This window comes from Cupressus sempervirens, chromosome 1, assembly GCF_028749045.1.
Source record: "Cupressus sempervirens isolate cs-2001-9-10 chromosome 1, ASM2874904v1, whole genome shotgun sequence".
Classification (NCBI taxonomy): domain Eukaryota; kingdom Viridiplantae; phylum Streptophyta; class Pinopsida; order Cupressales; family Cupressaceae; genus Cupressus; species Cupressus sempervirens.
In genome coordinates, this window is record NC_143118.1 from 17,787,338 (window position 1) to 17,859,426 (window position 72,089).

The 72,089-nt window shown below is 33.0% G+C and overlaps 2 protein-coding genes across 2 annotated transcripts; both read left to right on the top strand.

Moving 5' to 3' along the window:
- Nucleotides 1-16,901: 16,901 nt before the first annotated feature.
- LOC149575940 (putative 12-oxophytodienoate reductase 11) lies at nt 16,902-45,394 on the top strand. Its single transcript, XM_089793638.1, has 4 exons — nt 16,902-16,968; nt 32,195-32,374; nt 32,538-32,861; nt 45,327-45,394. Exons 1-4 carry the CDS (start codon nt 16,902-16,904, stop codon nt 45,392-45,394), a joined length of 639 nt encoding a protein of 212 aa, XP_089649764.1.
- On the top strand, nt 44,407-50,321 carry LOC149575941 (homeobox-leucine zipper protein ANTHOCYANINLESS 2-like). Its single transcript, XM_089816042.1, has 11 exons — nt 44,407-46,028; nt 46,155-46,363; nt 46,473-46,590; nt 46,747-46,935; nt 47,470-47,937; nt 48,041-48,139; nt 48,237-48,446; nt 48,551-48,725; nt 48,917-49,185; nt 49,309-49,404; nt 49,542-50,321. The coding sequence occupies exons 1-11, from the start codon at nt 45,801-45,803 to the stop codon at nt 49,935-49,937; spliced, it is 2,457 nt and encodes an 818-aa protein (XP_089672168.1). The 5' UTR covers nt 44,407-45,800; the 3' UTR covers nt 49,938-50,321.
- The last annotated feature ends 21,768 nt before the right edge of the window (nt 50,322-72,089 follow it).

Consider the following 72,089-nt stretch of genomic DNA (forward strand, 5'->3'; position numbering starts at 1 on the left):
GTGAACTAGCAAATTCATGGAATTTAAACAAATTGTCATTACCCATTTTAGCATGAGCAATCACTTTGAGAGTTTGAGGATCTATGATATAACATGTATCTTTGTAGAATTCAACTTTATAGTTCTGACATAACTGTGAAACAGAAAGCAGATTAGTTTTCAAATTAGGTACATATAAAACATCATGCAATTTATCATTAGGAATAGTAACATCACCTAGTCCTTCAACTTTACAAGTCTGATTATTAGCTAACTGAATAGGAATGTTAGCAATATCAGGTTGTAAAGAATCAAAAATTTCTTTATGAGAAGTGACATGTTGTGATGCACCACTATCAACAATCCATTCTAAAGGTCTACAAAGATTAAAGCTACAAATAAAAGCATGACGAGGATTAGAACTAGTCGAATTACCTTTTTTATGGTTTGAGGTTTGATGATTGTTACTATGATTCATAGGTTTTTTATCATTTTGCTTTTTAAAACAGTTATTGACAAGATGACCATCTTTGTCACAATAAGAACAATGAGGTTTGGAATTGGAATGGTGCCTTTGATTATTAGTATTACGAGTATTATTAGGATGATTGGTATGATTATTATATTTGGCATGAAATTTATTGTTGGAGTTATTTGAATTAGAATTAGATTGTTTGTAATTATTATTATTGGAACGAAAATTATTAGTTGAATTTCTAGACACAAATCCATGTTCAATTGATTTGAGGGTACCAAACTGAATTAGCTTAGCTTCTTCTTGTCTTAATAAAGTTTGAAAAATAACATAAGTTAATTGAGAAGTTAAAGTAGGAATAGCAAGCTGTGCATGAATATTAGTTATAAACTATTGAAACTGTCTAGGAAGACATTTTTTAAGAATAAGATGAATTAAACGAATGTCCTCTAATTGAACACCTAAAGCCATAATTTGACTTTTAAGAGAATCAAATTTTAAGAGGAATTCATCCATACTTTTAAAATCTGCATACTTGAGATCTTCGAGTTGATCTTGCAATTGTATTTTGCGGTATTCATTGCCACTATCATACTTGGTTTTCAAGATGGACCATGCATCATGAGCTTTAGAACAGTGAGAAATTAAGACATATAAATCTGGAATAATGGAAATACCAATTAACCCTAAAGCTTCTTCATTTTTAGCTTTCCAAGTATCTTTCTCGTCTTGAGTAGCCGCTGAACCGGGTTCAAGAGAAGGGTCAGTGGCTATTTCGAAGAGATGTTTAAAATGAAAAATAAATGAGATATGAGTTTTCCAAGAATGATAATTAGAATAATTAAGTTTGATTTCTGGAATTAATGTTGACATGATTAAGAAAAAAAATTCTTTGCTTTTTTTTGAAAAAAAAAATTCCTTAATTTGAAAATTAGATTAATTAAAAAAAATTGTTAAATGAGAGAAAAAAAAATTTTAATTTTATTAATTGAAAAAAATTTGGTGTTTTCCTTTTTTTGTTTTATATAAGATTAAGAATATATTTTGTTTTTTTTGTTTGAATTAATGTTTTTATTTGTTTTAAAAAAAAATAAAGAAGAAAATGAGATAAAAAAACGTTAGAAAAGTTTTGTTTTAATAAATAAAACAAGTTTTTTTCTTATGTTAAAAGGGTGGGTGGAGTCTTTTGTATGAGAAGCGGAGCGATGGCGGCGACGGCCGCGTGGCAAAAATTGGCCAAAAATGGATGGTCGGTGGAGGTCGGTGGAAATAGGCGGGGTTTCAAGAATTTGAAAATGCGAAGATAAGGATGTGGGCTCTACCCGCGTAGGCGGCGGTTGCCGCGTGGCCGGGACGCGGGCCACGCCAAGAAGCAGTGGAAGGGGGGTGTTTATGGATAAACAAACATCGACGTTGAATATGCAGGTTTTAGGCGGCGAGCGGCGGTGGCGGAGCTTGAAATTTAGCCACAGACGCGGTAGAGGCAGGCGGCGACGCAGAGAAGAGGGCGTCGGCCACGGTGCAAACTGGTGGCGGCATGAGTGGCTCGGCGACGGCGTTGCAGACTAGTGGCGCGCGTGGCGGCGCGAGTGGCTCTCGACGGCAAGAGGGTTCCATGCGACGGCGCGACGGTTCTGCAAACTGCAGCGGTTGCGCGCGGCGGCGCGGGGGTGGCGCGCGGGTGGCACAGCCGCCCAAAACAATTGAAGATTTTATTTTATTTTTTATAAAAGAAATGCAATGATAATAGATGTAAGAATAAGAAATGGAAGAAATTGAATTTTGAAGAGCATACAACAAAAACCCAATATATAGGAATATTTATTTTTTTAAATGAAGTAAGAAATAATAGAGAGTTATATAAAACTTTACTAATGTAATACTTTTTGTTTTGGCGGCATGCCGTCCAAAACAAAAAAAATTGAAATTTACCAAGAAAACACTTTGGCGGCAAGCCTTCCAAAGAGGGTTAGTAAAAAAAATATGAAGCTTTACAAGAAAACCCTTTGGCGGCAAGCCTTCCAAAGAGGGTTAGTATAAAAAATATGAAACCTGCATACACAAGATTTGTTAAAAAGAGCTAAAATCACAACACAAACTTCTTCTCTCAATAACGTCTCCAAATAAGGTGTGCTCCAATGAATGGCAACCTTCACCACAAAACTTAAAACAAGGATTAGATAACCAAGCTCTGATACCATGTAAGAAATGATAATGTTGAGCAAGGAATGAGAAACAATCCAAGTAAGTTAAGTGTGAAATAATGTTACCATAAGATAAGCAACTCCAAGAGCATACACCAAGATGGTTCAACAATGGAGACAAGGATTTATAAGGGGAAAGCAAAGAAAACCCCTTGTGAGTATTATGAATGAAGGCAAATGCCTAGAGAAGAGAGAGAGAGAGTGTTGGAGCAAAAGTAGCTCAATACAATAACATCAAGTGCTAAGAGTGTTGTTATATTTTTGAAGAAAGAAGGAGAAGCATCTCTTATATAGAGATGAGAGAGGAGTTGCATTTGTAACTCCCATTTCTATGAATGCCACATTCATAATAGGTGTGTGCAAAGTGTCACAATCCTCTTAAGGAGGATAAACTAAATAAAGAAATAAACAAGAGTTGTCCTTACATGTGGAATAAAGGACAAACAATGACATGTCCTCCACATGTGTACAAGTGGACAAACTACATGTAGGGAACCTTGGAATATCCCAATTAAAATATATATCCAAGGAAAGATTAACCTTTCTAACAATTATTATTTTATAATCTATTTTTTGTGGGTCCCATATTATTCCAATTCCTCTTGGAGCTCCCATGGAATCTACCAATTTTCTTGCTTAATTTTGCCCCATCTTCTTTGTTTAATTTAGTTTCTTGGATTAGTATTAATTTTGATTCAAATGTTGATAGGTTGTGCTTTAACAAGCGCTTCTTGTTAGGGGTGTTGAAACCCCTAACATTCCACATTGTTGTCATTAATGGTTATTGGGAAGGAAATTCCCCTTCCCTACCAAAGAATATCTATGATATTTTTCTAATTTCCTTCTTTGCCTATTGTTTTTCTTATCTCTGCCAGCAATTTCCTTCCTCTCTTTTTAATGGTTTTCCACATCTTTGTGTTGATAATCCTTCCATGTTTTCTTCTATTCCTAATTTTCCCATGTTTTCTTTTTAATTTTGCAAACTGTATATTATTTCTTTATCCATTATATCCTCACCCTTTTCTCTTAGTTCCTCTAAGTGTTGGTTGCTTATATCTAATGTATCTTTCCCTATTTCTTTTGTAGTTCTTTTTTATCTTCTAGTTTTTGATTTCCTTTGTTTTGATCTTATGGATCATGTATTCCATATTCTTTCCATTTTTGTTTGTTATTTTCCCCATCACTTAATATTTATCTATTTTTGGGTCTTCTTGACTAGCTTTGTTAAATTTTTCCATTAGTGAATCCACCTCTTCTATTGCTATGTGGATGTTCCCATCATTCTCTACTAATTCACTTTCTTTGGATAGGAAGGGTGTAGCGAAGGGATCTCTTCCATCAAGTGGTGTTTGCCTGAATTTAAAAAGCTTTCTCTTTTTCTCTCTTTTCCTTGTTACAATCTTCCAATGTTTTGATGAAACTAGGGGAATTACACATTCTCCTTCCTTGTTGGGATTGTCTTGGTTGGGAGGTGCTTTGTTGCTACTTCCATCTAATTTCATCTCCATGAAGTTTGGGTTGTCCATTTCCCTTTCATTTATATATATTTCTGTATACACTAAAAATTGTCCCGAATGACTTTATTAATTTAATTAATAATGGTCACATTCTTCTACTTATTTAATTAAAATTATTTTAATTAAATAGGTTCATTTTTTGCCTAAGTATTTAAATTTAATTTAAATACTTCCTAGCCTTAATGTGTTAAATTTAATTTAACACATGATTCTCCATTTATTCCCTTTTTAAAATAAATTTCTATTTATTTAAATCCTCCATATCCTATTAATTTCTTCTAGACCTAAATTAAATTAAATTTTATTTAATTTAATTTTTATCCTAATCTATAAGCCTAAGAGTATGTGTACTCTTATGAGTTGTCATCATAAGGGTTTACATTTCTTTTTAAGCACATGGTGTCTACAACTTGAGAACTTTCTACACACATGTACCACCTCATCATTTTATCCTCCCAACCAAGGATATGAGATAAGGAGATAAGGTGCTTAATTGTTAATCATTATCCTTATCCTTATCTTCTAGACACCCTCTAGATGTTTCCTGAGAGTCTTTAAATAGAAGCCTTGTCTCAAGCATTGCATATAGAGGATTATTGGATTGCATTGACACACTGTCGCTTTGAGTCTAGAATCACCACATTGAGAGCTTGCATTATAGGTACATTTCCATATGGAGTTCATAGGCTACATCTTAGTGATTTGATAGTTGGTAAGATTTACATTTTGTATTGCATCTTAATTTTTGTTGTGCATGCATATTTAGTTTACATTCTAGTTTTAGTTTTCATTTTAGTTATAGCTTGCATCTCTAGATAGTTTTCATAATTTCATTGCATCATAGAATATCTTTGAGTGTGACTTCTTCCATAGTCATATCTTGAAAGTATTCTTCTTTTCATATAGTTTAGGATCATATTGCACATTCATTTTGCACTCACATTCACATTTGCACTTCCACACAAGGGATTTACTTATTGTTGTGTTTGTGAGAGCATACCAAACATACCCTCCATCAGAGATACACCAACAATGGCTACACATAGCTGCCCTTGTTGATTATTAGAGGTGGTTGGAATTTTGGGTTTGTTGTTTGCTTTTTTGAATTTTTTTAAAACTAGCTTGATTCCTTAGGCTTCCAGCAATTTGTACATTTTTCCAGCACACATTTTGGCACGCCCAGTGGGACCCACGTCCCTGATCTCGCTTCAGAAGTCCGCTAATACAATTTTTTGCAATTTGGATTAGCGTTTTGTCGTCTCTGAAAGTCACAGTGTCGTTTGCGTTGCGCGTCTACGCATATCAGCGTCTCTACAGATCAGCATCTCTGAGAACGAGCATCTGCTTTGCCGCTGAAAAAAATTAGGTTCTTTTCTTTTTGCATTTGCGTATTACTTATTCTATCGTCTGTGTTAGGGTTTTGTCATCTGCGCTTATTTCTCTGTCGTTTCTGCTCTGTGATCTGTCGTCTGCGATCCGAAATTGGTGTCTCCACTTTTTATTTTAGCGTCTCCAATTTTTATTTTAGCATCTGCGCTCTGCATTTTAGCATCTGCGCTCTACATTTTGGCATCTGTGCTCTGCATTTTGGCGTCTGTGCTTTGCATTTTGGCATCTACGCTCTACACTCTGGCATCTGCGCTCTGCACTTTGTCGTCTTCGTGTTTTAGCGTCTCTGATTATTAGCATCTGCGACTGTTGTGGTTTAAACTAACGATTAATGATTTTTCTTGAGCATTTGGTGAGTTTGCAGGTCGAGGATTTATGTTAGAGGACAAACTAGAGGGCAAAAGACTTGGTCACATTTGAAATTGGAGCATTCTAAATAGGTACATTTAGTATAGAGCACATTTGGATTTGGGCCTTAAAATGAACTCACATTAAAAGCCTTAAGGAAAATTAACTTCATTTCAGCATTGTCATTTCAGCATTTTCATTTTCAGCATTTTTTTTTTTTAATTCTTTTATTTTCTACTATTTAAAGTTGGAAAGAACCTTGTATGCTCTAAACACGCGTGTCTTCAATTAGAATAGCAAACTTAAATTTTTGTGGATAATGAAAAAGTGTCTTTTAAACCCCAAGTCCACTTACGTATTCTCTCCCCTCGCGCCTTTGGGCGACCTTGGGTGCACAAGAAATAAGTGAATTTGTTTTCATTTTATTAGGAGGCCTGCTTGGGGATTTCATCACCCCTTGGGACGACCTCAACTCCAGCGTTCTGGTGGAGTATAAAAATTGGGAGGTGAATCGAAAGACACCTCTCTTAGAAGCGTAATATTGTCACTCTTGGCTAAGCCCCAAAGAACTTTATACCTTTCAGAAGTGAAGGAGGAGATTGGGTTACCGTCTCCCCCCGGCTGTGTGGCAGTATTTCCTTTCATCTACAGAATTGGGCCTCACGTACCTAGTGTATATCGAGGATGCCCTTTAGCTAAGTCTTGTACAGCCTAGCATCAGCCTTATTAGGATTGTTGTTGTGTTTAGTGTGTTTGTTCAAATAATCAAAAAATTATATATATATATATATATATATATATACACACAAAAACAAAAACTTCAAACAAGCCAAAAAAATGAGTGAAATTGTGAGGGAACCTTTGCAGTAAGATAGGTTAGGTGAGGTCTCTTTGACTCACAGTCATCTTTTGGAAGCTTTGCACTAGAGTCACATTTTGAGTTTGGTTGAGTTTATTTTTTATGTCAAAAAGTTTGAGTCTTGTTTTGTTCTTGCCATGACCAAAAAAGTCAACCAAACCAAGCATAAGAAAGTGAAACTATCCAAACACCCTGTCTACAAAGAAAGGAAGAGACTAACCCACGGTGACAAACAATTCAGCTACACGATCAAGGACATTCAAAAAGAAGAAGCTAGACAAGACCACTACGATAGGATCACCTATAACGGAAAACTTCGGAATTGGTCTGCTTTCCCAGGTGTAAACCCAAGGTTCTTATTTCCTGTAAACGAAAATTGAATCAATCGTATAAGTGGCCATCATACATTCATTTTTCTTATTCATTTCCATTTCTTCCATCTTCAAACTTTCTTCTAAGAGAGCTAAAAACCTAAAAACATCTTTTTATTGTGACATTAGACCTTACATCCATAAGCAAACACTTTATCCTAATCACATTCTCTTATTTGGGACCACAAGTCAGTCTCCAAATAGAAAGCAATCCATTTAGTGTCCTATCTTGCCTATAAGATCATATTTGACTATCTTTGGTAAGAGAAAGATACTCAAGTCTTACTTATTCGGGATCACAAGTCAATCTCCAAATAGTAAGCAGTTCACTCAATACCTCACCTTGCTTATTTGGGACCACAAGTCAGTCTCCAAATAGTAAGTGATCCATTTGGTGTCATATCTTGCCTACAAGATTATATTTGACTATCTTTGGTAAGAAAAGGATACTATTGTCTTTCAATATCATTTTGTTTGCTAAACTAAGGTCTCTTGTTCAAATTTGGGTAATTGACCCATTGATCATCTAAGGTTAAGAGCTCTCATTTTCATTTTCTATTTCTCTCATAAGCCTTCATTCATCACTTGGCCATTCTTGTATGGTAAACACACGATCAGGAAGGTTTACATTCAATCCCAAAACACATTTGTGGGAATCAACAAAGCAATCAGAAATGGAGAATCTTCCTACCTCAGCTGCAACTTCATTAGGGGATGTGCTTCCCTCTAATCCGAACCTTGGTATGCCTAATATCCAAGAGCCACAACACCCTTTTCATAATGGCAATCCTGGTGATAATGATGAAGAAGTATACCAAGATGAAGACCCTATTGATTTCGGTGGTGTTTCTAGTGAGGTTAAGACCTTCCTTGCAGACCCTTACAACATAGAGATGATGGAGAAATCCATTAAGGCAAACAAGACCGACATATTCTTAAATCTGATCAAGGATGGTGTTAACGTTCCTACAAGTTTTGATGAGAACATCCTATTTACTCAAGTCAAGAAAGGTGGTGCTCCCCTAGCACCTAGTTCAAGTGCAATACCAACATCAAGCAAAGGAAAAGGACCTACGGTGACAACTAGTGTAATGCCCACATCTAGCACTTTACCACAACCAACGCTTCAAACCAACCCTGAAATCTTTCAACAATTCATCAATGCTCTATCAAATCTTGCCACATATGCTAACGCTCCACAAAACATCTCAACAACTTCAAATGTAGGAGGCCTTGGCATTATTCAAGCACCAACTCAACCAATGGTCATTTCTACACAGCCTACACCTTCACCTCAGTTGCATGTGCCTACGACCATGGTAACAACATCGGCACCAAACGCAATGAGTGCATATCGACAAGGTGGTTCAAATGGAGCAACTCCACCACCCCAGCAGTCACAAGCCCAAATGAACTCTAAAGTAACACATCTAACTCAAATGATTCATGAACTATGAAATGAGGTGCGCAGCACAAACAATAAAGGGGTAAAACACTTGTCTCTTGATGAGATTTGTCCTTTTGATAAATCTGTTCCTGTTACTCCATTCCCGGTTGGTTTTGAGATTCCAATGTTTGACAAATATATGGGAAAAACATGCCCTGTCGCACATGTAAGGGAGTTCTATATTTTGTGTCAAGAGGTGGCATACAGTGATGCTTACCTAAAGAGACTCTTCCCATGAAGTCTCGGAGGTCCTGCATTTGAGTGGTTCATAAATCTGCCTAAGGATTCTTATACTACCTTCGATGAATTGGAAAATAAGTTCATAGCCCAATATTCTTACAACACAGACAATTAGGTTTCATTAAGTGACTTGTGTAATACTAAGCAACGAAATGGAGAAACTTTTGCCAATTTCTTGCAAAGATGGAGACATCTTGCTAGTCGTATGCCATACAAAATCGAGGACTCTCATCTTGTAGATATGTTCATCAAAAATTTGATACCCGAAATGTCCATTCACTTGAAAATGGCGAGTCCTGAGGACTTTCCTACTCTAATCAAAAAGGGTAAAAACATTGAAAGTGGACTTTTAGAAAAAAGCACCATCAAACATTATAGTTCCTCATCTTCCCATAATGAATCGAACAATGATAACAAGCCTAGATCATGGTCTAAGAATAGGGGTGTTACGCACGATGGTGTTACGGATGTCAAAAAACTTTGAGGAGGTAGCAACAATAATTACCGCAACCGTAACAACAATAACTCAAATCAAGACAACTAGGGTAATCAGCAAACTCGATTCTTTCCGCGTAACAATTACAATCGCGATTATGATCGAAATAGGACATTCACCAACTTTCGTGAACCATTGGAGGCCATCTTTCAAAAGGTGGTAGAACATAACTTGATGGTGTTCCCTAATACACGTCCTTTTGATGAAAATCAACCAAAACCTAGGTGGTATCAAGAAAATGAATATTGCAAATACCATCGCGTCAAAGGACATGATACCAATAAGTGTTTCAAACTCAAGGTGTTTATCCAAAACCTTGTTGATAATGGATAAATTGAAGTGGAAGGAGGTCCTTCCTCTAAAAATGCTAAGTTGAAAATATTTCAAAAGCCATTTCCCGATCACAACGATGGTAACAATAATACGAATCAAGCCTCCACATCAAACGATGTACCTTATGATTACTCTACTAACCACATATCAGGATTTGATTCCTTGTGTGGTAAAATAGATACCAATGATATATGTGGTTTTGACTCCTTGTGTGGTCACATCGAAAGGGTAGACACTCATGTGAATACCCTTGTCTTACAAGCAGCTGATTGCGATGCAACCACTCGTCGTGGAAGACTCACTTTGCAAGCAGCTACTCCTAATACCAGTAATTCACCAGCTCCACATGCGCCTGTTGTGCCATCCACTCCACAAAGGCCCGCTTCACACTATGATGTATTATCCCAACTAGGTAAGACTCCTGCACAAATATCTATCCTTGAGCTTCTTACCACCTCGCCTGTACATAAGGAAATCTTGGAAAAGGCCCTTTTAGAGTCCTGTGTCCCTGATAATATTAATGCCACCCAATTCACTGCCATAATTGAAAACCTTGCCGCTCAACAACATTTGGTCTTTACAAATAAAGATTTCCAAGATCCCAATCCCAACCATAATATGTCACTCCATATTGAAGTCCTCATACAACGACATAAAATAAAAAGAGTCCTCATAGACAATGGATCCAGTCTAAATCTTTATACATTAAAGATGATTCGTTTCTTGGGACTTCCAGAGGATCTCCTTGATTCTAGTAAAAGAATTACTATAAAATCATATGATGAAAGAGAAAGGGAATCAAAAGGAGTTATTATGTTGCCTCTCAAAGTTGGACCAGCCATTATCAATACTGAATGTCATGTCCTAGATTTAGATTTTCCATATAACATCTTGCTTGGTAGACCATGGATACACACTCTCAAAGCAGTGCCTTCCACATATCACCAATGTTTGAAATTCCCGCACCAAGGGAGAGAAGTTACAATTCTAGGGGATCCTATGCCTTTTGAATTTTGTAGAAGATTGGAAGGTACTCTGGCAAATCTTTGTCCTATAAGTGAGTTTTCTGCAGTCATACCTAAGCCTCTTGTCATTAAATAAATTGCTTCCCATAAAGTACCAGAAGTAGCCCATGAGAGTTCAAATTCCTATAAAGGAAAAGAGAAAGTTGAAGATGTTAAAGTTAGCACTACAGGGAAAAGGACTAACTTTACTGACTTGGGAATGGGAGAGTATAAGTTCGAAAATGCCTTGTGTATTGGACAGTTACCACTCTCCCCTTGTTCCCTTGGAAAGCCTTCACAATTGCCATACTCTACTAATAAGGAAACCATGCAAGTTAACAAAATGACATTTGAACATTGGGGTTCCCTTAGTGATGAACACATGGAAGATAATATTTTGGATTGGTTATATTATGATGGCAAAGATGAACCTATGGAGTTTCCTAAGGATAAATATGTCAAAGCACTTCCCATTGTTGAAAGCATGGGATATCATGGTACTGGTCTTGGCCCAAATGAAAATGGAATTAGACAACCCCTAGAAGCTAATAGCTATCCTAAAAGATGCAGTTTGGGTTCCCTCAAACCTAAGGTTACCTTTGCTGACAACTATTTGGCCAAACCTGAATCTGAGACTGAAGAGGAGGAATTCTTCAAAGTGCCTTTCCAATACGTCGAAGATGACCTAAATAATCGTGTCCATACCATTACCGTAAATGACCTTTCATCCATTGATCTACCTCTCACAAACCCTGACATGATAGACTGGGACCTTCAAGATATGCCACCAAGTTTGGACATTTGTAAGTCTGATGAGGCAGTGATGGCACTTTTTGGCCTTAAAGATCTTCGAGATTACGAGCATGAGATCCAATATGATGAAAAAGCCTACTTTGGTAGCCAAATCAACTCTCTTAGTCGCAAAAATGAAAAAGAAAACAAAAATAAAAAAATCAAAGAAACATCCTCTAGTGAAAACCTTTCTAGGGCGCTTTTGGATGAGGAAAAAGATAAAATAAAGGACGCATCTTCTGGTGAAAACCTCGTAGAGGTGCCAGAAGAGGGAGAGTTGAATTTTCCATTCAGATCCTTGCCGCCAGAAAAGTCATCCATTTTGAATGAAGACACCATTGCAATAAACTTGGGAACAGAAGATAATCCACAGATTACCTACATTGCTGCCACCTTGAGTCCTGAAGAACAAAAAGCTATGACAATATTCTTGAAAAAAGGAAAGATCAACTTTGCTTGGACCTATAAAGATATGCCTGAATTAGATACAGACTTAGTGGTACATCATTTGACAGTTGATCCCAAAATCAAGCCAGTAAAACAAAAGTTGCGTAAAATGCATCCTAAGGTAGCACTTTTAGTCAAGGCAGAATTACAAAAGATGCTAGAAGCAAAGTTCATTCGACCCATTGACTATCCTGAGTGGATCTCTAATATTGTTCCTATAGGAAAAGTGTCTGGGGGCATTCATGTTTGTTCTGATTTTCGAGACTTGAATCCCGCATGTCCTAAGGATGATTTTCCACTACCCAACATAAACATCATAGTGGATCTGACAGCTGGACATGAGATGTTGTCTTTGATGGATGGATTTTCCGGTTATAACCAAATCAAGATTGCAGAAGAAGATCAACATAAGATGGCATTTATCATGCCTTGGGGAACCTTTTGTTATCAAGTCATGCCCTTTGGTTTGAAAAATGCTGGTGCCACATATCAACGCGCGATGACTACCATATTCCATGATCTTCTACACATCATAATGGAGGACTATGTTGATGACATCTTAGGAAAATTCAAGACTAGAGAATCCCACATTGATGTCCTTACTACTATTTTTGAAAGATTGGAAAAGTACAAAGTGTGCCTTAATCCAAAAAAGTGTGTATTTGGGGTCAAATCTGGTAAATTATTAGGTTACATTGTATCCAGAAGAGGAATTGAAGTAGACCCTGCAAAAGTAAAGGCCATCATGGATATGCCTCCTCCTTCCACATTAAGAGAGCTTCACAGTTTTCAAGGAAGATTACAATCAATCAGAAGATTTGTGTCACAGCTAGCTGATAAAGTTCATCCCCTTTAGCATTTGCTTCGTAAAGGAAATCAGTTTCAATGGGATTGCTTGTGCCAAAAAGCATTTGAACAAATCAAGGCATATTTGACTAATCCTCCAGTCTTAGTCCCTCCAGTAGCAGGACGACCATTGATCTTGTACATTTCAGCTACTTCAGTTGCCTTAGAAGCACTCCTAGCACAGTTAGTTGATAATGGAAATGAGCAAGCCATATATTACCTCAGTCGAACACTAGTTGGTTATGAGCTTAATTACACTCCTATTGAAAAAGCATGTTTGGTCGTGGTCTTTTGTACACAGAAACTACGCCATTATATGCTTAATCATACTACATTTCTCATTTCCAAAATTGATCCACTCAAATACCTATTGTCAAGAGCCGCCCTCACTGGTCGAGCAGCAAAGTGGGTCTTAATCCTAAGTGAATTTGACATTGTGTATAAGGATCGTAAAGCTATTAAGGGACAAGTAATCACAGATCAGTTAGCTGAAGCACCTCTTCCAGGCAGTCACCCTATTGTGGCAGACTTTCCAGCTGATACCATTATGATTATAGCCCCTTGTGTATCATGGAAACTGTTTTTTGATGGATCCTTCACACAAAAGGGATCGGGGGTAGGAGTTTTGTTTGTAACACCACAAGGGGATTTAATTCCTAAGTCCTACAAAATTTCATTCCCTTGCACAAATAACATAGCTGAGTATGAAGCATTAGTGACAGGAATGCGTCAGGCCATTAAATGGAATATTAAGAATCTTCTTGTCTTTGGAGACTCACAACTGGTTATCAAACAAGTGACTGATGAATATCACACCAAAGATGAGAAATTGTTTCCCTAACGCCGAATAGTTGAGAATCTTAAGCAACACTTTACATAAATTGTCTTTCAACAAGTTCCAAGGGCTAACAATAAAGTAGCAGATGCCATGGCCACTATTACTTCTATGATTGCCATGCCAGAATATAGTCCAAAATGTGAGTTTCTCGTTCAGAATCTTGTTATTCCTGCTTATGAGCAGAATGATTCTAAAGTGGTGTGCGAGATTGTTGGTCCTGAGTCTCCATGGTATGCTGATATCTTTGCCTATCTACGTCATAAAACTATTCCCATAACCCTCACTCCAAACCAAATTAAGACCTTTATTCGCTGAGCCGCTCGCTATACTATTATAGGTGATACCCTTTTTCGGAAACACTTTGATGGAACCCTCCTCCGATGTCTCAATTCAGATGAAGCCAAAATGGCGTTAGAAGAGGTTCACCAAGGGATTTTTGGTGCCCACTCTAGTGGCTTTACGTTAGCAAAAAAGATTCTTAGGACAGGTTATTATTGGCCCACTATGGAAGCAGATGCATATCATTTTGTGAAGAGATGTATCCCTTGTCAACAGCATGGCGATTTGATACACGCTCCCACCCAAGACTTGCAACCTACCATCACACCATGGCCCTTTTCCCATTAGGGATTTGATCTTGTTGGTCAAGTGTATCCTAATTCTTCTAATGGCCACAAGTATATTATTGCCGCAACTGAGTATTTCATGAAATGGGTTGAAGCCATTCCCTTAACCTACATTACCGGCAAGCAAATTTCTAAATTTATCCTAAACTATATTATTTTCCGCTTTGGTATACCTCAAGATATTATCACTGATAATGGAACCCCATTTAAAAACCAAGAGGTAGCCACATTATGCCAGAAATTTGGAATAACCCATCATTTCTCCACCAGATACTACCCTCAAGGCAATTGCCAAGCTGAAGCCACAAATAAAACCCTCCTAAAAATCCTAAAGAAAACTATTGATGCAGCTGGCCGCAATTGGTATCTCTAGATTGCTCCCGCACTTTGGGCCTATCGAACCTCTATTCGCACCCCCACAGGAGCCACTCCATTCTCCCTCGTCTATGGTTCTGAAGCCATTTTACCCATTGAGATTGAGTTACCCTCCCTTAGAGTCTCTCTACAAAACCTCATATCCGATGAAGAATACCAAGTTGCTCGCTTGCAAGAGTTGGCACTCCTTGATGAGAGATGCCTCCATGCCCTTAACCACCTCCGCGTGTATCAACATCGCCTCCAACTACAATATAATAAGAGGGTCTAACCGAGAGAATTTGAAGTGGGTGATCTAGTTCTACAACATAATATGAGGAATCTCCAGAACCGTGAAAGGAAAGGAAAATTTGAGGCAAATTGGCTAGGTCCATTCATTGTTATAGCCAAATATGGTTCTGGGGCATATCAGATTGCTACACCTGAGGGGGATCCGTTCCCTGAACCTATAAATATTCAGCATCTCAAGCGCTTTTATGCTTGAGCATTTGTAGATCTTGTACAGTCTTTAAAAGTCCTAAAAAAACCCAAAAAAAAAAAATGCCAATCCATTGTCTATCCAAACCTTTCCTTTCATGTCTGACCATTATTCCTTTTTTTCCATTTGTGCAGAGTAGTACTTAGTCTTTCGCTTGTTGCTCAATCTAATAAAAGACCTCTTGTTTGCGAGGCCTCATTTTCATTTCCATTCTTGCATACTTCCTCTCAAAGGGTTGTTTAATCGCATTTTGTTGCACACTTTTACGATAGTGACCACACTTGGATACACATAAAATCACCTTTTGGAGGCTTAATGATTCGGGAAGTTCGTTCGTTTCACCAACCCCTGTCAGAATCACACAATCATATTATCATAAAACACTTGATCCAACATTTCCCCGTAGATTGAGTCGTTCCTGTAGGCGATATGGGGACTTTCACTTTTCCAGACTTAAGGCTCTTGGCAGGAACTATGAGATAAATGACTACTTGGTCATGAGGTCTCTTTTGTTTGGTTTGTCATATTTTCTTTATGTCTTTTATGGTTTTTATTGTGTGTCTGTCTCGAATATTAATGCCTGCCGCAATGGGGGCAATTATGCAAAGGAGTTTTAACATTTATGCTTCTATAGCATTTAATGTATACACTCTTTTGCAAAATAAAAATAATGGTGTGCTCTCCATATAAACACAACAGAATCCCTTGATTTCACTTAGTTAGGGTCCATGTAATATAGGGTTTCATTCGAGTCGTGCTTGAGACAAGGTTCTATTTATCTCCTCCTCCTATGCTATGCTCCTGGATCTTTATGGATGATGATTTTGACAGATATTCATTAGATTGCATCTTTAGATGGAGTGTTCATTTTTCATCCTTTTAAGTTACATTAATTGTGCAGTATAGATTGCATTAGTTTACTCGTCAAATTACATTTCTTAGTGCTCATTAGATAGTCTAGTTCATTTTAGTATAAGCATTACATTTAGGGGCACATACATATCATAATGCATAAGTCTCATAATCGCTAACCAATCTGCATCACACATGTTAAGCATCATATAGTATATAGAAAAGATACATCACATCCTGCATCATAAACGCCAGTCTCATAAGCATCACATAAAATCCATACATATGCATCATAAACACTCATACACATATAGAATCATCAACTCATGTCATGTATATATATCACAAAAAAATCAATGTTTGTACAGTCCAAATACATATAGAATCATATAATACAAATGCATCATCTACATCTATCTGTCAAAATCTCGGATCTCTATACAAAATCCAGGAGCCATGCTATGAGGGCCATGCTCCTCCTGTATCACCCCCTCGAGGTGGTCGGCTCTGCCCTACTGACTACTCTGATCTAGCTCTGCCACCCGTGGTCCAGGAACTAGCCCCTCTCTCAAAATCAGGCTGCCGCTGGTCGGCAGGTACGACATCATGATATAGTGACCTGTAATAGGCTGCCTCTCATACTACCTGTGCCTCAGATCGCCTGGCTGAGATGGCCTCCTGCATCACTGTCACGCTAGCCCCCAGCGTAACCATTTGCCTCGCTATGTCTCACTGCCTGCGATACTCATCAACCTGAGCCTGATATGTCGCTTGCTCGGCATGCAAGGTAGCTACCTCTCCCTGTAACCTCGCTAGCTCCTCAGCATCAGCACGCACTACCATACCCGCAAAATCCCCTGCATCCACTCATGCCTGTAAGGCTGCTAGTGCCTCCTGTGTGCTATCTGCTCTAACTCTCTGCAACTGTACCTCTGCCTGTAGCCTGGCAACCTCTGCCCGTAGACAATCCCGCTCAACCCTGACTATGTCTGGCTCCTCTCCTGGTACCTATCTCTGTGGAGGCGCCTGTGGTGGTACCCGTGCATGTGCTTGTATGTGAGGTCCCCTCTGTGGTGGCACCTGTGCTGCTACGACACCCCTCCTAGCAACTACCCTGCGACCATGTGGTCCCTGCTGTGCTCCCTGAGCTGGCACTGCTACCATAGTTTTCATAATTTCATTGCATCATAGAATATCTTTGAGTGTGACTTCTTCCATAGTCATATCTTGAAAGTATTCTTCTTTTCATATAGTTTAGGATCATATTGCACATTTATTTTGCACTCACATTCACATTTGCACTTCCACACAAGGGATTTACTTATTGTTGTGTTTGTGAGAGCAGACCAAACATACCCTCCATCAGAGATACACCAACAATGGCAACATAGATGCCCTTGTTGATTATTAGAGGTGGTTGGAATTTTGGATTTTTTGGTTGCTTTTGTGAATTTCTTTTAAACTAGCTTGATTCCTTAGGCTTCCAGCAATTTGCACATTTTTCCAGCACACAATTTCAAAGGTTCCTTCTTCTACTAAACATCTACTAGATTCCTATTGTTGATAACAATTATCCAATTGTATATTGTCATTGAAGTTACACAATTGCTATACTCTAACTAAGAATTTCTAGTTGGAACCAAGTTCAAAAGACTCTAATATTCACCGAGCAAAATTTAAGAAGGAGAGAAGTTTAATAATTCATGTGTAAATCGAGTTAGGTTGGTTACTAAGGAACTTAGTGATAACCGAGTGACCCAGTTTTAGCCAACCTTTAGTATATTAGTTTTATCCATTTGTTGGTTTATGCAGGCCAACTCAGTGGATGTTATTTGTTTATTTGAAAGGGCTTCCAAGACGACTTGATATTGTGTTTCATATATATGAAAAGTCAAGTTGTGGATTGAAACATGAGAAAGTGGTAAAGAAGATAAGAGGCAAAAAGAGAAGGATATTTGATTTAGAACAGAGTATCCAAGGAGTTGCAAAGAAAATTTTGATCAAGGAGGATCTAGAGGATAAGCTAGAATAGTGATCTGAATATGCAATCTAGTTACTTCATCAATCATGTCAATCATTGTTACTCTCTAACAATTGTAGCAGTGAAGAAATCTCTTAACTGAGTTGACTTAATAGTCATTTTGTAAATCCTCTAATTAGGTGGAATTTCTAGGTTGAAGTGTCTTAAGACCTCTAACAAGGCCACTCCTAATAGAGTGATTTAAATCCTTTAACACCTAGTCACACCTAACAGTGTATTTTGTAACCTTTAATAGGGTTGGCTCCTAACAAGGATCACTTAAGAAGAGTGAAAAGTCGTAACTAGTTGCATTGGTGGTTTTCCCAAATTGGGTTTCCACTTTAAATCTTGATGTCTCAAGTGTTCATATTATTTTCTTACTACTTTATCTTTTTGCAACTAAGTTACTAAAGGTTAATACAAATTAATATATTAGATTTCTTTGTTAACTGAGTTAATTGAATATCTAGTTCTAGCTGAGCTATGAGTTTAAAGGAAGTTTGTATTCGCATCTAAGGAAATTAGTAGTAACTAATTCACCCCTCCCCTCTCAATCACTCCTCTTATATTTCCAATGATTGGTATCGGATTTGTTGGTACTTGCAAAAAATGTTTGAAGGACCTAAGCTAAAGATCAAGATGTCTTACAGATGAGAGATTCCCAAGTTGAACAGAGAAAACTTCAAAGCATGGCAAGAACTCATGAAGCTACATTTGGGAACCATTGGAGATACATGCCTAAAATTTCTAGAGAACTAGTATGTGTCACCTCCTAATCCTTTAATCGTAGATCAGATGGTAGAGAACAAGAATCACAACACAATGATGATTGACATTGCTTCTTCTCTCAATTATGTTGAATTTGATGAAGTCAAAGATTGTCTTACTACTCATGAAATGTGGAACAAGTTGCAAAAGTTCTATAGAGGAGATGAAAATGTGAGGAGAGCCAAAGAAGAAAGTTTAAGAAGCCAATTTGATCAGATGAAGATGAGAAAAGATGAAAACATTGCAAAATGTACTGAGAGAATCAAAGCAAGCGTGAGTGCAATTAGAGCTTCAGGAGGAAAAATAGAAGATGAAATAGTAGTTAGCAAGGCATTAAGAACTCTTCTTCCTATTTATGCAGTTAGAGTTTTAGCTATTGAAGAGATGAGATGTGATCCCAAAAGTGATATAACTTTGGATGAACTAGTGGGAAGGTTAACATCTTTTGAGTTGGATAACTTGGATAACTATCTTTCTGGATCTCACAACATGAATCAACATCCAAAGAAAAACTTACCCTTGGTAGAAAGGGAGGAAACTCAAAAAGAAAATAGTCTAATAGTGAAGAAGAAGAAGAATCTAATGATGATCTTGAAGCCATTGAAGCCCTACTTGCAAGGAGGTTATCAAAAGGAAAAGGTAAATATAAAGGCAAAATTCCATTGATTTTTCTTTCTTGTGAAGAAGTTGGTCACATTGCTACAAGGTTTCCAAACAAGGAAAGTAAAGATGACAAAAAATTCAACAAGTTCAAAGGAAAGAAAGATTTCAAGAGCTACAAAGACTACAAAGAAAAAGGTAAGAAATCTTTCTATATTGCTAAAGATTCTGATAGTAATAATGAAGATGAAATGGTATATATTGCTATTAAAGATTAATTAGATGATGAGGATAATGAAAAGATGGCACTTATTTCTCATGTTAGGAAGAATGACACATGGATAATAGATAGTGGTTGTTCTCATCACATGACTAGTGATAAAACTAAGTTTGAACACTTGGAGCACTATGATGATTGAAGTGTTAAATTTGGAAATAATAAACCATGTTATGTAAAGGAAAAAGGCTGCATTACATTGATTGATGGAATCATATGTGATAATGCCTACTGGGTTGAAGGACTAAGACATAATCTTCTAAGTGTGGCACAAACAAACAACATTGGACTCAATGTAGAATTCATGAATGGGAAGGCCAAGCTTCTAAATGGTGAAGGAAACCTAGTTGGAACTGGCAATTAGACAAAAGGTAATCTATTCTATCTTGATCTCACTGAGAGTTCATGTTTCTTGGCACATGTAGAGGAAAGTTGGTTATGGCTTAAAAGGATATGTCATATAAATTTTGATAATATGGTTACAATAAGCAAGAACATAAGAGTAAGAGATATTCCAAATATGAAGAAACCTGAAATGGCCATATGCAAACAATGTTAAATTGGAAAGATGAGTAAAACTAGCTTCAAAAGTAAAAATTTCAATACTGAAGAAGTCCTGGAACTAGTTCATATAGAGAGCTACACTGGAGACAAATTCTTCATTTTGTTCATTGATGATTATTCTAGGGTGATGAGAAAAATTTACTTGAAGGATAAATCTGAAGCTTTTCAAAAATTCAAGTGGTATCTGGCTAGAGTTGACATAGAAACAAGTAAGAAGTTAAAATGCTTAAGATCAAAAAGAGGAGGAGAATTCATCTCTAATGAATTCAATGAGTTTTGCAATGAAAAGGGGAATTAAAAGACAAGTATCTGCACCTAGAACACCTTAGTAGAATGACATAGAAAAAAGAAGAAATAGATCCATCCTAGATTGTGCAAGAACACTGAGATAGAGAAAAATGTTGCAACCAAATACTGGAAGGAAGCAATCAACACAACAATTCATACCTTGAATTGAGTTCAACTAAAGAAAGGTACAGATGAAACACCTTATGAATTATCGTATGGCTATAAACCTAATGTCTGTTATTTCAAAGTATTTGGAAGCAAATGTTATATCCTTAAAGAGTCAAGGAAAGGAAATTTTGATGTGAAAAGTGATGAAGGCATTTTCCTAGGATACTCCAACAAAAGAAAAGCATATAAATGTTTGAATCTTGCTACTCACAAGGTTATACAAAGTGCACATGTAAAAATTGATGAGTTTGTAGAAAAGAGTGAAGAACAAAGAAGTACGTAACCTGAGGATTACATAAAATTTGTTTACTTTGGACCCGATACCTTATCCACCCTTCAACAGATTACCCCACCCAAATCACTCAAGTTTGGTGTGTCAACTGTGTTGGCTCTAGTGTCAACCGAGTTGTAGCCAATGCAACCCGAGTTGGAGACAATTCAAACCAAGTATCAGATAGAGGAATGCAAGTCATAGTCTCTAGGAATTGAGTCTCACATAATAGATTTAGAGAAGAATTTGGAAATTCATAGAAACTTTGAGCATGGTAAACCAAGTGAATCCAATCCAAAATCTAGAAGTAATATACCTATACTTGCTAGATATGTCAGAAGGCATCATGTACCTGAGAAAATAATTATGAGATATCTAAAGGGCACTTAAGACTATGGTCTATGGTACAAGAAAAGAGGGAACTTCTAGTTAAGATCCTTTACTGATGATGATTAGGTTGGAAACATTGATGATAGGAAGAGAACTAGTGAAGGAGCATTCTTTCTTGGAAAGAGCTTAGTATCTTGGACAAGTAAGAATCAAAATGTCATCTCTTAGTCTACAACAAAAGCATAATATATTGTTGCAGTAGTTAGTTGCTCCAACATAATGTGGCTCAAGCAACTATCATCAGGAATGAAGGAAGAAATCAAGGATCTAGTGGTTATCTATTGTGATCACACAAGTGCAATCAGTATATCTAAAAATCTAGTGATGCACACCAAGATAAAACATAGTGCAATCAAGTATCATTTTATGAGAGAATTAGTTCAAGATAAAGAGGTTAAATTGGAATATGTTAATGCAAAGGAGCACCTGTTGCTGACATATTTACTAAATCATTACTTAAGGATGTATTTTTGTATCTAAGAGGAAAGCTAGGGGTCATTCCCCTATTTGATGCTCATTAGAGTATAGATTAGTGATGCATTAACCAAACTACTTTGAAGATCTATCAAGTCAATGCAAAGAAGTTAGAGCTCATTGCATATGAATAAATACATCAAGTACATTGTAAAAGCACTGTATCAAGTCTTTTGCATTTGATGTCAAAGAGGGAGAGGCTCATGTTATAAAAGATTGGTGTAATCAGAGAAGAAACAAAGGCAACAATCTGCAAGAGGGAGAACTTAATTTGGTTGGTACTGAAGATAAGATGGAAAAGGGAGAATCTCAGAGGGAGTTCTCATGGATGGATAGAGAATCAGATTGAAACTAAGGATATTATAAAATATCATAAATTATTTGATTGCTCTAAGTTTTCTTTTCTTAATGACATATTGTGTTGCCATCAATTCCAAAGAGAAAGATTGCTAATAACAATTATTTAATTGTATATTGTCATTGACGTTACACAAATGTTATACCCTAACTGAGCATTGTTAGTTGGAACCGAGTTCAAAAGACTCCAATATTTTTCGAGAAAAAGTTCAAAAGAAGAGAAGTTCAAGGATTCCTATGTAAACCGAGTCAGGTTGGTTTCCAAGGAACTTAGTGGTAACTATTGATGTGAAATTTTGCACCTTTGCCTAAAGTTTTTACCTAAAGGAAACCTTATGTAACATGGAAACAATCTCAAAAGTGTGACACTTTGCAATTTGAGATTGAGTCTCCAGAGAAGGTTGGATTCCTTAATATCAGGGTGCACCTATCTATTTCTTGAAAGGAAAAGGGAGAAGGAATGCATAAAAGAACTACCTATTCTAATCTAAAGGGGGTGATACACCAAATATTATTGTTCGATCTTATCCCTACTTAGGGAAGCATAGTTCATCAATATAATCCTCAGATACACAGATTCTATCTTATCTTTAACTCAACAATCATGCACAAATCAGAAATCAATAAAATGATTTAAGGAAAGAACTTCATTCTATATCATTTTAAGATAAATAGACAAATCATATAACTAAAGAATGAAAGAAATACATCAATACAAGGCAAGAAGATATTGCATGATATATTAATGAGAGAAGGATATACAACTGAGAGTTATATTTATTCACAAGCAAAAGGGAAATTATAGTAGCATAGCATAGAAGAAAATTGCTATAGAATCAGAGAAAAGACTGACCCTTGGAAAGATTAAAACACTTGCTTTTATAGTTCAAGCATAACTAAGAAGACTTCTACCTTAAGCCAAAGTTCAACTACTACCATTAAATTTGCGAAGAACAATAATTGCATATACAAGAAAGATCAGATCAGACACACAATCAAATGCAAAAATTCTAGTCTTGTATGCAAAATAGAGCATGAAAAGACAAGAAACGATGACCATTACTGCCCTACTGGGTAGATGGATAACCAGACACTAGAAGGAATGGAATTGCATTTATCAAGAATGAAGAACATCAAAAGGTAGTTTTAGTCAATCGAAAGGATTGATTTTCCATTAACAAGCTGCTTCTCTTTGTTCTCAACATGCCAAGTCATCGATGTCATCAATCAAATGGAGTCAACCATCAACCTTGCCACATGGCCCAATATCAATGAAGCATTCTGCCACCTCGGCTAGTCTTCTATTTTCTTATTAACCTATGGACTACTCTGCATTTGTGGCTTTGCAACTTGCTTTCATCTATCCTCTTAACCACAATGACCATGTGATCCATATGAAATTGGCCCTTCACACCATCACCACGGTTTAGGCCTAATAGTCTTCTAACCATGTGACAATTTGAAATTACTCATCTTGCCTTTGTCACCCTTTCGTAGCTAAAAACTAAGGTTAGCATCAAATGTCTGAGATCCTACGAGCATTAAAAACTTAACTATTGTTATCCTCTGTTTGCACTATCGTGACTTCAATGTTGACTGCAATCTAGACCCGTACAACTATGCAAAACCATAACTTAACTATGACCACCTCATCGAAACCACCAACTGGATTCCTCCACTAACCACTACGAACAAGTGAAACCATAATATTGATTACCATCACCCAGTCACAACTTAACTCATTAACCCAAAGGTTGACCCTATGACTGTGTGCACAAAGCATTTCACAGTTTCGCTACCCTACCCTAGTTTATCCTTAACCTTCTATGACATTGTGAATAGGGTGTTTGCTACATCGCTACTCTAACCTTAGGTTAGCCTTGACCTTCTGGTGGTGTGAAAACATATAATTTGAATTGATGTGGTTAGTTTTGTAGGGTCACAACTTGAAATCACTTAGAGTTGAAACTGCCTACAATCATGTGACTAAAAACTAATTGCTCCATCACAACTATTAACTAGATGTTAACCCCCTGAACCACGAAGTTTTGTTGACGGTTGAGAAGACTATGTCGCACATTCACAACATCCCTAATCATTAAGTCTTAACTGCCTGTGACTGAGCAAAAAGGGACAATTGCATCATTGCACCTTGAAAAGCCTCCTTCAATACGAAAGTTATAAGGCTTAGGGATTTAAGAGAAAAGTCAAAGTTTTATGTTGTATCCCTATTGGCCTGCAAGTCATTAATGAATAGTCAAATGAATGTGGACATGATTTTCACCCTTGATATTCAAATTTTGGAAGGGGGCAAAAATGGTGAACAACAATTGAGTGACCCAATTTTAGCCGGCCTTCAATAGATTAGTTTTATCCATTTGTTGGTTTATGCAAGTTGATTTGGTGGATGTTATTTATTTATTTGAAAGGGTATTTAAGTCGACTTGATATTGTGTTTCATATATATGAAAGGTCAAATTGTGGATTGAAACATGAGAAAATGGTGAAGAAGATAAGATACAAAAAGAGAAGGATATCTGATTTAGAGAAAAGAATCCAAGGAGTTGCAAAGAATATTCTGATCAAGGAGGATCCAAAGGATAAGCCAAAATAGTGATCTAAATCTACAATATAGTTGCTTCATTAATTAGGTCAATCATTGTTACTCTCTAACAATTGTAGTAGTGAAGAAATCTCTGAATAGAGTTGACTTAACAATCATTTTGTAAATCCTCTAACCAGATGGCATTTCTAGATTGAAGTGTTTTGAGACCTCTAACAAGGCCACTCCTAACAAGGTGATTTAAATCCTTTAATAGGGTCACACCTAATAGTGTGTTTTGTAACCTTTAACAGGGTTGGCTCCTAATAGGACTCACTTTAGAAGAGTGAAAAGTTGTAACTAGTTTCATTGGTGGTTTTCCCAAATTGGGTTCCATGTTAAATCTTGGTGTCTCATGTGATCACGTTATTTGCTTACTACTTTATCTTAATGCATCTAAGTTACTAAAGGTTAATACACATTAATATATTAGATTTCTTTGTTAACCAAGTTACATTGAATATCTAGTTCTAACTGAGCAATGAGTTTAAAGGAAGTTTGTATTGACATCTAAGGGATTTGGAATTGTTTTAGTAGTAACTGATTTACCCCTCCCCTCTTAGTTGCTCCTTTTATATTTCCAACACTCCTTCCTTGTTAGGATTGTCTTGGTTGGGAGGTGTTTTTTGGCTACTGCCATCTAATTTCCTCTCCATGAAGTTTGGGTGTCCATTTCCCTTTTATTTATATATATTTCAAAGGTTCCTTCTTCTAGCAAACATTTGCTAGATTCCTTTGTAATATCTTTTTCTCCCACCCTCAATTATTTTTCTAATTAGCTTAGTTGATTTTCTTCTGCATTACTAAGCTCTGCTAAGGTATTAATTAACTCTGCAATTTTATTACTATTCTCTATTACTTCCATATTCTTTATGATATTGTAGGTTAAATTGATGTCCATTGTTGGGCTCATTTGGGTCTCTATTGCATCATTTCCTTCTTTAACTTCTTCAATTTATTTTGCTATATTGTTTGGTGTTGGTATGTTCCCTACTGCTATTTTCAAGGTTTGATGTTCTTCATGTGTCTCTTCTTGAATATTTAGTTGGTCCTCTAAGTTAGTTTCCAATAGAAGTTTCTCATGAACCAATTACTTGTATTTTTTAGTGTTCTCCTTTATTTTTCCATTATATGAATTGTTGCTTCTGTAGTGTATGCACTTCTTCAACTTATGTGTTTTGATTTCCACTTCTTTGATCTTTAACAATTCTTTTTCTATGTCTTGTATTTGTTTCTAACATTCTTCTTTATTTGATTTCCCCTTCTTCAATCGCTTGATGGGGTTCCCATAGTTCAATTTCTTGAGCCATTCTTTAATTGTTTTTGTTGTTTATTTCCAAAAGGATCTCAATGGTCCTAAATGTTTGTGGCTTTTCTTTAATATGTTAAGTTGCCATGTATTCCTTCCATACTATGAGTCTTGGAAAAATGCTTCTTAGATTTGAGGTTTTGCCCACCTTTATTAAGCTTCCTCTTTATGATTCTCTTTGTTGATCCAAGAGATCGATTTCTTGTATGTATTCTTCATATTTAGAGTAATTTAAATTGTAGATTGATCTATTGGTTATTATTTTTATTTGTTTGTTCTCATTTAATTTAGGTTTTAGATTGATTAACAGTTTAACTTCGTTGGAGGATTTGTAGTTTGCTTCTAATCCTAAGAATTCCCCTATTGCAAAGCCTATTCTTTGTAAGATGTGAAAATTGATAAGCCCTACTGGAATTCTTCAACTTCAACCCAAGTTGGCATTACTATTGTTTTTATTGTTTCTTCATTACAGTTTGGCATCCATCTAAATTTTTTTACACTGTAACCTTTAAGAAACTTAAAGAACCGGATAGGATACTATCTTTGATTGTTGTGCTTTTGCAATGCAGATTAATTAAATTATTTGAGAGAGTTGTTTTACTTACTTGTTCCTCGTAGAAATTATATAACAAATCAGTCAGTTTGTCCCTTTTGGTTTCAGGCCCATTCTAGAAGACAAAGACTCCCAATTTTTCACATTCCATCCATCATAATTCACTATTAGGGTTGTTGACGATTAGTGTGTTATGATATTCTTGTTTGTTCCATAAGGAGATATTTGGGGCCATACTAGTATTAGGTATTGTGTTAGTTTTTCAAATAGACTCAAAAATTTTGCCAAGAAGGGCTTCTAGATTATCTAGGGTGCCATTCTCTTTTATGGATACTTTGGGTTTATTAAGGGCATTGATTCAAGGACTGTGACCTATGGGAATCCTATTGACTTTGGATATGTTTAGTGGATGGAGATTTGGGGCGATTTGTGAAGAAGAAGTGGGTCGAGCTGAGTTCTTTTTCTTCCTTGATGCTATGGTTCTCTTTGAGGTCGTGTTAATAGTGCATTTGGAATGTTTCAAGAAAGAAGTTTTTGTCTGCTTCCCCTTCAATCTTTGTGGAGCCTTAGTGGTATTATTGTCTCTATGTAGGGGATGATCTACCAGGTTGAAATTATGCTTCCTTTGCTAAAGCATTCTGCATTCTTTTTTAATCCTGATAGACACCCATCCTTTGCAATTTGCTTCCTAATTTGGGTTGTTTCCTTTGGTTTGATTTGAATATGACCTTCCCTTTGGTTGTGCTTGGTCCATTTCCTTAATGTTTTGGGGTCATCATAGCTTGACATCTCCCTTTAGGGTGTATTTTGTTTTTGCAAAGTAGATTCCTTAGCAATCTTTGTTTCCTAGAATTAATGAAGACTTTGTTTTCTTTGTTCTATTTTGGCCATGTCAATTGTCGTTTTTCGTGCAACCTTCCTTTGTGTGACACTCTTGAAATTCAACCAAGGCTTTAAATTTGTTTAATGTACCTAGGGTTTTTTCCATCACATATTTGGTGTGCACAAAATATTTCCCTCCCTAAGGTTTTTAAGGTGGATTCACATTTTGCAAGTTTGCTTATAGTAGAGTCATTCAAAGTATCGTAAAATTAGTTTGTTTAATAATATAATAATACCAACTTAACTCAACTATTACTAATAATTCTAAAAAGTCATATTTTTTTTCTATGTACAAACTTTTAAAAAATTTATCTTCCCAAAAATTTAGTAGAATCTTAAATATATACTTAAAAAAATTATGTCTCGATATGTATTTAATAACAACCATAATTGTTAAATTTTTTTTTTTTTCAAATTGACATTTCTTAATGTATTAAATATATATTTTTATTAATAAAGTTAAAAAAATATTTTATGCTTTTTAATTTATTGTAAACGCTTTAGAAAGAAATTATTCTGCAATTAATTTAAATTTTTTATCTTTTAAAAATTTAATAATAAAGATATATTATAAGATTTAACTTAATTTTTAATATACAAGTCTAAGAAGGTCAATATTCTTTATATCTACAAAATAATCTACAAAGAATTCATTTAACACATTTTCTCATTTTTTAATCTTTTAAAGACTATTATAATAAAAATCTACTAAAAATTCCTACCCAACTTTTGATAGCAAGTCTAATGAAACCATATTTTTTAATATTTACAATTTAAAAAAATATTTATTACAATATTTTTAAATTTATTGCAAACATTTTACAATAAATTTACTAAATACATTTTCTCAACTTTTAATCTTTAAAAAAAAATTATAATAAAAATCTTTTATAATTCCATCCCGATTTTCAATTAAAGTCTAAAAGATTGTAATTTTTTATATTCAATAACTTTAAAAATATTTAGACTCTCCAATATTTATTATATATTGTATACACTTCAAAAATTACTAAACATATTTTCAAATTTCTATTTAAACAAGTGCCACGTAATGGCTAGTATTTGCCCTAATAGATGCATTAGAAAATATAAAGTATCTTGTAATGTATATTTTAATTTATTTTAGAATATTTTAATATTAATTTTATTATATATAAATCAAATAATATTATTATTTATATACTTGAAATTGTAATAGCTATAGCACTAATATATTAAAGTTTAATCAATAAAATATTCTAAAACATATAATCATGATATATTATAAATATAAAATAATATGTAATAAAAATACATAAATATGGGTGGTAAAATTTGTTGTTGTAATAGATTTATTTATATTATTGTATTGTTTTATTCAATATATTATAAATATGTAATTTTATTATAAAAATGGATAGTGGAAATTTAGCTGAAAAAGAGGAAATATGGAGAAGCCTCCTAGAAAAGGGCTCATATAAGACAAAATCAATTAAGCCAATAAAATTTGAGATAAATAAATAATATGATATTAAAAATTAGTAAATAAATATAAAATATTAAAAATATTAAATTTATTATAAAATGATTATTCATGATTGGTTGAAAAGAAGAAAATTATTGCAGGTGTTGTGAAAAGTGAATGCAATAGTATATTGCCTACCCCTTCAATCTTTGTGGAGCCTTAGTGGTATTATCGTCTTTGCGCTGTGATGATCTAGGTCAGGTTGAAATTATGCTTCCTTTGCCAAAGCATTCTGCATGTTTTTTTAATCTTGATAGTCACCCATCCTTCGCTATTTGCTTCCTAATCTGGTTTGTTTCCTTTGGTTTGATTTTAATTTGACCTTCCCTTTGGTTGTGATTGATCCATTTCCTTAATGTCTTGGATGTGTCATCATAGCTTGACATCTCTCTTTAGGGTGTATTTTATTTTTGCAAAGTAGATTCCTTGGCAATCTTTGTTTCCTAGAATCAATGAAGACTCTATTTTCTTTGTTCTATTTTGGCCATGTCAATTGCCATTTTTTGTGCAACCTTCCTCCGCGTCACACTCTTGAAATTCAGCCAAGGCTTCAAATTTGTTTAATGTACCTAGGGTTTTTTCCATCGCATATTTGGCATGTGCAAAATATTTCCCTCCCTGAGTTTTTTAAGGTGGATTCACATTCTGCAAGTTTGCTTATAGTAGAGCCATTCAAAGTATTTGTAAAATTAGTTTGTTTGATAATATAATAATACCAACTTAACTCAACTATTACTAGTAATTCTAAAAAGTCTTTTTTTTTCTATCTACAAAGTTTTAAAATATTTATCTTCCCAAAAATTTAGTAGAATCTTAAATATATACTTAAAATTTTTATGTCTCGATATGTATTTAACAAGTGCCACGTAGTGGCATGTACTTGCCTAATAGTTATTAGACTAATTAGAAATTAGGATTTAATTTTTTTTTTTTTAATTTATTATACAAAAGTTAGAAAATAGAATGAGTATGGAGTGGCATGTACTTTTTGTTATAGTTTTTATATTAATTAAAAATTATAATTTAAATAATAAATTTAACACTTTTACTAAAAATTGAAAAAAAATCTAAATTCGCATTACATTTATGAAGGGTATAAAAAAATTCTAATATTGGTTAAAATAAAGACAAGAATTTACTAATTTTAACTTCAACTAAAATAAATTCTAATTAGGTACAAAATAATTTAAATATTTTATTAGAATATATATAATTATACAAATATACATTTAAAATAGTTTACTAAATTATTTAATTTTAATTTTTAAAAATGAAGTTAGTGAAGAAGGTTATAACCAATCCTTCTCTATATTTAAAATTGTATAATTTATAGATTATTGCATATCAAAATGCTATCAGAATCACCTACCTTAGGATTAACTTAATAAACTCTTTTTTCTTGAATTATTAATTTTTTTAATAATATAATTATTTCTTATTCAATTTACAAATTGTGATATTGAAATCTATGTAAAAGAAAATTTACAAATTGTGATATTGAAATCTATGTAAAAGAAAATTTATGTCAAAAAGTATGTGAGAATCTAGCAGAAAATAAATGAACATGGAGGTAGCCTCCGAGAAAAGGGGTCTTATAACACCAAATAAAAAGAACCAATTATCATTTAGATAAATAGTATAGATAATATATGAGAATAATAAATTTATATAAAAACTTTAGAAATATTTGATAAAAAGAAAAATAGTTCATTTTCATTGGTTGGTTGATTCTAAACTAATTCACTTATTGTGCAAATTGAATGCAATAGTACTAGTCTACCGGCAAGTATAATAACAACCATAATTGTTAAATAAATAATTTTTTTCTTTTTCAAATTGACATTTCTTAATGTATTAAATATATATTTTTATTAATAAAGTTGAAAAAATATTTTATGCCTTTTTAATTTATTGTAAATGCTTTACAAAGAAATTATAAAGTTTAATGATAAAGATATATTATAAGATATAATTTAATTTTTAATAAATAAGTCTAAGAAGATCAATATTCTCTATATCTACAAAATAATTCACAAAGAATTCATTTGACACATTTTCTCATATTTTAATCTTTTAAAGACTATTATAATAAAAATCTACTAAAAATTCCTACCCAACTTTTAATAGCAAGTATAATGAAACCATAATTTTTAATATTTACAATTTTTAAAAATATTTATTACAATATTTTTAAATTTATTGCAAACATTTCACAATAAGTTTACTAAACACATTTTTTCAACTTTTAATCTTTAAAAAAAAATTATAATAAAAATCTTTTATAATTCCATCCCGATTTTCAATTAAAGTCTAAGAAGATTGTAATTTTCTTATATTCAAAACTTTAAAAATATTTAGACTCTCCAAAATTTATTATATATTGTATACACTTCAAAAATTACTAAACATATTTACAAATTTCTATTTAAACAAGTGCCATGTAGTGGCTAATATTTGCCCTAATAAATGTATTAGAAAATGTAAAGTATCTTGTAATGTATATTATAATTTATTTCAGAATATTTTAATATTATTTTTATTACGCCGAGAGGCGTTCTATACAATGGCAGCACAAATGCCCAGCACGGGAATATGCCAAGATTCTTTGTCAATAAAAAAGATTTGGGAGCAGTTACAAACTTCCAAATTAAATATTAAAAAAGAATTCCCGAAATAATAGTTGGCCGAAATAATAGGAAGCCAAATGGAGGCTGAAATAGTAGGCTTGAAAAAGTAGGGCCCAAAAAAGTAGGACCCGAAAAAATAGGGCCCGAAAAAATAGGGGCGAAATAATTTCAATATGATTTTTTTTTTTGTTAAATATAATTTTGCATGCACATTCATGCTTATTTTTTGCGGGGAGTGGGGGAATTTGAAACAAATTCGTGGAATGTGAAGAGACGTCTGTTGGGGGATATGAGGAGCCTCTCAGAAGTTATAAAACCAAGGCTCTTCATTTCATTTTCATTTTATGTTTTTGCAAGAAGGAAGAGGTGGAGGTTATTGGAGGATTAGATTGGAGTTTTTGAATAGGATTAAATTGAAGTTTTGGAGTAACATTTTTGCAGGTGAGATTTCTATTTTTTATTTACATTTTCATTTAGATTTAGATGTAGATGTAAATTGAAATTCAAAATTAGTTATAATATTCTACTTTGATTTAGATTTCAATTTTAATTAATTTCAATTTGGTTGACTCTCCTCCACAACAAACAGTGTATTGTGTATTTAATGGGTGCATTGGAATGCAGATTATCAGCCTAATGGCCAATCTCCAGTTTCCTCCACAAGCAAACCAATCTCTGGAAAGATCCCTCTTCTGAACCAAAAGGATGTGGCAGATTTCTCTCCTCCCCGGCCTCTAAAAACAGAGGAAATTCCCAATATAGTTGTTGATTTTCGAAATGTTGCCATGAATGCAATAGATGCAGGTATGTTTTTTTATTCTTATCTATCTTGGTTTGAAGAAGAGAATGTTCCTTTTGTTGACATAATCAGTCCTTTTACGAACAGGGTTTGACGGTGTTGAGATCCATGGGGCGCATGGGTACCTTGTGGACTAGTTCATGAAGGACAGCGTGAATGATTGAACAGATGGCTATGGCAGAATATTGGAGAATCGTTGCAGATTTGCACTTGAAGTTGTGGAAGCAGTGGTGGAGGAAATCGGAGCAGAGCATGTGGGAATTTGGCTTTCTCCATTTTCGGATCATGCAGAAGCGTATGACTCAAATCCAAAGGCACTGGGACTTCACATGGCGGAGGCTCTGAATAAATATAAGATATTCTACGCTCATTTCTTTGAGCCTAGGATTGATAATTCGCAGACGACGATAGCGAGTGAAAAGAGCTTGATTCCCATAAGAACAGCATTCAAGGGAACATTTTTGGCTACAGGGGGTTATGATTGGGATGATGGTAACGAAGCTATTTCCAGTGGCAAGGCAGATTTGATTGCTTATGGCCGACTGTTCTTGGTAACTGATATTTCTATTGTATATTCTCGTGCCCAGCACGGGAAGTTTTAATCTATACAGTTTATTTTGTGCATTTAGTGCACAAAATAAAGAATGCATATGCAATCAATTTTTTTATCAATCTTTATGATAGCTTTTTTAAAAAAATAGAAAATAGAAATTATTCTTTTATGTATGTAGAAAAAAATTAGAAAGATTTTATGTATGTAAAAAATTAAAAGAATTCTATATACATCTAGATTTTTTGAAAAGAATTCTATTTACATCTAGATATTTTGATTGAAATAACCATAATGTAAAAACAAAACATAAAATAGAAATGTTAATATATGTATGTAGAAAAAATTAGAAAGATTGCATGCATCTAAACAAATTATATTTACATCTAGATTTTTTTAGAATGGAAAAAAATGGATAATAGAAATATCAGTTGCATGTTTGTAGAAATAAATTAGAAAAACATGTATCTAGAAATTAAAAAGATTCTATATGTGTCTAATTTTTAGATTTTACTTTATTCTAAACTAATTATTGATGGATATATATTTTAAAAATATTTATGTAGTTTAAAGTTTAGATTTTAATTAATTTGTATGCAAATAGGAAAAAGAATAAATATTTTATATATATGTAGATTAATTTCTATTTTTAAAATTTACAAGTAAATGAGTACTTTATTCATTTAAAGTAAACAAGTTTTTAAGTAATATATTTTTATTTTAGAAATATATTAATCATAATGTTCATTTATTATTATTTATTTAATTATAAAAAAGATTTGGGAGCAGTTACAAACTTCCAAATTAAATATTAAAAAAGAATTCCTGAAATAATAGCTGGCCGAAATAATAGGAAGCCAAATGGAGGCCGAAATAATAGGCCCAAAAAAGTAGGGCCCGAAAAAGTAGGACCCGAAAAAATAGGGCCCGAAAAAATAGGGGCGAAATAATTTCAATATGATTTTTTTTTTTGTTAAATATAATTTTGCATGCACATTCATGCTTTTTTTTTGCGGGGAGTGGGAGAATTTGAAACAAATTCGTGGAATGTGAAGAGACGTCTGTTGGGGGATATGAGGAGCCTCTCAGAAGTTATAAAACCAAGGCTCCTCATTTCATTTTCATTTTATGTTTTTGCAGGAAGGAAGAGGTGGAGGTTATTGGAGGATTAGATTGGAGTTTTTGAATAGGAGTAAATTGAAGTTTTGGAGTAACATTTTTGGAGGTGAGATTTCTATTTTTTATTTATATTTTCATTTAGATTTAGATGTAGATGTAAATTGAAATTCAAAATTAGTTATAATATTCTACTTTGATTTAGATTTCAATTTTAATTAATTTCATTTAGATTTAGAATTTTGTTCATAACTATTTAGGCTTGCATTTAATAGTTTAGTCTTGCATGTTTGATTTAGATTTAGATTTGGATTCAAAATCTATTTGATATATATATTTTATAATACTTTTCATTGTTAATGGTGCTTGATGGGAGTGTTTTAGGGGTGTCTTCTTTTTTATTTCTGAAATATTTTGGTCCAATATGTACTTTCCTAACCAGATCTATCCATTTTCTTCTGATTCATGCATGGAGCTTCCTAACGATATTAGCGCGTTGCTGGGACTGAATGGGAATGGATTAAAGATAAATGATTAACTCTAGATCTGGATATGCATTTGGAATTGGCTTTGTTGCGGCTCCAATTTATAGGTTCCTTCCAGTCTATGAGCACACTAAAATCTTTGCAAAATTCAGAAGATCCATGACAAATTGAAACATTGAATTTTTGGAGCCTTTTGATTTCAATTTCTATTTGACTTTGATTTGGGTCATTGTATTTGGACAAAATTCCAGAGTTGCTCAGTCTTCTCAGATTTTATTTATTTTATTTCTCTGTAAATGTTGTTAATAAGAATGAGTCTTGTTCATTTGAGTGTTGATAGCATCAATCTCTCTGTTTTGAAAATATAGTATTTGTAATATTTTTATAAAAAAAACCTAAATGAATATTCGATTGTTGTGTGATAGATTATTCTGTGAGGTTCCAGCTTGGAGCTAATAAGATGCTCACTTCTAAAAACTCTTCGTAGTATACCCATGTGTCTTCTATAAGTTCTTTACTAATCTTTATCGCCTCCCTGCAATGGATTGTTTTTCAGTGTATTTTAGTCGGTGTGATTCATGAGTACGGAATCAGTTTAAACTATTGATGCAAGAATGCAAGTCCACGGCAAACCCATTTTGGATTCCATCATACTCTTCTATCAATGTGAAAAAAAATTATTTCCCACTTACATTAATATTAATTGCTATGGATTTACTTTCATTATATAATGTATGATATGAACAAAATAATTTATATTAGAGAAGATACAAATAGTTGGAAGTCAAGAATAAATTGTTGTTACATAGTTTTAAAATCTGTATTATGCAGAACAACAAATCTTTTACATAGTTTTAAAATCTGCATTATGCAGAACAGATCTATGTTGTGTAGATTTTCTATTTTTAATTTAATCACGTTTGAGACAGAGCAATTAAGTTTTACAATGGGGTGGGTAGATTTGGTAATTTAGTAATTCAATATAAAAGTCATCATTTAATCAATAAAATACACTTCAACACAATTTATTTCTGCCTTGCATCCTGAGCATTTGATATTTTAGTCATTCATTTTAATATTTTCAACTTTGATATTTTATATCTTGATATTGCTTACTCATCTTTGGAAGATGCAATGCCAAGATGAGACAAAGTTCATTCAAAACCATTAAATAAATGAAAAAAATTAATGCATTTAGTGCACAAAATAAAGAATGCATATGCAATCAATTTTTTTATCAATCTTTATGATAGCTTTTTTTTTAAAATAGAAAATAAAAAATAGAAAATAGAAATTATTCTTTTATGTATGTAGAAAAAAATTAGAAAGATTTTATGTATGTAAAAAATTAAAAGAATTCTATATACATCTAGATTTTTTGAAAAGAATTCTATTTACATCTACATATTTTGATTGAAATAACCATAATGTAAAAACAAAATATAAAATAGAAATGTTAATATATGTATGTAGAAAAAATTAGAAAGATTGCATGCATCTAAAAAAATTCTATTTACATCTAGATTTTTTTAGAATGGAAAAAAATGGATAATAGAAATATCAGTTGCATGTTTGTAGAAATAAATTAGAAAAACATGTATATAGAAATTAAAAAGATTCTATATGTGTCTAATTTTTAGATTTTACTTTATTCTAAACTATTTACTGATGGATATATATTTTAAAAATATTTATGTAGTTTAAAGTTTAGATTTTAATTAATTTGTATGCAAATAGGAAAAAGAATAAATATTTAATATATATGTATCTATTAATTTCTATTTTTAAAATTTACAAGTAAATGAGTACTTTATTCGTTTAAAGTAAACAAGTTTTTAAGTAATGTATTTTTATTTTAGAAATATATTAATCATAATGTTCATTTATTATTACTTATTTAATATACTTACTCTCAAATCTAAGACAATAGAAATGATATTTTATTAACTTTGAAATAGGGAAGTGTTAAGCAAGTTCATTTACAAAAATACCAAAAATATATTTGGTCTTTGATCAAATTGGACTTAATATTAGAAATATAAATATGATCATTAACAATTAAGCTAAATTCAATTCAAAACAATAATATTATTTAAATTTAAATAAAATAAGCCATGTTTACTTTGAAACATCAAACAACTAATTAACTAATACAATAATTAAAATAAATGAATCTATTATGACATAGAAAAATATTTTCGAAGTATAATTTCTTTGTTTTTGAATCAATATGAGTTTTTTTTCTACTTGAAAAGATAAACCATCCTAATTGTCATCCTTAGTTAACCCTAACAACAACCCCTACCTTAGCCCTAGCCCCAACAATGATGTACAATCTAACTATAATCCAACATTAAACTATAATTATAGCACTAAAACATATCCCTATTGATATTCTAAACTCTAATCATAATGAAAATCTCAGCCCAAACCATAATCTAAACCAAAAACCTACACACTAATATTGGTTATAGTCCTAACCCTAAAATCTAACCCTTAACCATAATGTAAAAACAAACTCCAAAATATTGATCAAAATCCTAAACCTAACTATAGGGATAACCATGATATTAAACTCTAAATCTAGTCCCAAGGTCCTAACCATGGTGTAAACCTATAACCGAACTCTTAAAAAATTTACTAATCCCTGATCCTAATCACATTCCCAACTTTAAACTTGAACCATAAACCATAGTTGTAACCATAATCATAAACTTAAACAAAACCCTAACCCTAAAGGTACAATCATAAAATTAATCATAGCTTAGACCCTAATCCTAGCACAAACCACAATCATGACCAAATATAAATCTTCACCTTACCCCTAATCATAATTTCAATGTTAACCCTAACATTAGTTTCAATCCTTCCATGATATGAACCCTAATATAGACTTCACCTCGATCCTCACCCTAATCTTAAGTCTAATTAAACCCTGACTAAAACCTAATCTAAATGATATATCTAACTATAATCCTAACTATAATTATCATACAACCCAATGCTAACCCTCATGTATATTTAATCCCTAATCTTAACTCTAAATATTCTATAAACTCTAGAATTGACCTTGATTCTAACCATAACCCTAAAATCTAAATTGTAACCATAGCACAAAAGGTGGGGACCCCTGCTACATGGCACAATTTTGGGTCTTGGAGCCTCGCGAAAGCACTACAGAGTGAGGAAATGTCAGAAAGGTGACATGTAGTAGCATGACGCAATTTTGGGCTTTAGAGCATTGTAGAAACAATGCAGCGTAAGGAGGAGCTAGAATGGAGACTCATGGAAAGAAGAGGAAAGACATTCATGTCGCTGGCAAAAAACTATGAAAAGAGATAACATGATGTCTTAACATCCCACAAAAAATGCAAGGTTGATCCCAAGGGGGAATTTGGTTTCCCCAAAAATGAATGATGGTCATCGATGAAGGTCTTCCTCTCGAAATAGACGGCATAGATGCATCGTGAATCCTCACCAATGAAGGATTAAGTCGCAACCGTCGATGTAGATTCTCCCCTCAAAAAGGATGACTGAGATGCAACGATGAAACTCCTCCCAATGAAGGATTAAGTCACATTTGTTGATCAAGATTGGCTTTATTTCCAATGGATGACTAAGATGTAGTGAAGAGATTCCTCCCAACAAACGAAGCAGATAGCACAAAAGGTGTGAACCCCCTCCATGTGGCACAATTTTGGGTCTCAAAGACTCATGAAAGCATTGTGGAGTGAGGAAATGTTGGAAAGGCAATGCGTGGTAGCATGATGCAATTTTGGGCTTCAGAGAATTGAAGAAACAATGTAGCATGACGATGCATCAGAATGGAGATGAATGGCAGCATCTTGTGCAATTCTAGGCTTTAGAGTGTTTCGAAGACACTAGCGTATAAAGAAATGTTAGAATGGGAATGCATGGCAACATCTTGCACTTTTGGGAAGATGGGAAGATAGCTCGCGAAGAAATAAGAGTTATCGAATCTCGTAGCATGAATCAACCCGACCAAGAAAAAATGATCCAGCGTGGTCAATGAAGAAATCGAGCCAACACAAAATGTTAGCCGCCAACTTTAGCGATGTTAACCCTCTGCAAAGAACCTATCCCATTTAAGGTCTCTCAGATCAGACATCAGTGATGGGTTGAATAGGGGGAAAAAATAGCACACAATGCCCTCCTAAATGAAATTCTAAATGTAACACTAATAACCATGGTCCTACTTCTTTCCCTAACCTTATCCATGAGCATGGGAATATACATATTATTATATAGGGCACCTTATATAATAATAAATATAATCTAAAATCCCAACCCTTACTCCCCTCCTAACTATAACTGTGACCATAAGAAAACTTCTAAATATAACCCTTCCTCTAACTCTAACCCTAACCCTAACCCTAACTATAATTGTAACCCTATCCCTACCACTAACTGTAACCCTGAATCTAACTCTACCATAATTGGACTTTAACCCTAACTATAATCGTAACCCTAAACCTAACTCTAACCTTAACCGTAACCATAACCGTAACCCAAAACCTAACCCTAATCGTAGCTAGGATTCTAATACTCTGTCTACCCCTAACTCAAACTATAGCCCTAACTATAACTCTAACTCTAACCCTAACTCATATTCTAACCCTAAACCTAACCCTAACCTTGACCCTAACCCTAAGCCTAAGCCTAACCCTTTGTCTACCCCTATCTCTAACCCTAACCCTAACCCTAACCCTAACCCTAACCCTACCCCTAACTCTAACCCTAAATCTAACTCTTTCTGTAAATCTAACTCTACCATAATTAGACTCTAACCCTAACCCTAACTTTAATCCTGACTGAAACCCTAACCCTAACCCTAACTCTAACCTTAACCCTGACTCAATCCCCTTACCCTAACCTTAACATTGATATAACTCTCTCTATATATAACCCTAACTCTAAATATAAACCTAACCCTAACCCTAAATCTAACTCTAACCCTAACTGTAAGCGTAACTCTACCCCTACCCATAACTCTAATTGTAAATCTAAATCTACCATAATTGGATTTTAATTTTAACCCTAACCCTAACTCTAACCCTAACCTTGACTCAAAACTCTAACCCTAACTCTAACTCTAACATTAACCCTACTGTAAAATTAACTCTATTGGTAACTCAAACGCTAAACCTAACCCTAATTCTAACCCTAACTCTAACTCTAGCTCTAGCTCTAACCCTAACTCTAACCATAACTCAAACTCAAACCCTAAACCCAACCCTAATCCTAACCCAAATTATAATGTTCTATCTACCCCTAACTCAAACTATAACCCTAACCCTAACTCATACTCTAACCCTAAACCTAACCCTAGCCCTAACCCTAACCCTAACCCTAACCCTATCTATAACCCTAATCCTAACCCTAACTCTAATCCTAATCTTAACCCTAATTCTAATCCTAGCACTAACCTTAACCCTACCCCTAACTCTAACCATAAATCTAACTCTACCATAATTAGAATTTAACCCTAACCCTAACCTTAACCCTAGCTCAAACCCTTACCCTAACTTTGTCCCTAACCATATATCTACGTATGACTATAACATTTTACATTACAATATCCCAAAAATAAAAAATATATTTTTATCTAAATTAAACTCCTTATATTAAATTTAAAATAATATTTGACTCAAACCTTAACCGTAACCCTAACCTTAACCATGAGCATTACTCTAACCCTAACCTTAACCATAAACATAACTCTACACCTAACTCTAACCCTAATTCTAACTCTACCATAATTGGACTCTAATCCTATCCCTAACCCTAACTATAAGCATAACTCTAACCCTAGCCTTAACCATGAGCATAACTCTAACTCTAGATCTGACTCTACCATAATTGGACACTAACCCTAACCCTAACCTTAATTTTGATCCTAACTCAAACCCTAACCCTAACTCTAACCTTAACCTTGATTCAAACCTTAACCCTAACCCTAACCCTAGCCTTACTATAACCCTAACCCTAATCATAACCATAACCATAACTCTAACCCTAACCTTAACCATGACCATAACTCTAACCCTAACCTTAACCATAAACATAACTCTAATCTAAACCTTAACCATAACTCTAATGATAACCATAACCATAATTCTATCCTTGACCTTAACCATAGCTCAAACCCTAACCCTAACTCCAACCCTAACCCTAATGCTAACCCTAACCGTAATTCTATCCCTAAGGTTAACATTAACTGTAATGTTAACTTTGTCCCTAACCATATATCTAGGTATGACTATAACATTTTACATTACAATATCCCAAAAAAAAAAAAAAAAAAATCTAAATTAAATTCCTTATATTAAATTAAAAGATATATTTGACTCAAACCCTAACCCTAACCCTATTCCCACTATAACCCTAACCATAACCATAATGATGACTCTAACCCTAACCTTAACCATGAGCATTACTCTAAACCTAACATTAACCATAAGCATAACTCTACCCCTAACTCTAACCCTAATTCTAACTCTACCATAATTGGATTCTAACCCTATCCCTAACCCTAACTATAAGCATAAGTCTAACCCTAGCCTTAACCATGAGCATAACTCTAACTTTGGATTTGACTCTACCATAATTGGACTCTAACCTTAACCCTAACCTTAATTTTGATCCTAACTCAAACCCTAACCCTTTAAACTCTAACCTTAACCTTGACTCAAACCTTAACCCTAACCCTAACGTTAGCCTTACTATAACCCTAACACTAACCCTAATCATAACCATAACCATAACTCTAACCCTAACCTTAACCATGACCATAACATTAACCTTAACCTTAACCATAAACATAACTCTAATCTAAACCATAACCATAACTCTAACAATAACCATAACCGTAACTCTATCCCTAACCTTAACCATAGCTCAAACCCTAACCCTAACTCCAACCCTAACTCTAATGCTAACCCTAACCTTAATTCTATCCCTAAGGTTAACATTAACTATAATGGTAACTTTGTCCCTAACCATATATCTATGTATGACTATAACATTTTACATTACAATATCCCAAAAATAAAAAATATATTTTTAATCTATATTAAACTCCTTATATTAAATTTTTAAAAATATTTTGAAGCATAATTTTATACTAACTTCATACAACTCTAATTAAAAATTAATTAACAATTTTATAGTAACCTTATCAAAATAAAAAATAAAAAGTAAATATTTTTCCTATTGCGCCGCGACTGCCACTAGCTATATAAACCTCTATATATATTATGCCGAGAGTAATCGTTCTCGAGGCGCCTATTTTTATTTTCATTAATCCCAACTTCGATTAAAATAACTTTGGGATTAAGTAAAAATAGGCGCCTCGAGAACGATTACTCTCGGCGTAATATATATAGAGGTATATATAGCTAGTTATATATAAATCATATAGTTGAAATTGTAAGAGTTATAGCATGAATATATTGAAGTTTAATCAAATAAATATATAATTGTGATATATTATAAATATAAAATAATATGTAATAAAAATACATAAATATGGGTGGTAAAATTTGTTGTTGTAATAGATTTATTTATATTATTGTATTGTTTTATTCAATATATTATAAATTTGTAATTTCATTATAAAAATGGATAGGAAAAATTTAGTCAAAAAAGAGAAATACGGAGGAGCTCCTATGGCTCCTATAAGACAAAATCAATTGAGCCAATAAGAAAATTATTGGAGGTGTTGTGAAAAGTGAATGCAATAATATATTGCCTATCACAAATATACTATTGCATAAAATATTATAATAGAACTTTAAAAAAAAAAATTTATGGATAATTTTTTTCAAAAAAATTCCTTCTATACTATTAAATATTTTTAAAGAATTTTTGAACCCATTGAGTTAATTTTTTTAAATTAAGAGTTCCATACCAAATATCACAATTTGTTAAACCGACGAACTTTAAAAAATATTTATCCTCCCGGAAAATTAGTTGATATTTTTATTTTAATCGAAAAGAAAGAAAATGACGTTGAATATTATTTGTCGTTGACTTTGAAAACCTTGGATAGGGAGTCCATTACCCTTAGCGACGTCAAGTACGGAGATAATAGAAGAGCTTATGTTTTATCATTTTATGATGGAAATCTATAAACTATATAGCAAGTAAAAATGCATTTTTTAATTTCCCGGGATATTTATTTTTTAATTTCCGATATAAATATTTTTAATTTTAGAAAATAAATTATATTGCTGACAAAAATACATTTTTAAAATTATGATAAGAAAAGTGAGGAGACTTGGATGACGATGATTGAGTTCATTTTGTCAAAGCATAAGTTGGACCATCGCTTTTCGCAGCCACTTTCATAAAGCCATTTTTTGTAATCCCTTCGAATTCTCACTTGTATTTTTGGAATTATCTCTCTTCTTTCATCTCCTCACCTTTTTCATGTACCGTCAATTATACAATCATGAAATTCGTGATATGAATGATATGACTCGTGAACAAACAGACTCCATTGTTTCATCTTGCAAAGTCTTTTTACTCCCTTTTTAACCTCTGCATATGAGAAGAACTGGCCAAAAGGCTTCATTATCCTACTCCAACATTCAAAAGTTGATGCAGAGAAGATCTGACATTCAAAGTACGGTTTGGCGTTGGGGGTTGGATGAGGATAGAAGATGCCACTTTTCTAGTTAACAGTCAAATGTCTACTTAAGCATTCAGCTAATCATGGGATTGCTGCTCATTTGAAGCTTAAATTTTGTAAGCAATGTTGTTTGGTAGAACGTCGTGAGAAAAGTATTTGTTTGTTTGATTTTAAAGTGCAAAGATTGTTATTATCATTGTTATAGTAGAGTGTAGACAGTTGCTTTACCATTTAAAGTATGATAGAAAAGTTTGAAATTTGTTGATTATGTTGTTGTTAGTTCTATAGATTGATGGTCTTGTGCACATCGTTGAAGCTCATTCACTCATTCATTCCAGAAGAGTAGTTTATTAGGAGAAGTACATGATTCTAAAGTACGAAGCTTGTTCTGAGATTTGAGTAAAGAGGTTTGTTGTTTTGCTATTCAGAGATTACATTCTATAATAGAAGAGCTGACAATGAAAAGAACAAAAAAATGTTAATGATGTTGTTCTTGGTTGTATAAATTGATAATGTTCTTGTGGATGTCATTGAAGCTCACTTGTTCATTCGTTGAAGAAATGATGTTGATCTTGGTCGCATAAATTGATAATGCTCTTGTGGATGTCATTGAAGCTCACTCGTTCATTCGTTGAAGAAGAGTAGCTTGCTATGAGCCATTTACATATGAAGTTTATTATGATATTCGACTAAAGAAATGTTTTTTATCATTCAAAGATCATGTTCTATAATAAGACGAGTTGACAACGAAACAGACAAAATTTGTTAATGGTGTTCTTGGTCCTATAGAGTGATGGTCTTGTGGATGTCATTAAAGCTCATTCACTCATCCAAGTTTTTAATGAGACACATTTGCTTTTAGAGTGCAAAGCTTATTATGATTTTTGAGCAAGGAGAGTTGTTTTTATCATACAAAGAAGAGTAGTTGGTAAAATAAGATAGCTCATATATCAGTTTAGTTTTCCACCAGCAAACTATTTACACCTCATTGCTTATAAAGTTAGGTGTCTCTCATAAGAAGTATAGGATAGTTTCATATTATTGTCACCATATATAGACCCAAAAATATATGACTAATATGGTGGCCTCTAAAAACTCCTTTCCTTTTCCCTTCACTGGAGAGTCAAATGTCAACAAATTGGAAAATTATCTTTGACTTTATAAAATGCTTGTGACTCATGCTTGGGCCTAAAACATTCTAGAGATGGCATCTTATCTTTGGATTTTATTTTCAATGCGAGGAAATCATCGGAAAGGTGAGTGCATTTCATTGGTGGGTACAAATGATCCCAATGCCTTAGCAAATGAAGTAAATCCAGGGATTCCTAAGAATCTCATGGACTTTTAAGCTCTTGTCCATACCGTTGCAACCGGTTTTTTTTTGTTTGGGTTTGAATGGTAAGGGAGTGTGCAAGAAAGAAAAAAGAGAAATGGCAGTCGGCTAAGGGGTGTACCCATTGCCGGTGGGAACAGAGTCATGTGATGTTGACTGTGATGTATGAAAAAGTCAGAGGGGAGAAGAATCCAAGGTCAAATTACAGCCCATGTGTCCCTCCCTTGTTCTTATTTTAGAGTCGAAGGGTTTGAAGGGGGGAAGAAATCTCTCTCTCTCTTCCCGATATCTTCTCTCAAATTTCAACCCTCACCTCTTTTAACACTGATTATTGTAAACCCTAAAACAATCATTGGTCTCCTCCCCTGCACAAATATGTAGCTATATATAATTCATCAGCCATTCATTCACTCTTGTAAAGTGCGAGTCATAACATAATCATCCTTTTTTCATGGCTATTTCAATGTGCATCTGGTCTGTTCTGTGGGAAGGAGTCATAACTGCGTGTATGTCGGTTTAGTAGTAGGTTTTCTCTGTCAATGGTGTCAAATTTTACCAATCTGGATGAAGGAGTGAATGTCTTTTTATCACAACACCAGCTGATCCCCCTGCCGGTTTTTGTCTAATCTTCTTCTTCTTCTCCTAAAAAACCTCTGCCATCTTTAGATCCTTCGGGCTAAAACTCCCACAACTTTGGTTTCACTATCATTTGGGTTAGTACCTTCGAACAATGATGATGGGGAAAGAGATTGGGCAGGCATTGAGATAAGCCAAGTTTGGAAGTGAGAGTTTTGGCATTTTTACTGAGGTGGGTTTGCAGTTAGAGAAGACGGAGTGGTGAAGACTTTTACAAGTACGGCTCTGGCATTAGCCCTAAAAGACTTGTGAATGCACATCAGCTGCTGACGCCAGAGCTTTTTGGCGAGATGTCCTGCCAAGCTACAATAAATTATATATATTGGTATCTCTGTACTTGACCCTCTGCACATCTTTTTGCCCTGACAATACGCTGCCGCAGCTGCCCTAGGGCTAGAATAGCCCGGCACGAATTTCTCTTATTGCAGATTAGGGAGGAGAGTAGAAATTAGTCATTTGGATTGTTTGAGGCGGAGGCTCAAAAGAAAAGTGGGAGAGGAAACCCAAACTAATAACCATTTGAAGCCCACCACTGGGAGAGACAGAGTGAGAATGGAGGAGAGTTAAGCAATTTGATGCTTGCCTTCCCTTCTCCCTCTTTCTCTCTGTTCTACTTTGCCCGCATAGATTTGTTAGGAATGGGCATGTAGTGGGCGCCATGATAGCAGCAGGATTAGAATCGGCTGACAAGCATTTTGGGATGAATTTTGGATTGGGTAGTTTACTTGAGGGCAGGAACGATTCGAACAAGAGGTTTTTCTCTGAGATCTCTTCCAATACTCTTGGAATGGCTCAGCCTTGTTTCGTTGCTCCTCCTCCCCCAAGGTCTAATATGAACATGAACATGAATATGTATAACTCCGCACCCAAGCTCTCTTTGACGCTGGTAGGTGTTCTCCTCTCCTTGCATCTATAAAAAACATATGGGTATTGATGTGGAAATGGGGATATTAATTCGATTTGTTTGTTTCTAGATGTGAGTATGTATTTATGATGGGGCATTGTTTGACAGACAAGCAGCTTGGAAGGGAAAGGAGACATGTTTGGGAGCAGCGGTGGAGAGTCTCAGCTTGGCAGGCAGAAAGATGAAGAATATGAGAGCAGGTCTGGCAGTGATAACATGGAAGGGAATGGATCTGGTGAAGAACAGGAAGATAACAACCATCCCAAAAAGAAGCGATACCACAGACATACTCCTCAGCAGATTCAGGAGATGGAAGCGTATGCCCTTTTCTGAACTCAAACAAATTCAATACTACTTGTTCACAAATTCATTGAAAATTGATGTTCCTGACCTTGTTTTTTGTTTATCATTTTGGGTTTGCTACAGGCTTTTCAAAGAGTGCCCTCATCCGGATGAGAAGCAAAGGCAGCTTCTGAGTAAGCAATTGGGTCTTGCCCCCCGCCAGATTAAGTTCTGGTTCCAGAATCGGAGAACCCAGATGAAAGTATGTACTGGGGGATTAGTATTAAGAAAATGAACGAAATTTTTGTAGTCACGATACTAAACTTAAATTGTCAAACTTAGGGTTTCATGCTTTTTTTTCCCATCCTCGAATTTGTCTAATCATGGCTTGGCTTTGCAAAACCTTGGGATTTTTCAGGCTCAGCACGAGCGTCATGAAAACTCTCTTCTCAGGCAGGATAACGAAAAGCTTCGGTTGGAGAACATGGCAATCAAAGAAGCCATGAGAAATCCCATTTGCACCAACTGCGGAGGACCTGCTGTTATTGCTGAAATTAGTCTTCAAGAGCAGCAGCTGCGTATTGAAAACATTCGGTTGAAAGATGAGGTCCGTTTGCACTGCACCGCACTGCCTAACTACTAATTTATTGCATTTTTCAAAATTTTGAGCATTTTGAATTGCTAATCTATCTCTGGTTAGAACAGTCATGAGGCAATCCCATTTAACTGTACCCATATTAGGCAACCTAACTACTAATTTATTGCATTTATCAAATATTTGAGCATTTTGAATTGCTAATCTATCTCTGATTAGAACAGTCATGAGGCAATCCCATTTAACTGTGCCCATATTAGGCATTCTGATTTATAATTTAGATATTACTGGATTTTATTCTCTATGTAAAATCTTATCAATGCAATGGTTTTCCTGTCATTCTTCTATGTTGAATTTGCTTCTCATTTTTTACTGGATAAGATTAGAGACCCAGAAGGTCAGTTATTGTTCTCGCTTACTTGGAACTTGAAGCCCACCCGGGCACTGAAGTTGAAGAATCGTTAGCTTGGTGTTAATGGGTACACTTGTAACTATCCATATGTTTTCCCGCCTGCAATATGGATTTATGGTTTTTTTTTTTTCCAGCTGGAAAGAATGGCAGCAATGGCTGGGAAATTTTACGGGAGGCCCATACAATTGACATCTCTTCCTGCAATGCACGGTGCGTCTTTGGAGCTAGGAATGGGTGGAGGAGCTAACAGTTTTGACGGCTTGCATTCTTCTATAAATCCTCCTTCTGAATTACTGTTGCTGCAAGGATCTTCTATGGATGTTCAAAGCCGAAGTGGGGCAATGATGGGTATAGACAGATCCCTTGTTGCAGAACTGGCCATTGTAGCCATGGACGAGCTCATGAAAATGCTTCATCTTCAAGAGCCTCTCTGGATCAGAAGTCTTGAAGATGGCAGGGAAACTCTCAACTATGAAGAATATCTGCGGCAGTTTCCAAGGGGCATTGGCCTAAAACCCATGACGCATAAAACTGAGGCAACTAGACTATCTGGTCCCGTGCTGATGAACAGCCTGGATCTGGTCGAGACACTCATGGATGCTGTATGTAAACATACTTATCATGCTTTTCCTGTACTAATACTGATCAAGATACTCAATTTCTCTGTACCGACATTGAAATATTGCAATTGTGGTATCTATTCAGAGCCGATGGAAAGAAATGTTTCCATGCATTCTGTCCAAAGCAGCCACACTGGAAGTCATATCTAGCGGTACAGGCCTAAGACATGGGGCATTGCAACTGGTATACTTTTTGGGACTTATTTTATGAAATTTGAAAACGTCTACTTGGGTGCATTGCATTGCCATTGTTATTGATTTGATTGGATGGGGTTTTACAGATGTACATGGAGATGCAAGTTCCATCACCACTGGTGCCAACAAGAGAAGTTAACTTCCTACGATTCAGCCAGCAACATAGTGAAGGCGTATGGGCTGTGGTGGATGTTTCTGTGGATGGTCTGAGAGAAAACTCTGCGGCATCCTTTGTCAAATATAGGAGACGCCCGTCTGGGTGCCTCATTCAGGACTTGCCCAACGGTTATTCACAGGTTTTTCCAAAGCTCTTAACATTAGTTATTGTAACCTAATGGCTTCCTAGTAGAAGATTGTATCTTAGAGAAACTGAAAATTTTGTTGATGAATTATACATTAGGTTACATGGGTGGAACATGCGGAGTATGATGATATAGATGTACATGGATTGTACCGCTCGGTGGTGAATTGTGGATTGGCATTTGGAGCTGGGCGTTGGCTGGCGACTCTTCAGCGCCAGTGTGACTGCCTTGCTGTTCTCATGTCAAATAATGTCTCATCAAGAGATCACAGTGGTACTGCTACCATACTAGTCTCTACTTCTCTTTGATTGAATTTCTACAGTTCAAGTAGAAGTATAATAGATCAATTGTTTAATGATGTCTGTGGGATTTTGCTTGATAATTACTTGGGTATGGCTCAGTGAGAGCAATGTTAGAATGATGCTTTTTGGATTTTGCCTGATGATTACTTTGGGGTTGCTCAGGGATGGCAAATCCCAGTGGGCGGCGTAGCATGCTGAAACTGGCTCAGAGGATGACTCACAATTATTGTGGTGGAGTGAGCGCATCAAGTGGTCAGACATGGACCAAACTATCTAATGGCGATGATGATGTTAGAGTGACCACCAGGAAGAACACTGATGATCCTGGGGAACCTTCTGGTGTAGTATTGAGTGCTGCCACGTCAGTCTGGCTTCCTGTGTCTCCCCAACGTTTGTTTGAGTTTCTCAGGGATGCCACCCTTAGGAACAAGGTGATTGTCACCATCATTTGCTTTTTTGTACTTGTGGTGAGCTTAAACAGCTTGCTTTTGCTTTTTGCTTTTTGCTTTGATGGGAATTTTGCAACATTACTAACATGTGATGATGTAAAGCAGTGGGATATTCTATCTAATGGCGGTCATATGCAAGAAATAGCAAATATTGCCAAGGGGAATGATCCTGGTAACAGTGTTAGTCTTCTTGGAGCGAGTGTAAGTGTTATTTTGTTATTGTGGAAATTAGGGCTTACTTTTTTTTTCACATGTACTGTTTCGAAGTGACGTTTTACTTTTTCACATGTTTTTTTATTGAAAACTGATGTGAATTAGTTATCTTTTGATATTTGCAGGGTTTGAATTCGAACCAAACCATGTTAATATTGCAAGAATGCTGCACAGATGCCTATGGGTCTCTTGTAGTGTATGCACCTATTGATGTTGGCGCCATGCATTTGGTTATGAGTGGGGGTGATTCAAGTTACATTTCTCTTTTACCATCTGGATTTGCAATCATTCCAGAAGGATCCCAATGCCGAGGGGGCTCTTTGGCAGTTTCTGAAGCTGGAAGGAGCTTAAGCAGTTTGCAAGTAGGAGGTTCCCTCCTCACAGTTGCCTTTCAAATTCTGGTCAGCAGTCTTCCCAATTCCAAACTAACCATGGATTCTGTGGAGACTGTAAACAATCTCATAAGCAGCACAGTGAAGAAAATCAAGGGAGCATTGGGCGTAGAAAATGAATATGATTGATTGATTGAGAAGGTCATAGTCCACAGTGATTTTGGTTTCTTTGTTTCTCTATTGGAAAGCTAATATTAGTGGGCTTCCAAGTAGAAGTTTTGAAGTTTAAGCTGTCTAGCTCTACTATTATGCCAACAGCAATCGACTATAGTAAGTTGAGCTTAAGAAGAAATGTGTTGGGAATGAGTCAAGAACGCACCACATTTATCCTTGCCGAGTGGTAAAGCACAAGGAGATAATGAAAGCAAAAGAAGAGTTTTTGCTGTTACCACTACGCAAGGGTAGTGGTTCGGGTATTGACTCGTTTCCTAATATCACTACTACTATCTGAATGTCTATTAGTAGCACAATGAACCTGCACTCTTTTTTGACATACTAATTGTTGTTTTTCAATGTTTCTTTCGTTGCAGTTGTTTTTGTTTAAATCATTTATGTTCCTTATGGGATGTGTCTTTTAATAAATATTGGCAAGCTGTACTATGTAAATTCTTGTTTAATTTCAACAGGCAGACTATATCTTTGAAACCTGCCATTATTGTTTTCAAATCACAGATTGTAGACATGAGTCTATAATAGTATTGTACTTATGGATTCTGTTCTCTTGTTTTGCTCCCATCTTCTTGATGATGGATCATGTCGTTTATTCCTTCACTTCAAAGCAACAAACCCATAGTGTAATTTCTGAAATGTAGAGGAAGTACTTGTACATATGAATTATGTAGTTTATTGGGGAACTTCAAAGAAATAAACGCATGTAAGTTCACTCCTGAATGCCAAAGAAGTAATCGCATACAGATGAATCATGTAGTTTTGGAAACATCAAGAAAATATACTCATACAGATGAATTATGTAGTTTGTTCTGAGACCTAGAGGAAATAAACTTGTACAGATGAGTTATATAGTTTATTTAAGCAACAAAGATGAAATAAACTGATACAGATGATTATATAGTTTACTGGGAAACACTGAGGAAATGAATTTATATAGCATATCCCTGAATCGTTAAAGAAACAAACCCATACAGATTAATCATGTAGTTTCTCAGAACTAGAACAAATAAACTCATACGGTTGAATTATGTAGTTTATTTGAAAATGTCGAGGAAATAAATTCATACAGATGATTTATGTAGTTTATTCTGAAATGTCGAGGAACTAAACTCATACAGATGAACTATATAGTTTATTTGGAAACATCGAAGAAGTAAACTTGTACAGATGAACTATATAGTTCATTCAAAAAATCTAGGGAGTAAACTCATATAGATGAATTATGTAGATCATCATAGATCTAAGGAAATATTCTCATTATTATTATCATAAATTTTTGAATTCGATTGTGTATGTAGTTTTTTAGTTGGTATGTGTAGTTTGTTGGAAAACCTCCAGAAAAGACTCTGATACCAATAATTGTAATTTATTCAAAACAGTCTATAAGGAAAAATAAACTCATACAGATGATTTATGCATAGTTTATTTGGAAACCATGAATTAAACTCATCAAATGAGTCATATATTTATACATGGGAAACTTGGAGAAAGTGAACCCGCACGGTAATGAGAAGCTGTGTACAGTAACAGTAATGGCATTTAAGGAGCAAACTCCAAAACGCTCTTTTTGAAGTGTAGTCTTATTTTCCACGTATTTTCTCGTGTTCCTATCCCGCTCACAAGTAATCCCGACGGCTATGAGTTAGTCATGTGTCAGTGGGGCTTTAAAATCTAGAATGGATTGCGTGGTCAACAAGGAAGGCCAAAAAAATACAGCTAAAAAACTAGAGAAAACAAAGCGTTCTTCAACACGCCATCCATTTATATTACAGTTAGAATCTATACCCATCCTTTTGGAGAGTCTACGTACTATGAAAAAAGTATTCGAATTAAAAGATCATAAATTGTGCACAAAATTGTGGTGTAAATAGTGACGGAATGAATATTGATTGTAAATTGAATGTTCTAGTCCAGTTGGAAACTTTAAAATTCTTGGCTGGCAAAGAGAAAGAGTATTCTTAAAGTTTCTTTAATGCTATGTAGCGTAAATTAACGGACGGCGATTTTAGTTTTTCCTTGTGTCGACTGCAAGTCTGTAAGATTCACAGATTTAATTGGCGTGTAGAAAAAAAAAGTAAACAAGTATTAACGTGACATTCTTCTACACGTGGGTTACTCACTGACTACACAGAATGTGACTGCAAAAACATTAAATGACTTTCCAACTTATCCAGCAGTTTGCCGAGATGATTTGACCCGCAATTTCTCTTTTAACAAATTTATCGTCGACATTAGATGCCAAGTTTTAAAACGCATTTCTGAAGTAAAATTGTGTAAATAATGAATGATGCCTCCATTAGTGGCAAATATCTTACCATCACCTTACCTTCCATGCCAGTACCTCGCTGGAGTGGGATTTTTTCCGGAATATTTTCTGCCTGAAATATTTGTGTCAAACGATTTAACATTTTTTTTTGAGTTTTTGGAAATAGCTTGGACAGCAAGTGGGTGCCATGCAAATGTGAAGGTGGTTCGCTGATAAGATTTTTACGTGGTTAAATATGAAGTATGGTCTATTAGTCAATATTTACACAATCAAGACTTAAAAACTAAAAATGCGTGCTCAAATTTTGCCTTAAATTTTTTTATGTATAACTTCACATTTTAATATATTAATAAATATTTATATTAATGAACAAATTTATGAACTAGATCATAAATAAAATAGGTAATTAAGAGAAGGATAGTATTAAAAAGTAGAATTTATATTTGTGAATTATATTTAATTGAATCTTTTAAAGAGAAACATAATATATCTATAGGTGGATAGTGTTGATGTGAGTTTTACTCCATTACTATATGTAGAATCAAATACTTAATGTTTCAAGGAGAAATATCAAATGTTCAATGTTCTCTTGATATAAGGTTATCTCTCATGCTAATCTTGCAAAGTAAGATGACGAAATGATTTCAAGGTTCATTCTTAATTGTGGACTTCACTCAGGTACTCAATTTTACAATGTGATATGCTAGTTATCACAAAGGGAGTTATGCTATTCATTCAATGGATATCAATTCTTGCACTCCTAAAGATTTGGCTCAACAATCTACTACGAAAATAGAATTTGGACTTTTCAATTCGCCACTTCAACTTAAACTTCTAACCTCTACCTCTACTTCTTGTAACTAGCAATGCAAGGAATCACGGATGGCTTAGACTCTACTAGATGTAATCTTGCCAACGACTCCACTCACCTAATGCAAGCTTCTAAGGAATACACAAAATGATTTTCGCATTAATGCCCTCTCCCCAATCCCATCATATGGATGCAAACCATATATCCCCCCTTATTCCTATTATGTGATGAGCATTGATCAATCTTATTCCATCCATGTATGGATAATAAGTAGAGATCCATAGATTGATAGGCTGTTTTTGTTTGTGTGATTTTTTTTTATCATAAGTTTAAATTATTGTTTATGAAATTGATTCATTATAGTGTAAACTTAAATTTATGCTATGAAGGCAAGATATACACTCAAATTATACTCTTTTAGGATAATTATATACTAACTTTTATAATCTTCATTTGAGTACATTCATTTTGTGATAATGGAGCTAAGCACTTCTTGTCTCAATGTAGTTTTATCACCTTCTATTACTCCTAACATTGTTATATCTCATGATCATCTTTCTCCCACATCATAATACTCTTACATTAAAGATTTGTGCCTTTAGACCATACATCCCTCCTCTGATTCCTATGATATGATGAATGATGATAAATCTTATTCCATCCACATATGGTCAAACTATATTTTTGGGGCAATAGTAGACAAACTTTATTATCTTCATTTGAGAAAACATATTCTTTGATAATGGAGCTAAGCACCTCTCTTGTCGATGTAGTTTTATCACCTTTTCTTATTCCTAGCATTATTGTATCTTATGATGATCTTTCTCCCACATCATAATAGTCTTACAAAAGAGATTTTTGTCTTTTAGACCATATATGTCCCTGATTCATATGATGTGTGATGAACAATGGTCAATCTTATTACATCTATATTTAATTGGGTCACAATTCCCATAATAATGTTATACCATATGATTATGCAATGTTAGCTATTCATATGGATGGTTATAATATTTACCACACCAAGCTCTCATTCCTTTTATGATGACATTATGACAATTAGTAGCAAAATAGTTTATATAATTATTATGATGGTTTTATAGATGAATCTTTATATACACATTTTTAGCTAATTATGAACATTCAAATGATGGCATCCTTTTGATTAAATTAAAGGAAATAGATATTTTTCTATGATTTTAAATTGTCTTGCCACTTAACATTTTATTTATATCTTGTGACCATGGTTTATTTAAATATAGCATGGACTTGAGACATTTATAGCATTCTATCTTTAGATACGAGTCATCTTCTACCAATGTGGCTTGTGTCTATCATATAACTATCTTTTGTGCAAACCTATATTCAAATGATGATGTGATAAATGATGGTCAAACTTTTCACATCTATGTTTGGTTGGGTCATGATTCACATGATAATGTTAAATACCTTATGATTGTACATTGTTAGATATTCATTTAAACAATTATAATGTTACTACACCAGGTTCTCATTCCTCATCTGATGACATTATGAGCCTTAGTAACAAAATGTTTTATATAGTAATTATGATGGTTCTATCGATGAAACTTGACATGCACAACCTTATTTTACTAATTAGGAACATCCAAATGATAATATTTTTTTAATAATCAAATTTATAAATTAAACTTCAAATGATTGAGATTTGCAATGGTTTATATTGTCTTGCCTCTTGAATTTCATTTCATATTTTTCTAACTATAGTTCATATAAATATAGCACAAACTTTCAGCCATTTACTTCCAATTTATCTTTTGATCCTAGTTCATCTTTTGCCAGTGTGAATTCTATATATTGTATAGCTATCTTTTAAGAAAAACTTTATTCAAATGATGTGATGAATGGTGATCAATCTTTTTACATCTATGTTTGGTTGGGTCATGATTCCTATGGTAACATTATATCCTATGATTAGACATTGTTAGCTATTCATATGGATGGCTATAAAATTACTCCACTAGGTTCTCATTCTATATATGATGACATTATGAGCCCTAGTGACAAAATATTTTATATAATAATTATGGTGGTTCTATAGATGAATCTTTATAAACCCCATATTATGTTTTGCTAATTAGGAACATTTGAATGATGATATCATTTTTATTATCAAATATAGATTAAAGTAAAGGGATGGAGATTTGCAATGGTTATATATTGTCTTGCAACTTGAAATTTTATTTCAAAATATTCTGACTACAGTTCATATACATAGAGCATAGACTTAGATATATATTCTTGAAAATTTATCTTTTGACCCTACTTCATCTTCTACCATTGTGGCTTATGTTTATCCAATAGCTATCTTTCATGAAAAGCCTTATTCAAATGATTATATTATTAAATCTGGAAAATACTAATCAAGGATTAGGGAGAGTGCACTGAGATTGTAACCAAACCATTGTACAATTTTCTATCAGATAGGCATATGACCTAAATGTCATATTGTGTGTGTCAATAAGTATCAATATATCTACATGCAAGAAAGCATTAGTTTTTTCCCATGTTTAATAATTATATTAGATATTTCACTAAATGATTTCATAATGCAACATAGAATAACAAAATGAAGTTCTAATAAAATCTACATGAAAAGCTAATATATGCTCATTAGGGTATAATCTAACACCATGAAAAGAAAGGCTATGTAAAAGATAAGTATCCATAGAGTCAATGTGAAACATAGAAGATTGATCATAACATATATTGCAACATCCTATATCCGACGATATATGTTATCTAAAAACCATGACTATATGAATGTATGCTCATCACAACATATAAAAGACAAACCATCACGAGGTGCATTAATGTCATGGATAGGGAAATGACTAAAATGTTATTATTAATGTCGTTGTAGGCATAGTAATGTGTTCCACCTTTTAGCATTATTGGATCATTAAAATTAATTATTTTAACATATATCACATTTCATCAATTCTATTGAACATGTGATCAAGAATACATGGATGCATACACTAATACTATATATATGCACACATTTGTTGCTTCTTCCACTAGTCAACTTATTTTTTCAATAAAAAAATGACATCCATCACTTTATTCTTTCATATGATTTTATAGGAATAGGTTATTGTTTTTCACAATGCCTTTCAAATTAAAGTTATTTTTTATAATAGACATATGTTGATTATAAAATATAAAAATATAATATTAAAAATATTCAATACATATCGTACTTTTTAAAAATCTATCATTGAGGGTTGCATACCTATAAAATGACATCTCTTAATGACTTCAATTGGCCCCCTAAAATGTTAGGGAAAAGTACCATTTGGTAACATATTCATAAGAGGGGAGGACACTCTATTAAGGACTTGATAAAGAGGGTTTTGATCTAACCCTTAGGCTTAGATCAAATTTTCTCTATCACGATTGAATTGCTCATACATTTTTTAATGGAAAACATGACTTCACACCACTTTAATGTGCTTCAACCCATGTCCGTCTTACCGAGTATATTATAAAGTAGATCTTCTCATCACCATCATAATAATCAAAACTAATCAACTCCATAACAAAGAGAAAATATGAGACATGATAGACCAAAATATTAATAAAGGATGTATCCCAGCCTTTAATGTTATACATCATTAGACTATCAAATATGGATGGATGATGTATAGTAAAAGATAATTGAACATACAAAAATTTGAATATGTACTATACACATAGCTAACCCAAGGAACAAGTCTTATAAGTGTCATAATGATATAATAATCTTGGGTAGGATAGTCGAATAAAAGATAAATAACTACAACCATAAGAGCCATATATTAGTGTAGAAAAATCTAAACTTTTGAAACATTAAAATATAAGAGATTGATCAAAGTTATATTCGATCAAAAAGTATGGGGGGGACTACATTCATAAAAATGTAAGTGATTTTTTTCTCAGGCTTTGTCTAATCCAATAGCATACATACACATATGTAATTAATCCAAACCAATTAATGGTGCCAATTCAAAATCATAATTTGATAATTTATAACAACAATTTGAAGAAATATAAATCACAATAAATGTCGGTATTTAACTCCATATTGGAAAAAATAATTATAAAATGAATATGTTTTGAATAATTTAAGATCTAATCTATAATTAATGACATTTTTATATTTTCCTTAGAACCAAAATATTCTCTTCACTCTATCCAATGATGAATTGGTGATTGTAAGTTTGTTCATGTTGACATACAACCTAATATATCTTAGTTTCTATTGGTTTGATCTTAATATATGAAAGTTAGAGATATTTATATACACCTTGCTAGAGCTCTTGTCAAGTCACACATGTTCTCCTTTGTTAACTCTTATAAATTTGTATCAAATAAAGGTATAATATTTAGACATGCATATGCTCCTACAAATATCATGTATGTCCAATCTAAATGTTTGAATGAAAATGATACATTATATATCTCTCAAATCATGGACGTGTAAAATGAACACATCATAGACCTTTAAATACAAAGACATAGAAACACTTTATAAACTATTTTTTTAGTTGGTTGTATACAAGGAATGCTGAAAGTAATAGTCAAAATGATTTTAATTTTAATATTTAAGTTTAAAAAGGATGAGTTAATGCCTCTAAGGAGGTTGAGAAGTCTCCACAATTACAAATTTGTTGTAGTGTGTTATAATAAATAAGATTTGGATGGAAGCATGTCCATCCATAAGTATAATGAACTAGCTAATCAAGTAAATGGAAGCGGATCCATCTATATAGATGTGGGTTGAGAAGTCGCCACAACTAAAATTTGTCCTGGTGCATTATAATGAATAAGATGTGGATGGAAGTATGTGAATGCATAAGTATAATGAACAAGCTAATTGAGTTAACGGAAGAGGATCCATCTATATAGATGTGGATAAGTTGTAAGTGTATAAAGGACCTAATTTTGAACAATTTATTTTTATCTATTATTAAAAGATATATTTTATAATCCAAGAAATATTAATTGATATTATTTGAATGTTTCACTAATATATGACATTAACTATCTTATTTTATGTATTTTGACACATTTCCAAAAATATGTATGTATGAGAAGGAAAATTAAGCTTCTTTAAAATTTCTAAGCTAGTTTTTAAAATATCTTATTGTAATGAATATATTTTGAAAATAAAATGTAAGATTTTTAAAATTATCTTAGAATAATTACATAAATGGAGTTGGAGTGGAATGTTATGGATCATCTACTATCCTAGTAAGTCATATTTAATGAGGACATAAAATAACTAGTTCTATAATTAAAATTACAATATGGGGTGCAACTAGAGTATAATGAAATTGATCATCTAATACCATAACGAGTAATAAATAACTATTAATAAGGAAAGCAAATACTTATCTTTATAATCAAAGTTTAATTGTTGATTTCAATGAATATATCTATGAACCTTAGATACTACTAATGCATTAGATATGAAAAATATGAATGAAAATTAGAATATTCTTCTCTTTTCTATATTGTCATTTTCTAGTAAATATAAACTTTCTTTGTATGAAGTATGTGATACTCTTAAAATTCTTCAAAAGAAAACTATTAGATAACAATTTATTTTATTTTATCATGAATATAAACATTTTCTGACTATATATGATAAGTGGGAGATTAATTAAGAAACTTGCCACTTTATCAAATATTAAGTAGATTTTTAATCATTCATTCTCATATGCTTGTGTCTTTAATTTTGTTATTGTAGAACATTCGAAAATTAAATACATAAGTAAGTGTCATAGAATGTTGAAAATTTGTTTACAAGAGTGTTTTAATTTAGAAGGTTGAGCTTATATGAACAAAATGAATTATGGATCTCACCTCGGGGAAAAAGGGTCCTATAAGACAAAATGAAATCAACGAATCAAATTGGTGAAAAATAGATTTGAAAATATATTAAATTTATTGATAAATTATAAAACTTTATCTAAATAATTCAATGATCTAAAAATAGTTACTTGTGATTGGTCGAAACTAATTGAATAATATGACAAAGTGAATAATAAGACTAGAAGGATTGTGATACATTTGATTTCATGGAAGGAAAACTATTAAAGAACAATATTTTTAATTTTTTTGATTGGTATATTAATATATCAAATGCAAATTATCCTCTCACTATGTTTCTAAAATCAAATTTAATTTTTGAATACTTATCATAGGGAACATCATAGGGAGAGCATATCAAGGTGATTGGAAAGGTTATATAAAAACTTGTCACAATCAAAACCAAAAACATTGAAAATATACTAATACTTAAATTTGTGATACATTTGATTTCATAAAGGAAAAATTACAATAGAATAATATTTTTAATATTTACTTGATATTTAATATATCAAGAATCAAATTTAAATTTTGAATAGCTATGATAGGGAGCATAAAGGGCGAGAGCGATTAAGGCGGTACGATGTTTACATAAAATCTGTGCTATTTAAAAGCTGCGTGTTTGTTATTTGTCCGGTCCAGCTTATGGGCAGCAGCAATCTTATATTACAGCGCAAAAGCGGTGAGAATATTCGTTTCTCATATTAAATGCGGATAATTCAGATATCATTGGAATTCCGTTGCATTGTACAATCCTCATTTATTGAGTTTGTGAGAAAGAGGTGATTGCTCACCAGAATCTCCTTCTTCGTTCTCGTAACGGGAAATATAAATACCTCGCTAACTCCGTTTCAGCGGTGTTTCTGCACACGTAGATAATAAGACGTTGGGGTGGGTGGATAAATTCATTCATATTCCACTCTTCATTTAAAACCCTACCCACAAACATAAAAGCCTGCTGACGTGGAAGCCAATTATCCCACCACTTTCACACCGTTTTATTTATTTCAGATCAGATGATATAATCGGATCATATGGGAATACTAGAAAGCATAGTGTATAAAGGGGACATAGGCATGTTAATGTGTTTAGAGTTAAATGAAGCCATCGCTTTTACGGGTTTGGACCACCTCTGTCTCGGAGAGAACAACTCACATGAAGGATACGTTCCCTTCACAGGAATCATTAAGGCATTAAATTGTCGTCTAATGTTATTATTTCACTGAGACTATTTATTATCACCTCATCGAGCAGTTTTACTCACTAAAAAATTGAAATCTTATTTTTTTATTCTCCTTTTTCCATTTGGTTTTCCCTATCTCGATCAACATTTTTCTCTCTCTCTCTCTATATATATAAGGAGAATTGTATATAGTAAAAGAGTATTAGTTATTGTTTACGTTCCAATAGTCCCAAACTACATACATCTTTGACGTCCCAATTACTATTAGAAAAAGAGGATAATTGAGAGTTAGGAGAGGAACTAGAAATTGTATCTCTTAATTTTGAGCTTAAGAGTTAGGAGAGGAACGAGTAATTGTGTCTCTTAATTTTGAACTTCTCAATATTCTATATGAAAATTTCAAATCACTTCCAATTTTTTTATAACAATTCACTTGACATGTCTTTTGCTTATAACTAGGATTTCAGGGCCACATCATCAAATATGATACTACATCGGCTTGCTTTTTGTCAAGGTGTCCTAAATAGTCCCTCGAAAGATGTGACCAATGATATTGCAAAAAGAGTACCCATACTTGTGCAGTCGATATGACATCATATGATTGGTTGCTTTTTACAACTAAGGGTACATATAATTCAATTAGAGACTCTCATCATTGTAATAACAACTTTAAAATCACAACTATTGGTACAATGTTGTCAAAAAAAATTAACATGCGGTCTAATGTTAAATTTTATTATGTCTATATATTATCACCTTATCAACGTGTTTCTTTAGTGCAAAATTGAAATCTTCTTCTTCTTCTCTTCTTTTTGGTTTTCCCAACCTTGATTGACAATTTTCTACTTTTGTTCATGTATACACATACACACATGCACACACACAAAGTTTTTGAATTGTAATAGAAGAGTACTAGTTATCACTTATTTTCTAATAGCCACATACTCCACACACATCTACCCCCTGATTACTAACTTCAAAGAGATGAAAAAATGATAATTAAGAGGACATTAATAGATATATCATGTACCAATGATGACCCACATGTGCTCCTAGTAGTGGATATTTTTCAAGTGGAATGTCTATGCATAAATATTGATGATTTTTGAATGACAACTAAGACATTTGTACAAAAGTATTAGCAAATCTCAAGGTGGTTGTAGTACAAAGTTATTGGGGCATCTTTAAATGACAATTGATGCTTTGAAATGACTACATTTTTTGACCCTAATGCACATTACAAATTTGACAATGTGGGTAGTTACTACTTGGAAGCAAAATCAATAACTATAAGTAGTTAAGTTCCATACATAAAAAACCAAAAATTAGTTGAAATCCAATTTTTTGTTTAAGGCAAAATTAGTGATAAATGGCTATACCACTCTACATAAGTTTAAAAGAATTTGAAATATTTAGTGTTATAGATTGTCAAAATTTAATGATTATAAAAAAATGGCCATCTTTGATTGAAATGCTTGCAACTTCAATAATAGTTGACTAAATTATATTAGATTGGAATAATTAAGAAGCTTTTAAAAAAAATTCAGCAGCATTATCTAGATTGTGGAAATTAAATGGTTTAAAAGAAAATATTATAGATTTAATAGCTTTTATGTAAAATATTTTCAATTATAGAAACTATTAATATAAAATTTAGACATCACATAAATAAAATATATGTGATATTTTATATATGAGTTTTTTTCAATTTAAACAGTAGTGTATCCATATATTAAATGGTACATAATGTGTTGAATGAGTGGATTTAAATAAAGCAATCACTAACATGGTTTGGACCACCTCCATATTAGAAAAAATAACCCAGATGAAATATAAACTCACTTAGAGGAGTCACCAAAGCATGAAATTGTGATCCAATGTTATTTCTTTGTGGCTATTTAATTTCACCATAAACAATTTTCTATTGTTGTTCATTCTATATATATATATATATATATAAAATATTTGTGAATTTTAAGAGGGAAAGATCACTAGTTACCATTTACATTCTAATAGCTACACACTCACATGCATTTGACCTCCCACTTACTAACAAAAAATTGATAATTAAAAGTACATTAATAAATAGATCATGTACTAATTATAGGGCCCACTTGTAGGTTTCTACTAGTGGAGATTTTTGAAGTGGAAAAATTATGTATAAATATTGATAATTTTTGAATGAATACTAAAACATTTGTATAGAAGTATTGACAATTTTTGAAGAGGTTGTAGTGCAAAGTGATTGGGACAATCTTAAGTAAATATTGGACAAATATTTGTAATGCCAATTTTTATTTATTATGATGCACATAATAGATCTCAATGTGGGTTGTTACTACCCCTAAGCTAAATCAATCAAAAAATTATTGAAAGTTGATTTATCATCTAAGACAAAGTTATCGGTAATGATTGTAGTATGCTTTCCCTACATAAGTTAAAAAGCTTTCAAAAAATTCAATGTTATAGATTCATAAATTGAATGGCTAAAAAAGAAAAGAAGTTGTCATTAACTAAAATGCTTAAAACTTCAATAACAGTTGTCACACACACACACACACACACTTTCAAATAGGAATATAAATTACAGAAATTAAAAGGTTCAACATAAAATATTATAGATTATAGAAATTTAATGTTTTTAGTTAAATATTTACAATTTTAATAATTGTAAAAGTTAAATTTAGAGATCATATAAATAAAATATATATGACATTTCATAGATAACTTTTTCCAAATCGTAGTGTATCTGTATATTATTTTACCATGTTTCAAATACAAACAATTTATAGTAGTTCACCTTTTAAGGACATATCCACTTAAATTATCTAAGCTTCTTAGTTTTATTATTATTTCTCTATACAATGTACAATATAATACAATATTGAAACAATAAAATGACAATCAATTTAAACATGTTATGATCAACTTTCCATTCCGTAAATAAAATGTGGAAGCTTAAGAGTTTTTAAATTACAACAAGAATCAATGAGATAATTGATTCTTGCTAGAATATTGACAATGCATGTCAGATAATGACAACCCCAATTAATAGACATTGCACATAATTATTGGGTTTCATACTCCTAGCATATTTGTGTGGCAAATATATTTTTCACTATGATTGTTTATTTGAAACTAAGGTTGTTTTCCTTGTGATAAATGATAATTGTGGCAATAGTTAGAGAGATTATAGTAAACCAAGGTCTTCCTCTACATTTGAGAGGGCAACTCCTTTACATGATAGGGGTATTTGTAGTTTTTACATACTATTTAACTTAAAGTATAAAAATGAGAAAAGACAAAAGTAAAGGAAATGAATAATAGAAACCCCAATAGTAAACTTACAAATGGGTGAAGCCACAATAGTAGTTCCTACTTTTCATCATGAAAAAAGTGACGAAAAGTGGATTACATTATTTTTGTGGGCTTTGAATCAAGACAAGGCTTTTCATGGAGTCCCTTAGGGGCTTTGTTCTAAGCCTTGGAGGCAGGGGCTTTAAATGAAGCCCTAGGCTTCATTCAAAGCATTAATGCCACTGGAAGCCATGATATATTCTGACATCTTTTACTTTTAAACCTCATTTTTACTATTGGGATTTTGTGGACTAAGGTGTTAGAGAAAGCATGTGACATCTCTGGCTTGTATCAACATCCTGATAACATTTCTGGCCTCCTTCAAGTATCCAACATTCTAGGTATGTACATATTTTTTTCATTTTTTGTGTTTTTAATGAAGAATTCATTATTTTTAATGGATATTTAGTTTTTTTAAAGGAGTGTTTAGTTGTTTTTATTATGTTAGTTTTTATGTTTACATGTCATAATTTCATGACACATGAGTATCTTTTTATTATGTTAAATATTTTTGCACAACAATAGTTAGAAAATATTGAAAACATATAGTTAAAATAGTAGTTCGAAAAAAATTAGGTTTAGAAAATGAAAACCCTAGGTGGTCAAAAAATGAAAAATAAAAACCCTAGGTAGATAGAAAATAAAAAATGAAAAATTGTACATCTATAAAAAAAAAAACAATCCTCCCCCCCCCCCCCTCTCTCTCTCTCTCTCTCTCTCTCCTCTCTCTATTCTTTTTTCTCCTCTCACTATATCTTCTCTCTCCTCTTTCTCTCTCCTTACTTTCTCTCTCCTCACTTTTTCTATCCTTACTTTATCTATCCTTACTTTCTCTCTCCTTAATTTCTCTCTCCCCAGTTTAAAAAAGTGTATTGTTAGATGTCTAAAAATATGCATTTAATTTTTATACATTATTTTAAATGATTTAGATATTTAGATGTGAAATTTAATGTTCATTTTTAGATTTACATTTATTTTATAAGAAAAAAAGGACCTATTAACACCTAATATAATTTATTAACACCTAATAGGACCTCTTAAGATGTAATATGACCTATTAACACTTATTATGACCTAACATGTGACTAATAATGTCTACTACGACCTAATACGATATAGTAGGACATAACACAACTAATAACACCTATTAGGGTATAACATTCAACTAATAATGCCTATTAGGACCTAATATGACCCCTTGAGACCTTAGATTATTAATAGGACCTATTATTACATAACACATGACTACTTATGACTATTAAGACCTAATAGACTTTTTAAGATCTTAGATGACTAATAAGATCTCATAGGACTAGAATTAGGATATAACATGACTAATAATGCTTATTAGTACCTAATAGGACCTATTAGGTACTAACACTCAACTAATAACACACTTTCTCTCTCGTCATGCACACACACACACACACACACACTCTCTCTCTCTCTCTCTCTCTCTCTCTCTCTCTCTCTCTCTCTCTCTCTCTCTCTCTCTCTCTCTCTCTCTCTACTCCGTTTTCCTCTCTCCTCACTTTCTCTCTCTTCAGTCTCTCCCCTACTCTCTCTCATCACTCTGTCCCCTCAATATCTCTCCTCACATTTGTTTAAATTTATAGATATTTAGATGTGAAATTTAATGTTCATTTTTAGATGTACGTTTAATTTAAAAAAAAAATCTATGCATGTATATTAGATCTTAGATGACTAATAAGACCTCGTGGTACCTAATTAGACCTATTAAGAAATGAAATTCAACTAATAACACCTATTAGGACCTAATATGACCTCGTAAAATCTTAGATGACCAATAAGTTATAATATGACCTATTACATGTAATATGACCCAATATTCTACCCTTTTTATACATACATACATACATGTGTGTGTAATATTGTGCTCATATAATATGTCATCCCAATCATATATTATGTCCCGAAATGAGTCACCAAAATATTTCCACACGTATGTCAAAGTAAATTATATATATGGACATATGTATATATGTGTGTCTACATATTTGTGCTCATATAATATTTCATACCAATCATGCATTATGCCCCAAAATGAGTTAGCCCGTAATATTTCCACACATTTGTAAAAATAAATTTACCCATGTTACCTAGCTAACTCAATCAAAATAAAGTAGACATCACTGCAGATACACATTTACACACAAGTACAACTAATGTAACCTTTCCTTAAAATGTTATGACAAAATATGACCAATTGATGGAATGAAAACAAATGATTTGATCTATTATATTGTCAGAGATGTAGAGTATTTCCAAAAAGGACATTGGTATCAGCAAATTTCTTTCCATGTAGAACCAACATAATTTGAAATTTTGAATATATATACATCGATTTCATATATATACCCTTTTTGCAAAATTGTTGAACAATGCCATTACCTGCAAAGGAATGCGGATTAAAATACAAACATACCACTATCAAAGTATTCATTAAAACTGTCAGAGCTCATTTTCTAGGAAGACTTGTGTCATCAATAACAATATGTGTGTGTATGCATGCTCATACACCATTTCATCCCAATCATACATTATGTACCAAAATGAGTCATCCCAAAATATTTCCACACTTTACGCGAAATAGCTTTACCCACATTGTCCAACTAAGTTGGCCAAGTTGGCCAAACAAAGTGAGTATCTCTATAAATGCACCTTTACACACAAAATACAACTCAACCAATCCTTCAAAATGTTATGATAAAATATGATCAAATGATGGAATGAATGTCAAATGATTTTATCTGTTCTATAATCAAAGAAACATACTATTTCTAGAAACACAATTTGTATCGATAGCTTTCCTTCTATGTAGAACCAACATTTAAAATTTTGAATATACATCTATAGTATGTAACGCCCCGCTCGGGAACCCAAGAGAAATAAACCTAACATGTTACAATGTTTACTGAACTATTTTTTTTAAAAAAAATTTTAAACAACATCAAGATAACATTAATGCGGAAGCAATATGAACATATACATCAAATACACATATGCAAATATAGATACAGTTTCAAATTCCTCAAGAGTTCCTTTACGTTGAGTCACATTTAATGATTTTAAATTAATTAGTTTAAGTTCCAAGTATAATGTCTCAAGATCATAAAGAAATAACAGATACATAAATCGCATAAGCAAATGCATAAGTATAAACCATACAATGAAAGCACATCCACTAAATAACATCCACTGCACATGTCGCAGGGTATGTGAAAATAGATACAATACACCAGGATATATGATAACATATATACATCATCGGAAAAGAAGTCTCTGAGATAAGAAATAAGAATGATAAAGGTACATATTCTACAACGAACATCCAACAGCTGGCAATGTGAAGGGGAACCCAAATGGTAAGAAGGCACTACCTCCCGACTGCGTGGTTACCTAGTCAGGCTTCCACTCCCACCATGCAGGGAAGATAATGAACGATCCACATACGACTAATCAAACATAAAACACTCCTAGGCATGGAATACCTACTAGCCAAAACTATCTCAAAGGTAACACATACTACTCAAGAAGATAAAATAAACCAGAAAGAAAGAACACTCAATCCAATACTGGCATCACATAACCAAACATCATACACAAACCAAGTATAAACCAAATACCAAGATCACAAGATAAAGTCAACAAAAGATAATCCTACTCAAGTCAAAAGCCACATGTCAAAGGTACAACATAATGAAACACCAATCATCATCAATGAAAGTAAGTAACTAGAATAAACACATCCAACAATAAATACACCACCAGAGATACACAAATCTACAGAGGAGACTTAGGCTACATACTAGGGAGTGTCATCACATGGCTGCTTGAGTTACCCTGGACTGATCTCTAAATAGACCCCGGACCCTCAAGCGTTGAGTTACCCTGGACTGGTTACTCTGAACCCCGGACCCTCAACATCACACATGTGGAAACTAGAAAGCCCTCTCAAGAAGACGAGGCACTCATCTCATTCCCATCCTTAGTCTATACAAGCACTCAAGGCATGGGTAGATCAAATATCTCTAACTTGTCTTTTTAGTGTGTTTCCCCCCATAAATTTTACTTACTAGATTATCACTTATTACATAACTTGCATTAGGTTACCCTGGTACTGACCACTTTGGGTCCCGGACCCCTATGCAAGCCACTCCCAAGTCACATACCTAGACAACCTCTCCTAAGCACATAAAAACACAGTTGTGTCCCATACCACAACACCCATAAAGATCAAACTTGGTTCCTTAACAGGCAACCTGATAACAAGATGGATCAAACTAAATCCAAATATACATAAATGCTCACAAAACAAATCTCATAAGTATAAACTCCAATTTGAATCACAAGAATCATCATAACATCTAGCTACATAATAGTATCCAAGAAATCTCACAAAACCTCTGGTGTACATCCTAGACTGGTCGACATCTAAACAACACCAAAATCCAAAAAGAAATATAGATAATACATAGAAAACATCACAGTCTCACAGTTGGATTTGATTGATAATATATTGTTGAATTAATGTAAGGTTTCAATTTTCGTTTTTTTTTTTTTTTTTTTTTTTTTAAATTTTTTTTTTTTTTTGTAATTTTTTTAAAAAAAAAATTAATTAATTATTATTATTATTATTATTATTTTTTTAAAAAAATTTATTATTATTATTATTATTATTATTATTATTTATTATTATTATTATTTTTTTTAAATTTATTTATTTTATTTTATTATTATTATTATTATTATTATTTTAACTAAGTCAAATTTCAATAATTTTGTTTATTAGAAGAACAACCCTTCTAATAAATTTAGATAAATTATTATATATGAAAATTTTAAGAATTGTATTATAATTCTATATTCTTTATTTTATAATATTTTTCTCAACGAACTTCATAACAATATTATTTTAATATATACATATTTTAATAACATTTACAATATTAAACTGATAGGAAAAATAAATTGAACCCTTCGAATTTTCAATCCTAAGATTTTCATTTCCAAAAACAAACCCCTTCCAAATTTAAATTTCTTAATTCCATTTTAATTCAAAACCCAAATTTCAATTTAATACTAAATTTCTTTCAGAAGTAAAACAAGGTTTTCTAAATAGTTTTTCAATCCCGATTCCTAGAAGAAATCAAATCGCAAAAGATTCAGAAGAAAGGTAGCAAGATTCATTCAATAAAATTTGAGAAAGCAATTTCCAACAAGCACGAAGAAGACAAAGATCCGAAAGTGTTTCTAGAATGGTTCACAAACCCTACCTTGATCTGATGCTAACAATCTGGTGAAACCCTTGCTAATCCGAACCCTTCCAAGCTTCCAAAGATTTCTTTGCTCCCCTTTCCAAAAGTGTGTTCCCTGAAAACCTCCGTGTGCAATAATGACCAAAAACCCTCTAATATAGAATCTAATTACCTTTTAGGGCTTCTGTCCCCACAACTATAAAATAATAATTACTTTATTTAATTAATTCATTCATGCACAATTAATTTCCCTTTTAATTAAAATTATTATTTTATTATTCCTTTCATGCACGTTAAGTGAATTGTTAAATTACTTTATTTAACTTTCCACTTTACTTTAATAAATTTATAACTTTTTAAATCTCATGTGCACATTATTAAAATATCTTTATTCAAGTTCACATTTTTATTTATTTTTAATTAATTTTATTTTTAACTCATGCATAATTCATGCGAACTATAATCTCTATGATAATTAAATATCTTTTTACTTTTAATTTCATTTTTAGAAACTTAATTGATAAAATATTTATTAAGTTAAATAACAATAATATTTAGCATTTATTTAAAAATGCACTCTAAATATATTATTATTAAATTAAATAAATATAATCACGTTCTAAATTTAAACTTTAACTTTTATCTCCAATATTTAATTCTCTCTTATTTAATTAATTCATTCATGCACAATTAATTTTCTTTTTAATTAAGATATTCTTTTATTAATCCTTCATGCACTTTAAATGAATTGTTAAATTACTTTGTTTAACTTTCCACTTTGACTTTGCTTTTAAAGTTAATTTATAATTTTAATCTCATGCGTACTTTATTAAAATACCTTTGTTCAAGTTCACATGTTTTTATCTTTTAAATTAATCTCTTATATTTAAAACTCATTCATGCGAACTTAAATCTTTTCCATAAATTAATATCTTTCTCCTTTTAATATTTTTTTGAACGTTTAACTTGATAAATATTTATTAACTTAGATAACAATAATATTTAGCATTTATTTAAAAATGAACTCTAAATATATTATTATTAAATTAAATAAATATTATCATGTTCTAAATTTACTCTTAAAACTTTTATCTTCAATACAATTCTTTATATTTAATTAATTTCTCAATTAATTAAATATAATTAAATATTCAAAAAGTCATAATAATTCTTCATTAAATTAAATTATTAATTTAATCTATTAATTAGACTTAATTAATAGAAATTCATCAAAGACTCACAAAACAACATACGCACAAAATACACACAGGTTTAAAAAGGGTAGACAGTCTGTTACGATTCCTCCTTGCAGGACAAGTATTATAGGCTTATGGCTAGGATTGGACCTGATCATTATCTTCCCATTCTCACCATTTGAGTATTTGTAATAGGGCACACTCATCCTGGCAATTCAAGGAAGTCGATGCCCGGTACCTGCATCCTGCATAAAAGCCAAGCATGTACATGTATATAATATATCTAAACTAAACAGACAATGGCGGGGAGTGGTTCATCGTGTAGATCCCGACTAGCAGGTGACTACGACTCCCTCCCTTAACCATATCAAACACATCAGACAGAAAGATAAAATAAACACACACACCATACACATGCAAGTATGGGGTAAGTATAATAATCACAAATCTAAGATCAAATGCGTACATATAATAATGCATCTCTATCAATACAACATAATCATCATTAAAGACATCATGTTAACATTTTTATGAAAGAAACCACATTTACTAACTAGGATCATCAAAATACCATTAACAACACATGAATGAAATCAACTAAGCAATAATAATCGATGCATTTGTAATCAAAGTCATGAAATAATATCATAATAATGTAAATCTAGTATCTCTAAAACTAATCAATGCATAAAATTAGCTTAAAAGAATTTGACAATGATAATAGAATGTGAACTAGGGGCAGGCACTACATAGTAATTTGATATATAGACCTTTTCCCAAAATCTTAGAATGTAATACAAATACCCATGGGGGATTGACAAAAAAACATACATACGACTATCAAAGTAGTCATTAAAACTATTGGATCTCACGTCTCTAGGAAGACTTACATAACATCAATGGAAATAGAATGACAACATTCCAATATAAACTTGGAGATAAAGGTTCTAAATAAATTTCTTCAATGTATGGAAGAATAATAAATTTAAAAACTATATGCAAAATGTTAGATGGAGAAGGGAAATAATTTGATCCTAAAGAGATCAAGAGAATGTCTATAGATTTCTATAAACAAAAAAAATTAAAGAAGAGAGAGATCTTCAATTTACCAATACAACAGATACTACTATCCCAATTGCTGTTGATGATGAACAAGGTCAGATAAGGATAATAATGAATGGTATATAAAATAATTGGATAATGAAAGAATATTAACAACAAAATGAAATAAAATAATCCAAGAGATCATACATTATGAAAATAGTTACCATAAACTCAAAGCCAATGAGAGCATGGAATAAGAAAAATACAATGAATAACCACCAATGAATCAACAAGAGGAGATAAATATTTTGAAAGGGGAAAGCAAAGAAAAACCCTCGTGTACAATATGAATGAGGCAAAATCATAAAGAATGAAAAAAAGAGAAAAAGAGAGATGGAGCCATAGGCTCATTACAATAACTACATAATGAGTGTGTAGTGTAGAGAATGAGGGAGGATCATCTCTTATATAGAGATGAGAAGAGGAGTTATTTAGTAACTCCCATGGGAATTATTTCCACATTCATAAGTGTGTGTGTACCAAGTGTCATGATCCTCTTAATGAGGAATAAACTATTTCCCTTAATAAAGGAATTACAAAAAAGACATCTCATCATACTTGTACTAGAGGAAAAAAATTACACAAGGGATACCTTGGTTTATCAAAATTAATAAATAAATACAACCAAGGAAATATTACTAATTCTAACACCCCTTTAATCTTTACTCAGGAATCTTACAACAAGGGGTATCAAACTCAATTTACAAAAAATACAACTTGATCATTGAAATATCTTCAATTGCGCAAGAAGTCTCTTATCATTGTGGGTACACTTTTATAGAGCCTAGAGAAGTGGATAGATCCTTTGAATGTTTTACATCATCAAATAGATTCATGGTGTATATGATATGTACAACAAATAATGATGTCTTGTATGTGCCTTGATGGATTACTTGAAAAATAGAAACTAGAAACAAAGTAAGTATCCACAAGGAGAATTTCATCTTATATTCAAGTTAGAAATTATTTTGAAATGTTATAAGTATAAGAAAAATCTCATAGAGTAAATTGGGATAGAG

Bases quoted from the DNA above. Each gene is read 5' to 3' on its own strand.
- LOC149575941 (XM_089816042.1), top strand. From the start codon at position 45,801: ATGATAGCAGCAGGATTAGAATCGGCTGACAAGCATTTTGGGATGAAT. The intron at 47,938-48,040 runs GTATGTAAACAT...GTATCTATTCAG, and splicing joins TCGAGACACTCATGGATGCT to AGCCGATGGAAAGAAATGTT. The intron at 48,140-48,236 runs GTATACTTTTTG...GGGGTTTTACAG, and splicing joins GACATGGGGCATTGCAACTG to ATGTACATGGAGATGCAAGT.
- LOC149575940 (XM_089793638.1), top strand. From the start codon at position 16,902: ATGTCTGGCTCCTCTCCTGGTACCTATCTCTGTGGAGGCGCCTGTGGT. The intron at 16,969-32,194 runs GTATGTGAGGTC...ATTGGAATGCAG, and splicing joins TGGTACCCGTGCATGTGCTT to ATTATCAGCCTAATGGCCAA. The intron at 32,375-32,537 runs GTATGTTTTTTT...ATGATTGAACAG, and splicing joins CATGAATGCAATAGATGCAG to ATGGCTATGGCAGAATATTG.